Here is a 72,089-nt window from a genome sequence, read left to right as displayed (position 1 = left end):
CCAACCTTTGAACCCTAGTATAAAAAATTTACCTGGATGGAAGAATGGAATATTTTTTACAGCCCTTTAGAAAGTAAAGGAGTATCCCTGGAGAGTAAAAGAAAGGCCTCTCAATATCTCTCCTGAGAGTTCTAACTTATGAGTTGCTCTTCAGTCATTCTTTAACCCACATACCAACAACTTCTGCTCAGAAAGTCCTGACTGTGCAGCAAATAAAAACATTCACAACCGGTTCCAAAAAACTTTTGTGTAAAAAATGTTATATATATATAGAGAGAGATATAGATATAGATATAGATATATAGTATATGCTATCTAAAGAGAGAATAAGAGGACGATAGGGATATTATTTACTGATTAAATACAATTGATTAGTCAGTTTTACAGTTTCATAAAATTATTCTCTGCCTCATTTATTTTTATATAATGTCCCTGAAAGGAATCATATAAAATAAACATCAGGAAATTTGTGTTAAAAGACATGAAAACCTGTAGGAGACAGGCTTATGCTTCAGGGTTAAGTATTTAGGCTTTTGAGGAAGAGATAACTTGTCAACTTACAGCAAGAGATTTATATTAAAATACTTTTTCATAAGTATGTTTGTAAATTTTGGCTTTTCCATGAAATTCCTTACAAATATAGCTTAGGTAGTAAACACAGTTATTAACAGAAGAATCATTTGACTTAATTTCCTTGGATGCCATTTGCAATATAAAGTGTTTTCTGTTTTGAATAAAACTGGTACAAGTACTCTGTTCCATTGAGGTATATATGCCTGACATTGTTTTAAGACTTTTTGTAAAAGCAAAGACTGAAATAAATGTGTTTATTATATATCCGATATGCCTTGAAGAAAATAAGTAACGAGAAAAGGTCAGCTGTAGGAAACCAGCCTCCAAACACCCCAGTGTAATGAATTATAACTTCTGCCTGCTATAGATGCAGAGGATGACTCCTGCAATATCTGAAAACATGTGCCTGGAAGTTTTCAATTACTCTCAGGAAACTGAACATTTCTTCTGAAAAATATTTGACAAGGCTGGCTGAAAAATGTGATTCTATAGAAGGAAATGCCATTGGATCACTGGTGTGTATTTGAAAGAAAAGCAAAAAAGCAGGATCCTGGCTCCTTGCAGATGAAAAAGTAACTACTCATACTATTAAGTCCCTGGAAGTAAAACCCCTGAGCCCTTTATTCTGACATCAAATGACAGTTAATGCCAGATAAAGAAAGCAAGGATTGTTGTTTTAAATGAGAAATAAAGGCATTTTATAATGTTATGCCTTCCAAATTAAAATTATGATATATTTATGAATTCCTATATATAAAATTACATGTGTGCTCAGTCACCAAGTCATGTCTGATTCTTTGCAGCCCCATTGTGTGTAGCCTGACAGGCTCCTCTGTCCATGGGATTTTCCAGGCAAGAATACTGGAGTGGGTTGACATTTCCTTCTCCAATCAAATTATATAGTAACAGTTTTAATAAACAGAAGTTACAGAAGATACATGAAGATATAGACAGAGACATAGCCAAATCAAATGGTGAAGAAATTAGAAGAGGTGTGTCCAATTAAAATTATCAATAACTTAGACCTGAAGTTCCTCAAACATCATTCCAGGAATGTCACTTGTACTTTTTTTCAAAAGTCAACTACAGCCCCATCTTAACACAATTTGTGTTGCTACACTAAAACTCACAGCAACTTTATACAATGTATTACTTATCTCATGTACTCCTGAGCAAGGGGAATCAGTGGAAGCTTGAATCATCTTCTAATACAGAGAAATTTAAAGCTGTTCTGAAAGTTAGAATGCCACCCCATCTTCTTTCAGTGAAAGTATATTCTACCTATTTCAAAAGAGGGAGGGTATGGGGAGGGAAGAGGGAAGAGGGTTCAGGATGGGGAACACAGGTATACCTGTGGTGGATTCATTTCGATATTTGGCAAAACTAATACAATATTGTAAAGTTTAAAAATAAAATAAAATTAAAAAAATACAGGGGAATATAGTCTGTAATTACAGAATATCTTTGTACAGTGAAAGCTGGTAATTAGACTTATCATGAATATTTTGTAATGTATGGGAATATTGAACCATTGAGATGACTAGATGGCATCACCGACTCGATGCACATGAGTTTGGGTGAACTCCAGGAGTTGGTGATGGACAGGGAGGCCTGGCGTGCTGCGATTCATGGGGTGCAAAGAGTCGGACACGACTGAGCGACTGAACTGAACTGAAGTTATACAGAGGAACTAACATAGTGTTGCAGGCTGATTATACTTCAAAAACAAACAAACTCATAGAAAAAGAGATCATATTTGTGGTTACCAGGGGAAAGGGGAATGGAAGTAGATGAAAGTAGTCATAAGGTACAAAATTCCAGTTACAAATGGTACAATCTTAAAAAAGATAAATAGTGCTAAGGATAAAATGTGCATAATTACTATAGTTGACATTGATTTATGTTATATATGAAAGTTAAAAGAGTGAATGGAGAAGGCAGTGGCAACCCACTCCAGTACTCTTGCCTGGAAAATCCCATGGACAGAGGAGCCTGGTAGGCTGCAGTCCATTGGGTCACTAGGAGTCGGACACGACTGAGCGACTTCACTTTCACTTTTCACTTTCATGCATTGGAGAAGGAAATGGCAACCCACTCCAGTGTTCTTGCCTGGAGAATCCCAGGGATGGGGGGAGCCTTGTGGGCTGCCGTCTATGGGGTCGCACAGACTGGACATGACTGATGCGACTTAGCAGCAGCAGCAGCAAGAGGTTGAATACTAAGAGTTATCAAAAATAAAGTAGATACACAATTTGTTGTTAATATCATTTGTGTAATAGTTTGTTTCCTTATAAATGCAATTTATTTGAAACTTTGTTTTTTATTTGGAATATAATCTTCATGAATAAGACATTTGCTACACTACCTTTTCATTAATAGAAAATAAAAGAATACACAGGGCAAAATACAAATGCATCTTTTTTGTGTGTGAAAGAATGAAATATCTTCTGTTGATATTTCAGCCTCGTCTTAAGTTTTGGTTTTATTTCTTTTCAACAAGAGTAAACAGCAGTAATGATTTTTTTCCCTAATAAATAGAAGTGTTTATCCTTTTGTTTAATACCTTTAAATAGGATAGTTTGGAATGCATATCTACTAAAATCTTCAACTTAAAAAAAAATTAAAGTTAAAATAAATGCCAATGACTGATTACATGCTAACCAAGACCACGTTCTAACATATTACTCAAAATTAAGGAAAAAAATAAAACTTTAAAGCAATTTTAAGAATGTCTCTTTTCATCTTGGAAATATGTCATAAATCTTGTATCATTTCTACCATTTTGTGTGTAATAGGAAATTTTAATGTCACTGACCAACTATGTCTCAATTGGCTTCTTGTTGTTCAGTCGCTTAGTCGTGTTTGACTCTGCAATCCCTGGACTGCAGCATGCCAGGCTTCCCTGTACTACGTCATCTCCCAGAGTTTGCTTACTGACATGGTTTTTAAAAATTCCCCAAAAGACTGCAGTGAAAGTAGCATTGAACTAACTGTAGAACAATGAGCAGCATTTCATTCACCCTCATTTGTCCAGGAGATGAGAAAACATCCTTTATTTGCATATGTATCCCAGAAAATAAATCAAAGTAATTTTTCAAATAAAAGACAAATTTCCTATTTACCTCTGTTAACAATATATTGGGCTTCCCTGGTAATTCAGATGGCAAAGAATCTGCTTGCAATGCAGGAGACCACCTGCAATACAGCAGGTCTGGATTCCATCCCTTATTTGGGAAGATCCCCTGAAGGAGGGCATTGCTACCCACTCCAGTATTCTTGTCTGGAGAATTCCATGGACAGAGGAGCCTGGCGGGCTGTAGTACACGGGGTCACAAAGAGTCGGACATGACTGAGCAACTAACACACTTAACAATATATTACAATTTACATGATGGGCAATCATTCTCTGAAAACAATTTGATAGAAGTATATGTTTCAAGGACAATTTGAGAGACTTGAAATCAAATGAATATTTTAAATAAAATGTTCATGGTAAAAATATTCATAGAGATAGAAGGTGAGGGATGAGAACCTAAAGGACATCATGCTAATGAAATAAGCCAGATTGAGACAGACAAATAAATAATGTATGATCTTGGTTGTATGTGGTATCTTTTTTAAAAAGTCATAGAAACAGAACTGAATCGTTGGTATTAGTCCAATTATTTGTGGGACTGGGATGAGAAAGTTAGGGAGATACTTGCCAGAGGATGCAAAGCTTCAGTTAGAAGATGAATAAGTTCTGAGGATCTAACACAGAACATGGTGACCATAGTTGTTAATATAACATTGAATACTTGAAATATGTTACGAGTAAATCTTAAACATTCTCAACATACACAGAGGAATTATGTGAAGTGATAAATGTGTTAAATTAATCTATTGTAATCATTTCACAATGTATACATATGTTCAGTTATCACATGTATACACATAAACACATACACACACACACATATATATAGTATATATATATATATATACATATATATGTATGGGTGTGTGTATATATATACACACACACACACACACATATATATATACACACACACATATATATATTGTACTTGTCAACTAGAACTCAAAGCTGGGAGATCTTTTTTAAATAGTTTGTACAGAAATAAGTAATTATTTCTATCTTATATTAACTCTTTACCTAAAATGTTTATTTTTTGCAAGTTAACATTATTAGCAATAACATATGCTGTTTAATTACTCAGTGCTATTTTTAAGAATTCCCTGTTTAGGAATAATAATTGTGATTCTGTTGCTGTACTAGATTCTTTATGCCAGTGTATACCCTGTTTATAGCATAAACCTATTGTTCTAGCTTTTGAAACTTTATGATTTTATATAACTACATAAAAAAGTGCAAATAATAGACCACTGCATATTCTCAACTATTGAAACCTACTTAGGAAATGATCACTAAAGTGACAAAATTGATATCTTTCCTCTCTACTTAATATCAGAAAAATTAGCATAAATGTTGATTCAGTGAGATATAATCTCTTTACAAATACTTTTTATTGCATCAAATAAAGAATAAAGTGCAGTCTTTTTCAGTTACAGTGGGCTAAACCAAGTATAATTTTGTCTTCCTGACTTAAAAGCATATATAATTTTCAACTTGAAAAAGTGAGAAACACTTCAAATCTACCATTTTACTTTATTTCTCAAGGTACTATTTTTGCAACTGACAATTCAAAAAGTGACCTACTTTTTTTGGAGAATGTACAATAAAAATCATGCCTTTGCCCACGTTAACGTGATTGTTATGCATTAGAAAAGCCAAGTTTAATTTTATACTGATGATTTAGACTTATATCCTACCAGGCAAAGGAAATAAACTATAATCACTACCTTTGATGAAATGAAGCAAATAAAAATGATGATGTGCTAATCAGATCAGATCAGATCAGTGGCTCAGTCGTGTCCGACCCCTCACGACCCCATGAATCGCAGCACGCCAGGCCTCCCTGTCCATCACCAACTCCCAGAGTTCACTGAGACGCACGTCCATCGAGTCAGTGATGCCATCCTGCCATCTCATCCTCCGTCGTCCCCTTCTCCTCTTGCCCCCAATCCCTCCCAGTATCAGAGTCCATTCCAATGAGTCAACACTTTGCATGAGGTGGCCAAAGTACTGGATTTTCAGCTTTAGAATCATTCCTTCCAAAGAAATCCCAGGGCTGATCTCCTTCAGAATGGACTGGTTGGATCTCCCTGCAGTTCAAGGGACTCTCAAGAGTCTTCTCCAACACCACAGTTCAAAAGCATCAATTCTTCGGCGCTCAGCCTTCTTCACAGTCCAACTCTCACATCCATACATGACCACAGGAAAAACCATAGCCTTGCCTAGATGAACCTTTGTTGGCAAAGTAATGTCTTTGCTTTTGAATATGCTATCTAGGTTGGTCATAACTTTCCTTCCAAGGAGTAAGCGTCTTTTAATTTCATGGCTGCAGTCACCATCTGCAGTGATTTTGGAGCCCAGGAAAATAAAGTCTGACACTGTTTCCACTGTTTCCCCATCTATTTCCCATGAAGTGATGGGACCAGATGCCATGATCTTTGTTTTCTGAATGTTGAGCCTTAAGCCAACTTTTTCACTCTCCACTTTCACTTTCAACAAGAGGCTTTTTAGTTCCTCTTCCCTTTCTGCCATAAGGGTGGTGTCATCTGCATATCTGAGGTTATTGATATTTCTCCCGGCAATCTTGATTCCAGCTTGTGTTTCTTCCAGTCCAGCGTTTCTCATGATGTACTCTGCATTTAAGTTAAATAAACAGGGTGACAATATACAGCCGTGATGAACTCCTTTTCCTATTTGGAACCAGTCTGTTGTTCCATGTCCAGTTCTAACGGCTGCTTCCTGATCTGCATACATATGTCTCAAGAGGCGGGTCAGGTGGTCTGGTATTCCCATCTCTTTCAGAATTTTCCACAGTTTATTGTGATCCACACAGTCAAAGGCTTTGGCATAGTCAATGAAGCAGAAATAGATGCTTTTCTGGAACTCTCTTGCTTTTTCCATGATCCAGCGGATGTTGGCAATTTGATCTCTGGTTCCTCTGCCTTTTCTAAAACCAGCTTGAGCATCAGGAAGGTCACGGTTCACATATTGCTGAAGCCTGGCTTGGAGAATTTTGAGCATTGCTTTACTAGCATGTGAGATGAGTGCAATTGTGAAGTAGATTGAGCATTCTTTGGCATTGCCTTTCTTTGTGATTGGAATGAAAACTGACTTTTACCAGTCCTGTGGCCACTGCTGAGTTTTCCAAATTTGCTGGCATATTGAGTGCAGCACTTTCACAGCATCATCTGCTAATATATACAGATAAACTTAAGTAATAATTTCAGTAACATACTATATATTTGATAAATATAGGAAATTCCTTTCATTCATTCAAAACAAATGAAATAATCCTCATTGTAGACTATACAGATGAGATGATAAGACTGAAAGAGAAGTTAAACTATTTTGAGAACATTATTAATTGCATTTAAATTCAATTAAATCACGTAAAATTATCCAACTAAATCTTACTTGATTCTGAAAAGATTACAAACACATAAATTACTTTTATATGGATCTCTTAAGACCATAGTGTAATTGATACTGAGAATTACTGGTGGTCCAGTGGATAAGACTATGCTCCCACTTCTGGGAACTGGAGTTTGATCTCAGGTCAGCAAACTAAGATCCTGCAAGTTAAGCAGCCTGACAAAACACACACACAAACACACATAAAACAAACAAAAAGCCCAAACAAAGAGAAAAATTGGAACTATTTTACTGGAGTTCACCGTATTAGAATGATACAAAGTGTTTTTGCAGCTAGATTATTTCAATATTATATTGTATCATCATGTTCTTTTTTATAGTTGGTTGCTTTTCACTGGTGGGGTGTTTTCCATTACATGAATATATGATAACTTATTCTGCTGTTGATGAATATTCAGGTTGTTTCCAGTTTAGTGGTAAAATTCTGTGGTAAATTTGCTTGTGCATGCTTCTTGGTCACATGCGTGTGCATTTCTGTTAGAAATATACATAGAAGTAGAATTTCTGTGTCATAGATTACATCTAGATTCAATTTTAAAAGTTAACAGCAAAGAATTTCCTGAAGTAGATGTTCCAATTTATGGTCCCAACTGCTTCTAGCGTAGGAGAATTTCTGTTGCTCTACTTCATCCCTACAGCATGGTACTCTCAGTCATCTTAGCTATAGACATTCTGGACTAAATATTTTGCATAATGTATAGTGGTTTCTTAATGGATTTTTAATTTCTGTTTACTCAAATTAAAATATATTCTTCATTTTTTCATGTATTTCTGGCTATATGGAAATCTCCTTTCTGAAGTACCTCTTCAAATCTGTTGTGTAGTTTTCCTTAGGATTTCTGATCATTGTATTTGTTGCTTGTAGTTCTTTATTTAGTTTAGATATGAGTGCTTGTTGTATAATACATTGTCAACTTCCACTTTGCAACTTCTTTTTCACCCTTTACTGGAGACAATTGATTAACACAAGTTCAAAATTTTGACATGGTTCAATTTATCAATCTATCTTTTTGGTTAATTTCTCCCCCAAATATACGTACATAACTCAGGCTAGTTATGATATTCTCCTACATTATTTCATGAAATATTTGTTGTTTTTCCTCTCAGAATTATATCAACAGTAGACATGGAAATGTGGCATGAAGTAGGTATTAATATAGCTATCCTACATAGACATAATGTGGTCCCAGAACTGGTATTGAAAAGATCATTTTTTCCTCACTTCTTTGTAGAGTTAAATTCTTTATAGCTGAAGAGCTCAAACATGAGTTGGTAAGTCTAACCTCTTCATCTGTCACGTGTCTCTTTGCCTATCACTGGGCCGATAGCACACTGCTTTAATTACTATCACTTTAAGCTGCTGGTACTTGTTCTTTTTCTTTTCGATATTGTCTTGTCTATTCCTGGTCTTTTGTATTCCATATAAATGTTAGAACAGGGTTGACATTTCTGGAAAAAATTTTTATTGTCTAGTCTACAAATGAATCAGAATTTGGAGAGAATTGATATTAAAATAAATATTGTCTTATTTCTTAAAATGTGGTCTTATGATGTTTAAAAGATATAACACATAGAAATCATGTACATCTTTCATTTGTTTTTAGGGCCACCTTTAAGCTATTTTGGTGGCTCAGACAGTAAAGCGTCTGTCTACAATGCCAGAGACCTGGGTTCGAGCCCTGGGTTGGGAAGATCCCCTGGAGAAGGAAATGGCAACCCACTCCAGTACTATTGCCTGGAAAATCCCATGGACAGAGGAGCCTGGTGGGCTGCAGTCCATGGGGTCGCAAAGAGTCAGACATGACTGAGCGACTTCACTTTCACTTTAAGCTATTTTAAGTGGTATCTCTTAGAAAATGTTTATTGCATATATATAAAAATACAATTGATTTTGTCTAATAGTACTTTTGCCTGGAAAATCCCATGGACGGAGGAGCCTGATAGGCTGCCGTCCATGGGGTTGCACAGAGTCGGACACTACTTAAGTGACTTGGCAAATAGGACCTATATTGGGCTTGCCAAAATATTCTTGTGGATTTTTTCCAAAGACGTTATGGAAAAGCCCAAACAAACATTTTGGCCAACCCACACTGTCATGTCATCTGCCACAGCATTTCTTTACAATCTTTGTTCATTTAATTTTTTTCTTCTGTCATTGGATAAAACCTTCAATATAGAACATACCAAAAATGCAAAAAATGGTTATTGTGAGCATATCTTACCTGTTACTTGACACACAAAAAAACTTTTAGCATTTTTTTTTAATATTTAAAATTACTATATGTTTTTATTTTTTTTAATTTTATTTTATTTTTAAACTTTACATAATTGTATTAGTTTTGCCAAATATCAAAATGAATCCACCACAGGTATACATGTGTTCCCCACCCTGAACCCTCCTCCCTCCTCCTTCTCCATACCATCCCTCTGGGTCATCCCAGTGCACTAGCCCGAAGCATCCAGTATCGTGCATCGAACCTGGACTGGCAACTCAAGGTTTTTGTTATTGTTTTGTTTATATGTGAACTTTATAATATTAAATAATTTACATTTCCTTCCCTCCTTAATAAGTATATCTAATAAATAAAACTGACTATAATTTACTAAGACTTTTCAAAACTCATAGATGTTAGATTTCATCAAATTCTGTATATATTCAGATAATCACATATTTTTCATATGTATTAAGTCATACGAGTTGATTCAAGGCTGTGAAATCATCCTTGTATTGTTGAGGTCATTGGCCTTGAGCCAAAGACCACCCTGAAGACACCTGTCATTTGGACAGTATGGGTTTATTGATTGCTTCAGCAAAGGAGAATAAACACAGTGGAGAATTGAGGATGTTGTAGTAATGTACTGTTAGAAGAAGCATAAAGCGTTTGGGTGAGTTAGGTGATTTTTCAGGAGTGGACCAGGAAGCCAGAACTTGTTACATGTTGGATGTTTTCAGGACATGGGGACAGTATTATGATTGGATATTTTAGTAAGTCTTATCTATAAAGTGAAAGGAATGAGACGAGTCTAAAGCCATCAAGTTGTCATTGTAATGGAATGGTAATAACTCATATTTACCTATTCAGGGGAATGTTTGGCTATTCTGTGGTATGCACAATTGTCATTTTTTAAACCACTTTATTGAGCCATGATTGACATACAAAAAGCTATTTGATGTATAAAACTTGATGAGTTTGGACTTAAGTACCTGTCAGACATGATAATAGAGTTTTGTCTTTTTTTTTTTTTTTGGTTGTGATTTATTACAGTTTCAGAGTTGCCTTGTCTACTGTTGGTGTGCTGTGAAATTATTTATATTTAAACAAAACTAAAAATCTATCTTTTAGACATATCAAATCTTAGATGACAAAATCAAGCTAGCTCCTGGATGGCAGAGGCTGCTTTTCTCTTTATAAGTGAAATTAACTGTGTAGTCTAGTCTAGAGAGTACCGAAATGGTTTGCTGATTTCATTTAGGATGTTTGTGTCTATGTTCGTGAATTGCATTAACCTGTATTTTTCAGAATGTGCTGGTCAGGATTTGATATCATGTTTATACTGGTCTTTGAAAACTAAATTTATGGCTTTTTCCCTTACATTTTGTGGATGAATCAGCATAGGTGTTTATTATACCAAAATGTTAAATTTCCTAGTAAACAGTAGGGATAATATGTTACAAATAACAAAGTGGGTTAACAACTATAAGTCAACATGAATTGGTTTAAAGTAATATATTAAAAATATCCTCTACATTAATTTCCAGCAAGTAAATCCCATGTATTTAGATGTGTCATGTATTTATTTGAATAGACTTTACATACATTTTAATCTCAATTATAGTTGCCACACTGAAACTAGTGAAACCTGGAAATACTCCATTTGCAAAATAGCTAGTCGTTTGTTAGTCATTTTGCTCAGTCTGACAGAAAATATGACTCTCAAAATTTACTAATAAAAAATTCTCCAAGTTGGGACTTTACCAAACCTATGTTAAGCTATTTTTGGTAGGATGGTTCTCCTAATCAGTTAATAACATGACTAGAAAACCACAACCAGAGTTCTGCAAACTCCCTGATGTGAATGGCTTTCAGTGACGATACTTTTGATCAAGAATAACAGTTGCATGCAACCCCAACACCAAGTATTTAGTTATCAAAACACAATATATGGCATATTTCAGCTGTGAAATAATCATTCCAAAATTATTTGCTTTTGAAACCAAGAGTGAAGAACTGCTAAAAGTTACCTGTTAATAAGCTATGCCACTTAACACACTGATTCCCACTGATTGTAACAGGCCGAAGTAAGATGGTATACATGAAAGAGTGCATGGTTAACTGGTGAGATCCTTTTAAGGTTGATAAATTATCTCAATGACAATGAAAGCAGTAGTTTAAAAATGAGACTAAGAGTTTTAACTCTTGTAGTTAATTTGAATAAGTGTTTTGTGATGTGATCCTTCAATTCTCTATTCTTCTTATTTTCAATCTTTATCTCAATTTAAAAAAACATATCAAGTATCCATATGGTAATTGACATTGCTGCTACTGCTGAGTCGCTTCAGTCGTGTCCGACTCTCTGAGACCCCATAGACGGCAGCCCACCAGGCTCCACCGTCCCTGGGATTCTCCAGGCAAGAACACTGGAGTGGGTTGCCATTTCCTTCTCCAATGCAGGAAAGTGAAACGTGAAAGTGAAGTCCCTCAGTCATGTCCGACTCTTAGCGACCCCATGGACTGCAGCCTACCAGGCTCCTCTGTCCATGGGATTTTCCAGGCAAGAGTACTGGAGTGGGGTGCCATTGCCTTCTCCGCTAGCTGTTCATAAATTAGGTAGGAAAAGCAGGAACGTAAATATTCTTGAGACCAGAGGGTATTTTATATATAACATGTATGTGCAGGCATGTGTATGCAAACGTCTAATGCATTGTTGTTTACGGATGGAATCAACACTGAAACCAATTTTTCTTCTCTCTATATTAACAACTATAATTAGTTTTTTTTCATAATTCACAGTATAGTAAAAGAAAAAGAAATGTCACAGAAAGCAGGTTGATAATAGAAAAATGTGAAAGCTAAGGGAGGGATAGGAAGAGCAGGGGAGGAAAAGTCAGAGAGTCAAAACTGAACAGCCTTTAAAATAAAGGCAAATAGTCATCAATGGATCAATGAGAACATGGATGCTTTACATGTGATAGCATTATACCCACATTGTTGATCTTGCATCATTTAAAGTTTAAACTGGATGCTTGGGGCTGGTGCACTGGGACGACCCAGAGGGATGGAATGGGGAGGGAGGAGGGAGGAGGGCTCAGGATGGGGAACACATGTATACCTGTGGTGGATTCATTTTGATATTTGGCAAAACTAATACAGTTATGTAAAGTTTAAAAATAAAATAAAATTTAAAAAAATTAAGAAAAAAAATAAATAAAATAAAATGGAAAAAAAAATAAATCATAATTAACAACTGTTTAAGAAGACAGCAAGTCACCTGTTTTGTGTACTTCTTTTACTAATGACAAAATTGCTCAAAATATCTCAGTAATTTTTTAATAGTTTTTTCACTGTGTGGATATTATGTACCAGGAAGCTTCTTTTTTGGGGCCATAACAACTTTTTAAGGCAAAATATGCAGATATACTCCTTCATTTTGAAGAAAAACAAATTGAGAGAAGTTATTCCACAAGATAACTGAAAAATTGAAAAAACTGGAAATAAAATTGTTTATAGATATAAACGTGTGTCAAAGTAAAATTTTTATTGTGCTTAAAGTACAACCTTTCTGCAGTGCTTAAAATTTTTAATTGGCTTGTTTTGTACTTGGCATTAGTGCTTAAAGCTTAAAAATTCAGTTGAGTAGAAAATTTTACTCTGTTTCTAATTATGGTCTTTGCTTTTAGCAGATTTAGCTGGAAGTATGTCTCAACTCATCTTGACTTTTTATGTGAGTTGAAAGGGCCATGCCATGAGAGTGTTTTAGAAAAAGATTGCCCACAAAAGTAAGATTAGTAATGGATTATTGAGGAACAGGAAAAGTAAAACAATTCAGTTTGAATCTGGGGGCTCATACTTGAAATTCCTGATAAATCCCATCACCAGTAGGTTTCACTTGACCTGTGAAAATGAAAGCCTTAGTTGTGTCCAACTACAGTCTTCCAGGTTCCTCCGTCCATGAGATTCTCCAGGCAACAATCCTGGAGTGTGTTGCCATTCACTTCTCCAGGAGATCTTCCCAACCCAGGGATCCAACTCAGGTCTCCTGCATTGCAGGCAGATTCTGCACCTTCTGAGCCCACCAGGGAAGCCTTTATTTGACCTAGGCAAGACTATATACTCCATGATACAAAGCCAGACCAATGAACTGTGCTTTGCCTGAAATAGTTACATCATGAGCTGTCTTTTAGAAAGAGAAATATCATCTCTGGTGAGGTTAGAGAGGGATTAGTATTTCAAAAGCAAAGAGGAAAAGAGCAAAGCTTTCTCTCAGCCTTGAATGAATGTAGCAAGAAAGAATTATAAAAACGGAAACATTTCCAGACTGATAATGGCATTCCTGCTGAGAGTGTCAGTTCCTGGAGTGTGCAAAGGAACTAGGAAGAGTGGTCTCTCAGACAAGAAGATTGATTCTGTAATCCTCCGTGAGCACTACAGGCTGTCGGCATGATTGCACTTGTTTCTCTAAAGGCATTAGCAAGACAATTACCAAATATTTCACTGTGGCATTTACATGTTTGTGTCCGTCTATCCCTGGAGCCCAGGATATTGATAATGTACTGCCGGACATTTTTGCCCTCCTACATAGGGTATTATGCAGCGAAAGTAAAATCTGACAGCGCTGGGATATCAGGTGATTGAAAACTGATAAATTATGTATGCAAAAAGGAGAAATCCATGAAGTATGCTTGGCAAAGTTTAAGAAATCAGAGTGGACTTGTTTTTTTCTTAGAAGAAAATATTGTTTGCTTGAAAGGGAATAAAACAATGTGTAGTTTCATACTTCATTCTTGTTAATGGACTAAATGTTATAATTGTGTGTATGCTTTTCTCTACCTGAATGTTTCATTCTTTATTCTTTTTATAAAATATCAATTGATTGCCGAACTTTTTCATATAAGTTTGCTAGAAATGTGTATAAATTTAGTACAGTAACATTTAAGCTATTTTTGTTGAATTTTTTCCTTTATTCATCATTAAATTTGACATTAAAATTTAATATTTATTTGTGCCATCAAATCTATCAATAGTTTCATTAATAATTTCCCTGGCTTTATGCTTAGGAAAGTATATCCTGTGATATACACCAATAAATATTTATAAATATTCACCTATGTTTTCTTACTGTTTTAATTTTATGTTCCACTCCTCAGTATATTTAAACTTTAAAATTTAGCTTATGCAGAAATAACCTAATTCTTTTCATATACATTGTTAACAGTGTGACCCAGCGCCATTTACTAGGATGTCCATTATTTCACTAATTAATTTGTCTTTTTCACCCACATTCTCCCATTATTGCCACTATTCACTTATAGTTAGGTACTGAATCAAAATAGTAAAGAAGTCCCCAGAAGTGCTTTCAAATGATTAACCAATGCTCAGAGCTGAGGACTCACTCAGCTCAAGGACTGGCCAAAGGCCTGGAAGGAACTGTGTGAGGCAATGAGCCAGTCTAGGTTTCCAAGGAGAGAAGTAAAATAACTGTTAAAAATTAAATCACTCCTATTGCCTGCAGATAGACTACAACACTCAGTCCTATACAAGATAGAGAGGACTTAGTTCTCACTGGCCAGTATGATGTTGAACTTAAGACGTAACTGAGTGGTGGCTCTGTGTTGAAAAACAATCACCCTTTTACCCACACTGACAGGCAGAATATCATAGAAGCAACCATTTGTCTGGAAGTGACAGTGTGCAATTTAATAATGCCACATGCCAAATTGCATCATTAGGGTCTTTCTAGGTTACATGATTAGATAAATACAGATAAAGAAATATGTAAATATAATTGAAACCGCCATTCCTATTTCTTATACATACTATTTCTTGTATAACTCTTTCTTGGTTACTTTTTAAAAACTTTATTCTGGAAAGGATGTTCAGTTACATCAAATTACTTTTTAGCATCTGTTACAATTGTATTTCTATGAATTATGTATGGCGAATATTATTTACCAGCTCCTGTGTGCAATACAACTTGTACACTGAATCTTTTCTTCTTCCATGTACTGAAAACTTTGTCCTTCCAAATGATCTTTCCCCCACCCTCTTTATCATCTAGTTTATTCTTAATTCTGTGTGTAGCAACTCTAGTGACTAACACAATGGTATTTTTATCTTCACAAAATCATGATACAATATCTTCCAGCTTTAAAAAAAACAAACAAACAGTTTTTGACTATCTCTTCAGCTTCACATGTGTCTATTCTTTCATAAATTAAAGCTTTCAAAAAGTGTGAAATCATTCATTTTTAATATTTTTACATTTAGAAAAAGTTACAATAAACATAGTCAGATTTGTGTTCAATTCCTGGATTGGGAAGATCCCCTGGAGAAGGAAATGGCAACCCACTCCACTATTCTTACCTGAGAAATATCATGGACAGGGGAGCCTGGTGGGCTACAGCCCATGGGGTCACAAAGAGTCGGAATAACTTAACAGCTAAAAACAAAACAACAAAGACAGTTATATTTTACTACAACTCTTAAATTGAAATCCACTATCATTTTGGTTATCACTCATCATCTCTCAAGTCCCATTTTCAGTGTTCATAGTCTATTTCTGCTTGTATTTTATCTCCATAATTGTGTATTTAAATAAACAGCTCAACTTGTTTGGTACTTTCCTTACTCACATATAAAATCAAGATTATTGCCAAAATCTGTATGAAAAGAGATGTAAAATCAAAAAAGAACCTCAGCTTCCCTAGGCTAATTAAAGCAGGTAAAATATCATTAATATAAATTTCTTGCAGGAAGGATTGACAGTCCCTGGAGAGGTGGTGATGTCCTTGCTATCTTAATATGTTCTTGTCCTCAAGATAAATATTGATCAAATTCTCCTGAATTAAATCCCAAAAGATTATTTTACATTTCATCATCTGATATGTTAATTACTATAATGAGTTAATTAGAGTCATTAAGTCTTATCAGCAGTTGTTTTTTTTTTTTTACTGTGAATACTTGTAGGTTCTGCTAAAAGCTGTAGGTTAGAAATTAAGTCTTAAGCAAAGTAATACAGTCTCAGATGGATTACATTAGTTATCCTTAACTACTGATAACTGAAGAAATAAACCCTTGGGTACAGACATTGGAGTTCAAAGTGACAAAACTTAACTCTCAGACTGTACCACAGTATAGACTCAGAATTTCCAGGATTCTTGTTAGTTTAGAAATGAATAATATCATGAAAGCCGACTGCAAACAATGTTAATTACATAAGACTAAAGGAATGGATAAACTGATGAAATGCTACCAATTATGAATATTAGCTTTGGAATATTTTTGTCATAGTTTTACATCCTGTATTCTGTGTGTGGGGGAAGCCTTCTTTCTTCACCTATTTTTATGCCTCAACTTAGTAGACTATGCTTACTCAAACTATAGTGGAACGTCATTTAAATGATGAACTGTTACCACAGACCCCTTAATATTTTGGAACAGATACAGTAGTCTCTGCCTATCCACAATTTCACTTTCCATGGTTTCAGTTACCAGTGGTCAACTGTGGTCTGAAATATTAAATGTAGAATTCCAGATATAAACAATTTATCAATTTTGAATTGTGCACTGTTCTGATAAGCACGATGAAAACTTTGCTGACTCTGTTCCCCCAAGAATGTGAATATTCCCTTGGTCCAGTATGTCCCAGCTATTAGTCACTGAGTAACCCTGACATTTGTCTGATTGGTTGCATGATATGGCAGTGCTTGTGTGCAAGTAACCGTTATTTTACTTAATCATCTCTATGTGCAAGGGTAGTGATGCAGGCGATTTGAATATGCCAAAGGGAAGCTGTATAGCTTGTATAAAGCTTCCTTTAAGTGAAAAAGTGAAAGTTCTGAAGTTAATAAGGAAAGAAAAAAAAGAATATTAAGGTTGCTAAAATCTGTAAGAACAGATCTGCTCTCTGTGAAATTATGAAGAAGGAAACATAAATTTGTACTAGTTTTCCTAGCATAAAACTGTAAAAGCTACAGTCACCATATGTGATAAGTGTAAAGTCTTAAATTTCCACAATAAGATATTTTCAGACAGCACATTCACATAACTGTTATTAATTGATTGGTAAAATTACTTTATTTTATTAACAATTACATTGTTATTCTGTTACCATGTCTAATTTATAAATTAAATCTATCATAAAAACGCATGTAAAAGAAAAAACTGTGTGTGTAAGGCTTGGTACTATCTATGGTTTCAGACATCCACTGGATTTCCTGACATATATCCCCCACGGACAAGGGGAGGTACTCTACTTTCAGTTCAGTCCAGTTCAGTTGCTCAGTCATGTCCGACTCTTTGTGACCCCATGAACTGCAGCATGCCAGGCCTCCCTGTCCATCACCAACTCCCAGAGTCCACCCAAACCCACGTCCATCGAGTCAGTGATGCCATCCAGCCATCTCATCCTCTGTCATCCCCTTCTCCTACTGCCCCCAATCTTTCCCAGCATCAGGGTCTTTTCAAATGAGTCAGCTCTCCACATCAGGTGACCAAAGTATTGGAGTTTCAGCTTCAACATCAGTCCTTCCAATGAACACCCAGGACTGATCTCCTTTAGGATGGACTGGTTGGATCTCTTTGCAGTCCAAGGGATTCTCAAGAGTCTTCTCCAACACCACAGTTCAAAAGCATTAATTCTTTGGTGCTCAGCTTTCTTTGTAGTCCAACTCTCATATCCATACATGACTACTCTAAAAATCATAGCCTTGACTAGATGGACCTTTGTTGGCAAAGTAATGTCTCTGCTTTTGAATATGCTGTCTAGGTTGGTCATAAATTTCCTTTCAAGGAGTAAGCATCTTTTAATTTCATGGCTGCCATCACCATCCGCAGTGATTTTGGAGCCCAGAAAAATAAAGTCAGCCACTGTTTCCACTGTTTCCCCATCTATTTGCCATGGAGTGATGGGACCGGATGCCATGATCTTAGTTTTCCGAATGTTGAGCTTTAAGCCAATTTTTTCACTCTCCTCTTTCACTTTCATCAAGAAGCTCTTTAGTTTTTCTTCACTTTCTGCCATAAGGGTGGTGTCATCTCCATATCTGAGGTTATTATATTTCTCCCAGCAAACTTGATTCCAGCTTTGTTTCCTCGAGCCCAGCATTTCTCATGATGTCCTCTGCATATAAGATAAATAAGCAGGGTGACAATATGCAGCCTTGATGTACTCCTTTTCCTATTTGGAACCAGTCTGTTGTTCCATGTCCAGTTCTAACTGTTGCATCCTGAACTGCATACAGGTTTCTCAAGAGGCAGGTCAGGTGGTCTGGTTTTCCCATCTCTTTCAGAAATTTCCACAGTTTATTGTGATCCACACAGTCAAAGGCTTTGCATAGTCATTAAAGCACAAACAGATGTTTTTTTGGAACTCTCTTGCTTTTTTGATGATCCAGCAGATGTTGGCAATTTGATCTCTGGTTCCTCTGCCTTTTCTAAAACCAGCTTGAACATCTGGAAGTTCACGGTTCACGTATTGCTGAAGCCTGGCTTGGATAATTTTGAGCAATACTTTACTAGCGTGTGAGATGAGTGCAATTGTGAAGTAGATTGAACATTCTTTGGCATTGCCTTTCTTTGTGATTGGAATGAAAACTGACTTTTACCAGTCCTGTGGCCACTGCTGAGTTTTCCAAATTTGCTGACATATTGAATGCAGCACTTTCACAGCATCATCTTTCAGGATTTGAAATAGCTCACCTGGAATTCCATATCCTCCACCAGCTTTGTTCATAGTGATGCTTCCTAAGGCCCACCTGACTTCACATTCCAGGATGTCCAGCTCTAGGTGAGTGTGAGTGATCACACCATTGTGATTATCTGTGTCGTGAAGCTCTTTTCTGTACAGTTCTTCTGTGTATTCTTGCCATCTCGTCTTAATATCTTCTGCTTCTGTTAGGTCCATACCATTTCTGTCCTTTTTGAGCCCATGTTTGCGTGAAATGTTTGCTTGGTATCTCTAATTTTCTTGAGGAGATCTCTAGTCTTTCCCATTCTATTGTTTTCCTCTATTTCTTTGCATCACTGAGGAAGGCTTTCTTATCTCTCCTTGCTATTCTTTAGAACTCTGCATTCAGATGTTTATGTCTTTGCTTTTCTCCTTTCTTTTATTTTTTTCCCTAGCAATATGGTTTTTTGGCAAGGTTCATTAAGAAATCTTCCTCCTCTAATGGGCTGCTGCTGCTGAGTCACTTCAGTCGTGTCCGACTCTGTACGACCCCATAGATGGCAGCCCACCATGCTCCCCCATCCCTGGGATTCTCCAGGCAAGAACACTGGAGTGGGTTGCTATATCCTTCTCCAATGCATGAATGTGAAAAGTGAAAGTGAAGTCGCTCTGTCGTGTCCGACTCAACGACCCCATGGACTGCAGCCTACCAGGCTCCTCTGTCCATGGGATTCTCCAGGCAAGAGTACTGGAGTGGGGTGCCATTGCCTTCTCCTCTTTAATGGGCTAAGTGTAATATGTACACACTCTTACATACATGTGTGTGTATAGATATACATTTGAATTGAGAATACACAATATGTGTATTCATGCATTGTGAATACAAACACAATTTAATTGAAATCTCAATTTCTCCTTTGAGCCAGTTTTATTCTGCTGAATTAAAAAAATTTTTGATAGACACCCCTAAAATACTTGTCTATGATTTAATGTAAAATTTGTAGAAAATAGGCATATATTCTTTCCAGTTTTTCAAATTTCTTAATTGTGTCGATGTTGATGAATGTGTGAAGAATGTATTATAGATAATGCCAATGTGTGATGGTGAAAAGTTATATAAAACACATGATGGAATCTATTTAATTTCTCCCCTGTGGAACCATTTCTCCTAGAACCTTTTTTATCTTTTATTAAATCTGGTTTGTCTCTGGGTCTACAGCTTAGCTGTCATTGTTCTAGAAATTTTCTTTTCCTCTCACTGGAGTTAGATTCCTTGTTTCCTATAATCCTTTATATTGACTTTTCATTTTGGTAGAGCCAGTCTAATCAATCTTTCAATTTCCTAAGAACAAGGGAATGTAAATTTTGTTTCCTTGGGAAATTAAGACAAAACATCTATCCAAATGCTTTATTTGTAGTTTGATTTAGTATAGATCATATTCAATTCTGTTTTACTCAAAATCTTAAATTATTTTAAGATACCTTAGTTATAATGTCAGATACTTCTGATCCTTAACCATAGAAAGTCGAACTACTTTCTCTCTAGGAGCTTTATGTTTTCTATCTTTGGTGTATATTATGAAATTTCATGATCCCTGTGTCTTGCGTGTCTTTGTGTATGTCTTTTTAATTGGAAAATTGGTGGGCTATTTAAGTCTATCATTCATATATGTAATCCTTCAGACGTACCTCTATTTTTCCCAAAGCAATTGTCACTTTATAATACACCTTTTTATTACACACATAATTTTTGTGTCTGTGTCACTCAGTTTTAGATGGTAAATACAATGAGATGGGGATGTTTGACATTCCCTTTATTATAAATTAGAAAAATAGTGGATACTTAATAAATATTTTTTGAATGGGAATGGCTGAGCAGCTTCTCAACTCACCTCCCTGATACTCCCTTACGATATACTCAAATTCACAGTATATAATTTACCATTTAACAATACTGAGCAAAGATAGGTATTGCTGTTTCCAAAAGCCAGTATATCCCATAAATCTTAATCCTCTCTACCAAATAATACATATACAGTACTTTACTTGGAAGTTACCACTTTCCTTCATTAGGATGTAAGTTTCCCAAAGGCAATGATTTGGTTTTTTTTTTTTAATTGAGATATCCCAAATGCTTGGGGAAAGGTGATATTATGATTCCATCATATTTTTTTGAGAAAAGGAAAAAAATAATATATACAATTTATTTATTTTTATTTTTTTTTTAAATTTATTTTACTTTTAAACTTTACATAATTGTATTAGTTTTGCCAAATATCAAAATGAATCCGCCACAGGTATACATGTGTGCCCCATCCTGAACCCTCCTTCCTCCTCCCTCCCCATACCATCCCTCTGGGTCGTCCCAGTGCACTAGCCCCAAGCATCCAGTAACGTGCATCGAACCTGGACTGGCAACTCATTTCATACATGATATTTTACATGTTTCAATGCCATTCTCCCAAATCTTCCCACCCTCTCCCTCTCCCACAGAGTCCATAAGACTGTTCTATACATAAGGGTCTCTTTTGCTGTCTTGTACACAGGGTTATTGCTACCATATTTCTAAATTCCATATATATGCATTAGTATACTGTATTGGTGTTTTTCTTTCTGGCTTACTTCACTCTGTATAATAGGCTCCAGTTTTCATCCACCTCATTAGAACTAATTCAAATGTATTCTTTTTAATGGCTGAGTAGTACTCCATTGTGTATATGTACCACCGCTTTCTTAGCCATTCATCTGCTGATGGACATCTAGGTTGCTTCCATGTCCTGGCTATTATAAACAGTGCTGCGATGAACATTGGGGTACACGTGTCTCTTTCTCTTCTGGTTTCCTCAGTGTGTATGCCCAGCAGTGGGATTGCTGGATCATAAGGCGGTTCTATTTCCAGTTTTTTAAGGAATCTCCACACTGTTCTCCATAGTGGCTGTACTAGTTTGCATTCCCACCAACAGTGTAAGAGGGATCCCTTTTCTCCACACCCTCTCCAGCATTTATTACTTGTAGACTTTTGGATCGCAGCCATTCTGCCTGGTGTGAAATGGTACCTCATAGTGGTTTTGATTTGCATTTCTCTGATAATGAGTGATGTTGAGCATCTTTTCATGTGTTTGTTAGCCATCTGGATGTCTTCTTTGGAGAAATGTCTATTTAGTTCTTTGGCCCATTTTTTGATTGGGCCATTTATTTTTCTGGAGTTGAGCTGTAGGAGTTGCTTGTATATTCTCGAGATTAGTTGTTTGTCAGTTGCTTCATTTGCTATTATCTTCTCCCATTCTGAAGGCTGTCTTTTCACCTTGCTAATAGTTTCCTTTGATGTGCAGAAGCTTTTAAGGTTAATTAGGTCCCATTTGTTTATTTTTGCTTTTATTTCCAATATTCTGGGAGGTGGGTCATAGAGGATCCTGCTGTGATGTATGTCAGAGAGTGTTTTGCCTATGTTCTCCTCTAGGAGTTTTATAGTTTCTGGTCTTAAGTTTAGATCTTTATTCCATTTTGAGTTTATTTTTGTGTATGGTGTTAGAAAGTGTTTCTAGTTTCATTCTTTTACAAGTGGTTGACCAGATTTCCCAGCACCACTTGTTAAAGAGATTGTCTTTAATCCATTGTATATTCTTGCCTATTTTGTCAAAGATAGGGTGTCCATATGTGCGTAGATTTATCTCTGGGCTTTCTATTTTGTTCCATTGATCTATATTTCTGTCTTTGTGCCAGTACCATACTGTCTTGATAACTGTGGCTTTGTAGTAGAGCCTGAAGTCAGGTAGGTTGATTCCTCCAGTTCCATTCTTCTTTCTCAAGATCGCTTTGGCTATTCGAGGTTTCTTGTATTTCCATACAAATTGTGAAATTATTTGTTCTAGCTCTGTGAAGAATACTGTTGGTAGCTTGATAGGGATTGCATTGAATCTATAAATTGCTTTGGGTAGTATACTCATTTTCACGATATTGATTCTTCCAATCCATGAACATGGAATATTTCTCCATCTGTTAGTGTTCTCTTTGATTTCTTTCACCAGTGTTATATAGTTTTCTATATATAGGTCTTTAGTTTCTTTAGGTAGATATATTCCAGAGTATTTTATTCTTTCCGTTGCAATGGTGAATGGAATTGTTTCCTTAATTTCTCTTTCTGTTTTCTCATTATTAGTGTATAGGAATGCAAGGGATTTCTGGGTGTTGATTTTATATCCTGCAACTTTACTATAGTCATTGATTAGTTCTAGTAATTTTCTGGTGGAGAGTTTAGGGTTTTCTATGTAGAGGATCATGTCATCTGCAAATAGTGAGAGCTTTACTTCTTTTCCAATTTGGATTCCTTTTATTTCTTTTTCTGCTCTGATTGCTGTGGCCAAAACTTCCAAAACTATGTTGAATAGTAATGGCGAAAGTGGGCACCCTTGTCTTGTTCCTGACTTTAGAGGAAATGCTTTCAATTGTTCACCATTGAGGATAATGTTTGCTGTGGGTTTGTCATATATAGCTTTGATTATGTTGAGGTATGTTCCTTCTATTCCTGCTTTCTGGAGAGTTTTTATCATAAATGGATGTTGAATTTTGTCAAAGGCTTTCTCTGCATCTATTGAGATAATCATATGGTTTTTATTTTTCCATTTGTTAATGTGGTGTATTACATTGATTGATTTGCGGATATTGAAGAATCCTTGCATCCCTGGGATAAAGCCCACTTGGTACTGGTGTATGACCTTTTTAATGTGTTGTTGGATTCTGATTGCTAGAATTTTGTTAAGGATTTTTGCATCTATGTCCATCAGTGATATTGGCCTGTAGTTTTCTTTTTTTGTGGCATCTTTGTCAGGTTTTGGTATTAGGGTGATGGTGGCCTCATAGAATGAGTTTGGAAGTTTACCATCCTCTGCAATTTTCTGGAAGAGTTTGAGCAGGATAGGTGTTAGCTCTTCTCTAAATTTTTGGTAGAATTCAGCTGTGAAGCCGTCTGGACCTGGGCTTTTGTTTGCTGGAAGATTTTTGATTACAGTTTCAATTTCCGTGCTTGTGATGGGTCTAAGATTTTTTATTTCTTCCTGGTCCAGTTTTGGAAAGTTGTACTTTTCTAAGAATTTGTCCATTTCTTCCACGTAGTCCATTTTATTGGCATATAATTGTTGATAGTACTCTCTTATGATCCTTTGTATTTCTGTGTTGTCTGTTGTGATCTCTCCATTTTCATTTCTAATTTTATTGATTTGATTTTTCTCCCTTTGTTTCTTGATGAGTCTGGCTAATGGTTTGTCAATTTTATTTATCCTTTCAAAAATACATGTATACCTGTGGCAGATTCATTTTGATGTTTGGCAAAACTAATACAATTATGTAAAGTTTAAAAATAAAATAAAATAAAAAAAAACAGCTTTTGGTTTTGTTGATTTTTGCTATGATCTCTTTTGTTTCTTTTGCATTTATTTCTGCTCTACGTTTTAAGAATTCTTTCCTTCTACTAACCCTGGGGTTTTTCATTTCTTCCTTTTCTAGTTGCTTTAGGTGTAGAGTTAGGTTATTTATTTGACTTTTTTCTTGTTTCTTGAGATGTGTCTGTATTGCTATGAACTTTCCGCTTAGGACTGCTTTTACCATGTCCCACAGGTTTTGGGTTGTTGTGTTTTCATTTTCATTCGTTTCTATGCAAATTTTGATTTCTTTTTTGATTTCTTTTGTGATTTGTTGGTTATTCAGCAGCGTGTTGTTCAGCCTCCATATGTTGGAATTTTTAATAGTTTTTCTCCTGTAATTGAGATCTAATCTTACTGCATTGTGGTCAGAAAAGATGCTTGGAATGATTTCTATTTTTTTGAATTTACCAAGGCTAGCTTTATGGCCCAGGATGTGATCTATCCTGTAGAAGGTTCCATGTGCGCTTGAGAAAAAGGTGAAATTCATTGTTTTGGGATGAAATGTCCTATAGATATCAATTAGGTCTAACTGGTCTATTGTATTGTTTAAAGTTTGTGTTTCCTTGTTGATTTTCTGTTTAGTTGATCTATCCATAGGTGTGAGTGGGGTATTAAAGTCTCCCACTATTATTGTGTTATTGTTAATTTCTCCTTTCATACTTGTTAGCATTTGTCTTACATACTGCGGTGCTCCCGTGTTGGGTGCATATATATTTATAATTGTTATATCTTCTTCTTGGACTGATCCTTTGATCATTATGTAGTGACCTTCTTTGTCTCTTTTCACAGCCTTTGTTTTAAAGTCTATTTTATCTGATATGAGTATTGCTACTCCTGCTTTCTTTTGGTCCCTATTTGCATGGAAAATCTTTTTCCAGCCCTTCACTTTCAGTCTGTATGTGTCCCCTGTTTTGAGGTGGGTCTCTTGTAGACAACATATGTAGGGGTCTTGTTTTTGTATCCATTCAGCCAGTCTTTATCTTTTGGTTGGGGCATTCAACCCGTTTACGTTTAAGGTAATTACTGGTAAGTATGATCCCGTTGCCATTTACTTTATTGTTTTGGGTTCGAATTTATACACCGTTTTTGTGTTTCCTGTCTAGAGAATATCCTTTAGTATTTGTTGGAGAGCTGGTTTGGTGGTGCAGAATTCTCTCAGCTTTTGCTTGTCTGCAAAGCTTTTGATTTCTCCTTCATACTTGAATGAGATCCTTGCTGGGTACAATAATCTGGGCTGTAGGTTATTTTCTTTCATCATTTTAAGTATGTCTTGCCATTCCCTCCTGGCTTGAAGAGTTTCTATTGAAAGATCAGCTGTTATCCTTATGGGAATTCCCTTGTGTGTTATTTGTTGTTTTTCCCTTGCTGCTTTTAATATTTGTTCTTTGTGTTTGATCTTTGTTAATTTGATTAATATGTGTCTTGGGGTGTTTCGCCTTGGGTTTATCCTGTTTGGGACTCTCTGGGTTTCTTGGACTTGGGTGATTATTTCCTTCCCCATTTTAGGGAAGTTTTCAACTATTATCTCCTCAAGTATTTTCTCATGGTCTTTCTTTTTGTCTTCTTCTTCTGGGACCCCTATTATTCGAATGTTGTAGCGTTTAATATTGTCCTTCAGGTCTCTGAGATTGTCCTCATTTCTTTTAATTCGTTTTTCTTTTATCCTCTCTGATTCATTTATTTCTACCATTCTATCTTCTAATTCACTAATCCTATCTTCTGCCTCTGTTATTCTACTATTTGTTGCCTCCAGAGTGTTTTTAATTTCACTTATTGCATTATTCATTATATATTAACTCTTTTTTATTTCTTCTAAGTCCTTGTTAAACCTTTCTTGCATCTTCTCAATCCTTGCCTCCAGGCTATTTATCTGTGATTCCATTTTAATTTCAAGATTTTGGATCAATTTCACTATCATTATTCGGAATTCTTTATCAGGTAGATTCCCTATCTCTTCCTCTTTGGTTTGGTTTGGTGGGCATTTATCCTGTTCCTTTATCTGCTGGGTATTCCTCTGTCTCTTCAACTTGTTTAAATGGCTGAGTTTGGGGTGTCCTTTCTGTATTCTGGCAGTTTGTGGAGTTCTCTTTATTGTGGCGTTTCCTCGCTGTGTGTGGGTTTGTACAGGTGGCTTGTCAAGGTTTCCTGGTTAGGGAAGCTTGTGTCGATGTTCTGGTGGATGGAGCTGTATTTCTTCTCTCTGGAGTGTAATGAAATGTCCACTAATGAGTTATGAGATGTCTATGGTTTTGGGGTGACTTTGGGCAGCCTGTATCTTGAAGCTCAGGGCTGTGTTCCTTTGTTGCTGGAGAATTTGCTTGGTATGGCTTGCCCTGGAACTTGTTGGCCCTTGTGTGGTGCTTGGTTTCAGTGTCGGTATGGAGGCAGTTGATGAGCTCCTGTCAATTAATGTTCCTTGGAGTCAGGAGTTCCCTGGAGTCAGGGTTTGGACTTAAGCCTCCTACTTCCAGTTATCGGTCTTATTTTTACAGTAGTTTCAAAACTTCTCCTTCTATACAGCACCATTGATAAAACATCTACGTTAAAGATGAAAAGTTTCTCTATTGTGAGGGTCACTCAGAGAGGTTCACAGTGTTACATGGAGAAGAGAAGAGGGAGGAGGGAGTTAGAGGTGACCCAAATGAGATGAGGTGGAATCAATAGTGGAGAGAGTGGGCTAGCCAGTAGTCACTTCCTTATGTGCACTCCACAACTGGACAGCTCAGAGATGTTCATGGAGTTATACAGAGAAGAGAAGAAGGAGGAAGGAGACAGAGGTGGCCAGAAAGATAAAAGGGGGGAATGAAAAGGAGGGAGACAGATCCAGCCTGTAATCAGTTCCCTAAGTGTTCTCCACTGTCTGGAACACACAGAAATTCACAGAGTTGGGTAGAGTAGAGAGGGGTTAGGGAGGAGATACAGGCGACCTGGTGGAGAAAACGGAGAGTCCAAAGGGAGAGAGAGCAGTCAAGCCAGTAATCTCGTTCCCTAGTGAAAAATGGGTCCTGAAGATTGGGTTCTTAAAGGTACAAAATTGGTAACAAATACATAAAAGCAAAAATTAAAAATCTAGAGTAGAGTTTGGAATTTCAAAAATGCGATGTTAATGAAAAGAAGAAGGAAAAGAAGGAGAGAAAAAACAAACAATGAAAAACAAACAAGGTCGCAAAAATTATAAAGAAACTACAGGTACAAAATTGATAACTAATACCAAAAAGCAAAAATTAAAAATCTAGAGTAGAGTTTGGAATTTCAAAAATACAATGTTAAAAAAAAAAAGAAGAAAAATAAAGAGAGAAAACAAACAAACCAACAAAAACAATGTTGCAAAAATTATAAAGAAAATACAGGTACAAAATTGATATCAAATACCAAAAAGCATAAATTAAAAATCTTGAGTAGAGTTTGGAATTGCAGATATACGATGTTATATAAAAGAAGAAGAGAAAGAAACAGAGGAAAAATAGAAAAAAAAAGTCACAGAAATTATAAAAAAAAAAAAACCTATAGGTACAAAATTGATAACATATACCAAAAGGCTAAAATTAAAAATCTAGAGTAGAGTTTGGAATTTCAAAAATACAATGTTGAAGAAAAAGAAAAAAAAACAAAACATGGTCAAAAAATTATAAAATATATATATGAAGTTTGCTGAAGAAGAAAAAAAATAGGGTCTTTTTTTTTTTTTGCAAAGTAATAGGTTATAAAAGTGAAAATTAAAGGACAATAGAGGACTTAAAATTTTTTTTTTTAGAAAAAATTTTTTAAAAAAAAGAAAGAAAGATTGATCATAAAAATAGTAAAAATATGTCTAGGTCTTTCTCTGGTTTTGTTGTGAGTGATGTGGGTTCAGTTCATTTTTGGCTAGTTCCTTGGTCCAACTTATATTTCTCAAGATCTATAGGCCCCTTCCTATGTAGTCCATAGTAAACACAGGGTTTAAATCTATGGCCTGTAGCGTCCAAGGCGTTTCCCTCTGTTATAGCTTCTTTTGTTTGCTGGTCTCTTCAGTGTCTGGTTTACGCCCTGACACAAAGGGGACGGTGGAGGACACTTTTTTTTTTAGGCTCACTTGTTCAGTTGCACTGTGGGGAGGGAGGGAGGGATGCTGCAAACAAATAACAGTGGCGTGCGGTCACAGTGCCTCAGCCACACTGGGTTTGCCCCCGCTCATGGAGCGTGTAGCCTCCCTGCCCACACTGCTCGGGCTCTAGGTTGTTCTGCCGGGAACAATCAGAGGCTGGCCCTGGGCTGACCTCCCAGATCCAAGCTACTCAGGTTCAGGCACTCGGGTAGTCCTCAGAGGCTCAGACTCGGTTGGGCCTGCGTTTTGTGCTCTTCCCAGATCTGAGCAGCTCAGGTGATGAGGTGTTTGGCGAGCGCCAATGCTGCGACTTATCGCCTCCCTGCGACTCGGTTATCTGGAAGTAAAACCGGCCCACTTTCTCAGGCAGATGTTGACCGTCCAGACCCCCAAGAAGTTTTAGTTAGCAAAGAAGGCTGCTTACAGTTTTATAGATAATGTCTCTCTGGGGCTGCGATTGCCCCCTTCTGGCTCTGGCTGCCTGTCACCGGAGGGGGAAGGTCTGCAGCCGGCTATCTCTGTTCAGTCCTTTGTTCCGTGCGCGGGCCTGGCGGTGTCTTAGGTTAGGGCTGGCTTTTTGCGTGGTAGATATCCCACAGTCTGGTTTGCTAGCCCAAATTATTTCGCTCAGATAGCGCTCAGGACGTTTGGGCCAGATTCTTACTCTAAGCGACGCAGCCCGCGCCGCACTTCCCTGCCCAGCCCCCGCTTGCTAATGGCGTATGCAGGCATCTGCGCTGCTTCTCCGCTGGGGGAGTTACTGTAGGGCTCGCAATTTGCGATTTTTAATTGTTTATTTATTTTTTTCTCCCTGTTATGTTGCCCTCTGTGCTTCCAAAGCTTGGCACAGATTCGGCAGTGAGAAGGTTTCCTGGTGTTTGGAAACTTCTCTCTTTTTAAGACTCCCTTCCCAGGACGGAACTCCATCCCTCCCTCTTTTGTCTCTTTTTTTGTCTTTTATATTTTTTCCTACCTCCTTTCGAAGAGTTGGGTTGCTTTTCTGGGTGCCTGATGTCCTCTGCCGGCATTCAGAAGTTGTTTTGTGGAATTTACTCGATGTTTAAATGCTCTTTTGATGAATTTGTAGGGGAGAAAGTGTTCTCCCCATCCTACTCCTCCACCATCTTGGCTCCTCCTCCTATATATAATTTAATACTTTAAGTAATTTCCTTCTTTTGATCTTGTACTGGTCATAGTAGTTTCAGTTCTACAGAAGATAATTAGATTTATTGACTTTAAAATGTTCCCTGGACTTAGCCCTGACCAGTTGAGGTATCTGCACAGCCATTTCACATGAGAAACTTTGATCTGAAGTGCTGGTTCCAAGGCCTTTGCCTGCGGTGCCGTATGAGTAAGTGAAACTAGACAAAGCACAAAGGAAAAGAAAAAGAACAAGAGTTTCAAAATGTATGTGAAAAACCACCACCTGTGATCCATTTTGCTGATTCTGATCAAATAAGTTGAAGAGATCAAGCCCTGAGTCTTTGGAGTGGGAGCACTGACTCCAAGACCCTAGACTACCAGAGAACTAACCCTAGGAGGTATCAAATAGTGAGAACTCAGACAAAAGAAACCACTTGAATACAAGACTGGGCATCACCCAACCAACCAGTAGCACCCTGTGCAGGATGCCTCATCTAAACCACAAACAAAACAAAAATACAAACCCTATCATCAGCAGATGGGATTACCATCTCACTCAGCTTTGCCGTCAGAGGAAAAACAAATAAGCAAACAAAAACTCAGCATAAATCTCACCCTATAGGAAGCTTACACAAACAACTGGACCAACTTTAGGCAGGCAGAAACCAAAAGGAAGAAAGAATTCAACCTTGAAGCCTGGGAAAAGGAGCCCTCAAACAAAATAATGAAAAATCAGAGAAATACTACACAAAAGAAGGAACAAACTGAAAACACAGAAGTCCAGGTAAATGAAGAGGAAATAAGCAAACTACCTGAAAAGAATTCAGAATAATGATAGTAAAGATGATCAAAAGCCCTGAAAACAATGGAGAAAATTCAAGAATCAATTAACAAAGACCTAGAAGAACTAAAGAATAAACATACAGAGATACATTCCATGATGTAATATTATAGAATAAGTGTGATTTTCTGTTTATTTAAAATATCTGAATACCATTTGTAGAATATTGGATCTCATTATCACTTGATCAACTACTACAGAAAGTTACTAAGAACTTTGAATTATGTGGATAACTGAATGAGAAAAATAACTGATATCTGTTTTTTTGTTTTTTTTTAAACAAAAACAACAAAGTTTTGCTTAGCTATACTTTTAAGTGCCTAATTTTAGCTTGGTTACTGATCCTTATCCTTTAGGATTTTATAAAAGATATTTCATTGACCAGAAAAATAAAATCCATGTCTGAGTTTTCCAGGTCTCTGAACATTTCTTTGCCTTAGTTTGTACTTTGAGACAAAGATTTGAGTACAAGTTTGTTGGGAAATGCTGGTAGTGGATTGGGACATAGTGAGAAAATATTTCAGGAAGCCAGCATAGGATGTATAATTCGGCTCGTATCCACTGTGGGCACCTGTAGACTAGTCCCTCTGTGGAACTCTGTGAGTCTATCCTCATAGCATCAGTTCCCAGATATTAAATCTGCCCTGTGGGCCTAGAGAGAACCCTGAGGCAAAGTCCCAGATGCTGAAGTCAGAAGTGGAACTGCATGTAGAAATATGCTATGCTGAGGGAGACTAGTAGGGCACTTACTCCTGCAGTCCTCTGGAGCAGGATCCACAGTTTAACAATACTTCAGAATACTTTTGTTCTCAATGTTGTCTTAATGACTATCAGCTGGTTCCATAGAGAATAAAGAATAATCAAAGCTGTACCTTAGATGGGTTCAAGTTGCACATTGGCACAGGATATTAGGCTCTCCTATATAAAGACTCTCCTTTATAAATAGGGGATGTTAGGTCAGTCTTTGACCATAATATTTTTGAGCTTCAGTTCAGTTCAGTCGCTCAGTCATGTCTGATTCTTCGTGACCCCATGAACTGCAGCACACCAGGCTCCCTGTCCACCATCAACTCCCAAAGTTCACCCAGACTCATGTGCATCAAGTCAATGATGCCATCCAGCAATCTCATCCTCTGTCATCTCCTTCTCCTCCTGCCCCCAATCCCTCCCAGCATCAGGGTCTTTTCCAATGAGTTGACTCTTCGCACAAGGTGGCCAAAGTATTGGAGATTCAGCCTCAGCATCAGTCTTTCCAATGAACACCCAGGACTGGTCTCCTTTAGGATGGACTGGTTGAATCTCCTTGCAGTCCAAGAGACTCTCAAGAGTCTTCTCCAACACCACAGTTCAAAAGCATCAATTCTTTGGTGCTCAACTTTCTTCACAGACCAACTCTCACATCCATACATGACCACTGGAAAAACCATAGCCTTGACAAGATGGACCTTTGTTGGCAAAGTAATGTCTCTGCTTTTGACTATGCTATATAGGTTGGTCATACTTTTCCTTCCAAGGAGTAAGCATCTTTTAATTTCATGGCTGCAGTCACCATATGATTTTGGAGCCCCCAAAATAAAGTCTGACACTGTTTCCACTGTTTCCCCATCTATTTCCCATGAAGTGATGGGTCCAGATTCCATGATCTTCATTTTCTGAATGTTGAGCTTTAAGCCAACTTTTTCACTCTCCTCTTTCACTTTCAAGAGGCTTTATAGTTCCTCTTCACTTTCTGCCATAAGGGTGGTGTCATCTGCATATCTGAGGTTATTGATATTTCTCCCGGCAATCTTGATTCCAGTTTGTGCTTCCTCCAGCCCAGCATTTCTCATGATGTACTCTGCATATAAGTTAAATAAGCAGGGTGACAATATACAGCCTTGATGTACTCCTTTTCCTATTTGGAACCAGTCTGTTGTTCCATGTCCAGTTCTAACTGTTGCTTCCTGGCCTGTATTCAGGTTTCTAAAGAGGCAGGTCAGGTGGTTTGGTATCCCCATGTCTGTCAGAATTTTCCACAGTTTATTGTGATCCACACAGTCAAAGACTTTGGCATAGTCAATAAAGCAGAAATAGATGTTTTTCTGGAACTCTCTTGCTTTTTTGATGATCCAGCAGACGTTGGCAATTAGATGTCTGGTTCCTCTGCCTTTTCTAAAACCAGCTTGAACATCTGGAAGTTCACGGTTCACATATTGCTGAGGCCTGGCTTGGAGAATTTTCAGCGATACTTTACTAGTGTGTGAGATGAGTGCAGTTGTGTGGTAGTTTGAGCATTCTTTGGCATTGCCTTTCTTTGGGATTGGAATGAAAACTGACCTGTTCCAGTCCTGTGGCCACTGCTGAGTTTTCCAGATTTGTTGGCATATTGAGTGCAGCACTTTAACAGCATCATCTTTCAGGATTTGAAATAGCTCAACTGGAATTCCATCACCTCCACTAGCTTTGTTCGTAGTGATGCTTTCTAAGGCCCACTTGACTTCACATTCCAGGATGTCTGGCTCTAGGTGAGTGATCACACCATCATGATTATCTAGGTCATGAAGATCTTTTTGTACAGTTCTTCTGTGTATTCTTGCCACCACTTCTTAATATCTTCTGTTTTTGTTAGGTCCATACCAGTTCTGTCCTTTATCAAGCCCATCTTTGTATGAAATGTTCCCTTGGTATCTCTAATTTTCTTGAAGAGATTTCTAGTCTTTCCCATTCTGTTGTTTTCCTCTATTTCTTTGCATTGATCACTGAGGAAGGCTTTCTTATCTCTCCTCTCTATTCTTCAGAACTCTTCATTCAGATGGGAATATCTGTCCTTTTCTCCTTTGCTTGTCACTTCTCTTTTCACAACCTCTTATAAGGTCTCCCCAGACAGCCATTTTGCTTTTTTGCAATTCTTTTCCAATGGAATGGTCTTGAGCCCTATCTCCTGTACAATGTCACAAACCTCTGTCCACAGTTCTTCAGGTACTCTATCAGATCTAGTCCCTTAAATCTATTTCTCACATTCACTGTATAATCATAAGGGATTTGATTTAGGTCATACCTGAATGGTCTAGTTGTTTTCCCTACTTTCTTCAATTTAAGTCTGAATTTGGCAATAAGGAGTTCATGGTCTGAGCCACTTTAAGCTTCTGGTCTTGTTTTTGCTGACTGTATAGAGCTTCTCTATCTTTGGGTGCAAAGAATATAATCAATCTGATTTTGGTGTTGACCATCTGGTGTTGCCCATGTATAGAGTCTTCTCTTGTGTTGTTGGAAGAGGGTGTTCGTTATGACCAGTGCATTTTCTTGACAAAACTCTATTAGCCTTTGCCCTGCTTCATTCTGTACTCCAAGGCCAAATTTGCCTGTTACTCCAGATGTTTCTTGACTTCCTACTTTTGCATTCCAGTCCCCTATAATGAAAAGGACATCTTTTTTGGGTGTTAGTTCTAAAAGGTCTTGCAGGTCTTCATAGATCCTTTCAACTTCAGCTTCTTCAGTGTTACTGGTTGAGGCATAAGGTTGGATCACCGTGATATTGAATGGTTTGCCTTGGAAACAAAAAGAGTTCATTCTGTCATATTTGAGATTGCATTCAAGTACTGCATTTCAGACTCTTTTGTTATGTAAGCCAATTTCCCTAATTCGTGTCATTGGAATATAAGCACTATTAAGTTATGTCTTGATAGTTTAATCTTTCCCTTTACTATACTTTAGACAGATTTATACTTGTAAACTTCTATACTGTTAAACAACATCATTCTTCCAAATTCTTTACTACATTTTGTAAGCATAGCATATTCAGGATAATAATTGTTTTCAGTAAAACAGATGGTAAGCTCATTACAGGACTATTAATGTTAGTATTTATTTGATAGATCTGATGAATGTGCATGAATTATATTCTTGGTTTAGATGCCCCCACAGTTTCTACTACTCACTCAAAAAAACGTTGCTTTAACATTTGTGTCATTTACACTACACCACTTTGAATACAAAGTGACATTAAAAGAATACTTTGTAGAAGCCCTGATTCCAAGGTATTTTCACTATTCTCCTCGGAGACCTTCCTAATGTATCCCAAATTAGTGCCATGAATTCTGAGATAACATCTCATATGTGCTCCAAAATCTCATTGTAGTTTTTTTTTTTTTTTTTTTTTTCTACATAGCACTTCAGTTTTCCTTCTTTGCAGATCACTGGGTTGTGTCTCTTTTCATCAACAATTCCAAGTGACTATGACTGAAGCACTGATTATTCTTCTGAAATTTTGAAACTGAGAGTTATTAGAAAACTCTTTACAGTCAATTATTTCCAAAGAAAATGTAGCATTTGATTTAAGAAGTGCTGTAAGTATAAAATACAAACAAGATTTCCACTTTTTTTTGTTTATATTTTTGTGGCTGCTATAAAATTTAAAATTACACATGTGGCTAGTATTACAATTGTGTTGGATAGTGCTGTTTTGTACTAAGACTTTCAATATCCTTTTTAGCTTAGTTTTTCTTTCTGGACCAGCAAATTTACCAAAATTTTCTTCATGATATATTTACTACTCTGTTTATTGGTAGTAAAATATTCAGTTTTGTTTGGATAGATCTGAATCTCTTCATCATACTTACCTTTAAGATCAGTGTATTACTGACTAGCATGACAGAGTTTGGAATACCGAGTTTGGAATATCTGTGCTATTCTAGGTCAAGTGATAACTCAATTGACATTATTCAGATTAATCTGTATTTGCAATACAGAAATAGAGTTGCAGATGTAGAAAATAAAATTATGGTTACTAAGGAGTAAAGGGAGGGAGGGATTAAACTAGAAAATTGCAATTGACATATACGCATGTATAATAGACAACTATTAAGAACCTATGGTATAGCACAGGGAACTCTGCTCAATACTCAGTAATGAGCTATATGGGAAAGAATATAAAAGAGAATAGGTGCATGTGTACATAAACAGATTCACTTTACTATACACCTGAAACTAACACAGCATTGTCAATCAACTATCCTGAATAATATGTTTTAAAAAGCTGTGGGTTTAATTGAATTATTTTTATTATGATAATATTGAAAATATTAAAAAGTGTATAAATTATTGCTATGGCTCTTATAACAGCATTAAACAAAAATAAATTCTGATGCAAATACATATTCTAAAAATATCAGTAATATATAAATTATCTACATATATTATGTATGTTTTTGGGGTAGGGATCTCTAATCATAAAAAAATTTCTCTACATTATTCCAATATTTTTATAGATTTATCTGTGTGTTTTTGATGTCAGTAATCTGTTGATTATTTGAGTTATATAGAGATGCTTATTTTAAATTACACACTTGACTGTCCCCAAGGCATTCATTTACCAGCCTATTCTTCCCATTCATTTGAAATAGGCACCTTTATATTTTCAAATACAGCATTTTCCCTTTACTACTTTGAAAAGATTTTGCCCTATTTTTCTTTCTGGAACAGCAAACATCAAAATTTTCTTCATGATATATTTACTGCTCTGTTTAATGCTAATAAAATATTCCAGCTTTTTTTTTAATATAAACCAGAATCTCTTCAACATACTACTTTCAAGCTGAATGTATTCATGTATGACAGATGTTTACTGAATTTGGCATATCTGTGCTATTCTAGGCCAAGTGATAATGTGATTGATATTCTTCAGATTCATCTAATAGTAACTTGGCATCTTCTGTGCCAAACTTTTCTCTTTCTGTCTTCTCTCAATGGATAGAAAGACAGACAATAATTCTTTCTCTTTCTTGAGGTCACCTTTGAAATTTTCTCTGTATCTATATTGTTTTGTATTCTGAGATAGTCATTCAGATGCAGCCACAGGATGAGATGGAATGACTCAGGAAACTAGTTTAAAATACAGGTCCTCAAGACAGGAGTTTACCATGCAACTTTCAGGCCACATGAAAAGCCTCAGGGTGGTCAGGAGGCAGAAGACAGAGGGAGGGGATAGTATTAGGCCAGAGCCGTCATTGGAGTTTTCAAGGGAAAGGCCAAAAAGGGAAGGGTTAGCAGTTTATGATTGGCTAGTTTGAATGATTCGGGCAGGTGCTAAGTCATGGTCGCCTGGTCCCTGGGCTTGGAATAATTAAGGCAAAAAATATTAGCACTTGGGGTGCATGGGCTAGACTGAGGAAGTGTGGCTCTGGATTGGTTAGGTTGCTCATCAAAGGCATGTTCCTGGGGGCCTTTGCCTCTAGGAGTGCAGACTCGCCTAAAGCCAGAAATATTTTATTTTTTTTTTAATGTCAAAACACCATAAACACAGAACATTTTAATAAAACACACTATTACTCCCCAATTTAATGAGGGTATATTTCATAATATCAGTTTTATTTATTTATTTTTTTTTAGGCAAGTTGGATGTTCTTTCTGGGAGAGTACATTTTTGTTTATTTGTTACTTTAATGATGAATCTGCTTCTCTGTGTATTTATAAGTATGCCTGTATTGGGGAACGTGATCATAGGGAAGGAATTTTTAGGCCTAGGTAATTAAATTAACTCTTATACACAGAATTTCAAATAGTCTATATCTGTTGAGTTTTAATAGAATGTTTCTATATGCTTTATGTATGTGGTAAATGTATATATGTATACACATGTATATGTTCAGTTCAGTTTAGTTGCTCAGTCATGTCCGACTCTTTGTGACCCCATGAACCACAGCACACCAGGCCTCCCTGTCCATCACCAACTCCCGGAGTTCACCCAAACCCATGTCCATTGAGTCGGTGATGCCATCCAATCATCTCATCCTCTGTCGTCCCCTTCTCCTCCTGCCCTCAATCTTTCCCAGCATCAGGGTGTTTTCAAATGAGTAACCTCTCTGCATCAGGTGGCCAAAGTATTGGAGTTTCAGCTTCAACATCAGTCCTTTCAGTGAATACTCAGGACTGATCTCCTTTAGGATGGACTCGTTGGATCTCCTTGCAGTCCAAGGGATATATATATATATATATATATATATCCTTATATATATATCCTCCTTGCAGTCCAAGGGAGGTATATATATATATATATATATATATATATATATATGTAGATATACAAGTACATATATATGTACATGGAAAAATATGTGTTCCATATTTAAACATATATTTACATATATGGAAGTAATTGTGTGTTTAAATACTTAGTACAAAAATTCCAATATTTTACATTTGTTTTACTTAGACTGTTCACCTCAATTTAAACCAGAATCTTTGGCAGTTTTTCTTTACTGAAGAAAGTTTTTGTCGTCTAAAGAAACCCTAATGTTTCTGCCCATCATCCTGCAGAACTGCAGGAAGGTTTGAAATCTAGCAGTCCCATATTGTAGCTCAAAATTGGATCGCTGATATACTCTGCATTGTGCAGTAAAGGTACAAAAATTATTGAGCATTGTTTTCAGTGTTTAATGACATTTTGACCTATACCTTTATTGCTGCTGCTGCTCAGTCATTTCAGTTGTGTCCAGCTCTGTGCGACACTATGGACTGCAGCCTGCCAGGCTCCTCTGTACATGGGATTCTCCAGGCAAGAATACTGAAGTGGGTAGCCATGCCCTTCTCCAGGGGATCTTCCTGACACAGAAATTGAACCCAGATCTCCTGCATTGCAGGCAGATTCTTAAAGGCTGAATCACCAAGGAACTTTTATACTTCCTATCAAAAACATTAGTCTTCTCTGTCTGCATTTTGAAAAAAACCTCAATTCTTTTATTTTCATTTGCTGTTGTAATTTAAACACTTAGTAGGTCCTTATAATTCACAATATCACAATATATTTGTTTTTAACTTTCTACCTTGCTTTTGTATATATTTTATGGAAGTGTGTATTTTAGGACATATGTTGACAGGACATTCAAGGTGGTATTTGTCAGTCTGGGAGACTTGAATTTTTTAATTAAAATTGAATACTTAATAAATGTGAAACCAAGAAAATGTAGGAATAAGATTAAATATTTGTTTAACCTTCTGTGTGCCATGGAAGTAATCAATTTCCAGGTTTAGTGTATCATGATACAGTTTTTCCCTCAGATCTCTCCTTAAGTATAGATGTTTTTATATGATGATTTTGCCATCAATTATGTCTATAGTCATAATATAACCGATTACATGAATTATATAATAATGGATAATATTTTACATGATATTTTACATTTGTTTTCATAAATTTTATTGGTTAACCATTTGCCATATGCTTAAATCTAAGATGACAGATAAAAGAGTATTAATTGATATACATCACAAAAAATCATGCTTAAAAAGTTTAAAGGCTATAGGAATAGATTGAAGGATGGAAAAAAGATTTTATGATTTCTAAGGAAATCACAGTAAAGCAATGTGATTGCAGATCACATGGAGTGTGAAGGATAGTTTGACCCAGCAATCCCACTGCTGGGCATACACACAGAGGAAGCCAGAATTGAAAGAGACACATGTACCCCAGTGTTCATCACAGCACTGTGTTTATAATAGCCAGGACATGGAAGCAACTTAGATGTCCATCAGCAGACAAATGGATAAGAAAGCTGTAGTACATATACATAATGGAGTATTACTCAGCCATTAAAAAGAATACATCTGAATCAGTTCTAATGAGGTGGGTGAAACTGGAGCCTATTATACAGAGGGAAGTAAGCCAGGAAGAAAAACACCAATATAGTATACTAATGCATATATATGGAATTTAGAAAGATGGTAATGATAACGCTGTATGCAAGACATCAAAAGGGACACAGATGTATAGAACAGTCTTTTGGACTCTGTGGGAGAGGGAGAGGGTGGGATAATTTGGGAGAATGGCATTGAAACATGTAAAATATCATATATGAAATGAATCGCCAGTCCAGGTTCAATGCATGATACAGGATGCTTGGGGCTGGTGCACTGGGATGACCCAGGGGGATGGTAAGGGGAGGGAGGTGGGAGGGGGGTTTAGGATGGGGAACATGTGTACACCCATGGTGGATTCATGTTGATGTATGGCAGAACCAATACAATATTGTAAAGTAATTAGCCTCCAATTAAAATAAATAAATTTATATTAAAAAAAGAACTGGGAATATTAAAAAAAGTTCAAAAGCAAAAAAAAATGAAAATCAAAAGTATATGCAATAAAAATTCAATAGAAATGTTATAGATTAGTTAGAAATGTGTGACAAAGTAAGCTCAAAATAACTATACTCTTCATAAGAATAGTTTACAAACAGGAGAGGTTGTTTAAGCAAATATTTCTGATTGAGTTGCTTTCAGGAGTAATAACTAAATTTACAGCTATTTTCTCATGCCCGTATTCATTAGGTAAAAACAGTATGGGTACTAAGAAATGATTTTATTATGGTTTTCATCTATACTCTGCACCAGTGAATAAAGAAATAATCTTTTTATCAATCAAAGCAGTAAGTTCTGCAAAATGGATCTAGTCAAGTTATATAACACTTCTCTGATACTGATATTTTTCTTTCAGATAATTTTTATTAACATATAGCTGTTTTATAAGATTAATTAGTTTCAGGTCTACAAAATAATGATTTGACACTTTTATAATTAATATTAAACTCCATTTACAGCTTTATAACATATTGCCTGTATTCCCTGTGCTGTACAATATATATTTTAATGTATTTATTTTATACAGGGTAATTTATACCTCTTAATCCCTTAGCCTTTCACACATTTCTCTTCCCATTTGTAACTTGTTATAATATCTTGTTCTCTTTATCTGTGAACCTGTTTCTGTTTTGTTATATTTACTCATTTGTTTTATTTTTAGATTTTACATGTAAGTGTTTACATACAGTATTTATCTTCCTTTGCCTGATCTATTTCACTATGCGTAATAACCTCCAGGTCCATCCATGGAAAAACTTCATTATTTTTGTGGCTTAGTAATATTTCATTGTATGTATGTATGTGAGTGTGTGTATGCTACATCTTCTTAATCCATTCATATGTTGATGAACACTGTTACCTCCATATCTTGGCTATTGTAAATGATAATCAAGATATGGCTATGTGAGTAATGCTGCTGTGAATGTTGGAGTGCATGTATCTTTTCAATTACTGTTTTTGTTTTCTTTGGTGTGGAATTGATGGATCATTCGGGTAGTCCTATTTTTAGTTTTGTCAGGAGCTTCCATACTGGTTTCCACAGTGGCCATACCAAGGCACCAATTTTCATTCCTACCAACAGCGTAAGAGGGTTCCCTTTTAACCGCATGTACTTTAACATTTCTTATTTGTGGTCTTTTCAATGATAGTCATCCTGATAAATATGAGATGACAGTTCATTGTGGTTTTGGTTTGCATTTCTCTGATGGTCAGCTATGGTGAGCATCTTTTCATGTGCCTGTTAGCCATCTAACATGTCTTCTTTGGCATAATGTCTATCCAGGTCTTTTGCTCATTTTTATTGGGCTTTTTGATGTTGAGTTGTAAGAGCTGTTTAGATATTTTGGATATTAACAACTTTTCAGTCATACCCCTTGCAAATGTTTTCTCCCATCCAGTCAGTTATCTTTTCATTTTGTTGAAGGTTTCCTTTGTTATGCAAAAGCTTTTAAGTTTAATTAACTCCCATTAAGTTTATTTTTGCTTCTGTTTCTTTTGCCTTAGGAGACAGATCCAAATAATCTTGTTGTGATTGATGTCAGGGTGCCCTGTCTGTGTTTTCCTTTTTTCCTTCTAGGACCCCTATTATGTGACTGTTAGTATATTTGATGTTGTCACACAAGTTCCTTAAAATGTTCTCATTTTTAAAAATTCGCTTTTGTTTTTGCTCTTCTGATTGAGTGATTTCAGTTGTTCTATCTTACCATTTGCTTGGGCATTCTTCTGTATCACCTGGTCTTCGGTTAATTCCTTCTGGTATGTTTTTTCAATTTAGTTATCATATTGATTCACTCTGGCTGATTTTTTTTTTATATATTTTCTGGTTCTTTGTTAAAATTCTCACTGTATTCTTTTATTCTTTATTCCTATTTCAATTACCATTCTTATATTAATGTTCTGAATTCTTTACCTGGCAAATTATTTATGTTTTCAGTTTTTTCCCCTTATTCTTTAGTTGAAAAAAAAAATCTTTATTTTGCTTACCTTACTCTGTCTCTATGAAATTCAGTGAAACAGTTACCAACCCTTTTTTTGAAGAGATGTTCAGTGCAATTGTGCACATTGACACAATTTGATGGGAAAGTTTGATGGAAGAACTACATCTGAAATAAGCTTAGGTCACGTCCCCCCACCTCCCCACCCCCCCCCAGCATTTGCTGACAGCTATTACCTTGTTGGGTGGTGGGGCTGGAGATAGAGAGACTAGAGCCAAAGCCAGATGTGAACTGAGACTGAGGCTCCTATGCTCACTGGCTGACAGTGCCCTGTTACAGGTAAAAAGCAGATCCCAAAGGGCCAGAGCAAAAGGCCTGAGGGTTAGGTCTGAGCCAGTGGTGTTCCCTCTAAAGTGTATACTCTGTTTCCTCCCAGCCTCAGCACTTTCACTCCAGAAGGCATTGGTGCTAGGGCATAGGGTGTCTGAGTCAGTGCCCGGTACCTGCTGGGGCACACACTGATGTGGTCCCAGCCCACCAATCAGAATTCCAGGCCACTTCCTGTCCACTGAGAGCACCAGTAATGGCTACTTGCCCAATTCAGATGCAGTACTAGGTTTAAGCCAGGGTTAGCTCCCACACAATGAAACTAAGCAATGCCCTGTAGGGCCACCCAAGACGGGCGGGTCATGGTGGAGAGGTCTGATAGAATATGGTCCATTGGAGAAGGGAATGGCAAACCGCTTCAGTATTCTTCCCTTGAGAGTCCCATGAACAGTATGAAAAGGCAAAATGATAGGATAGTGAAAGAGGAACTCTGCAGGTCGGTAACTGCCCAATATGCTACTGGAGATCAGTGGAGAAATAACTCCAGAAAGAATGAAGGGATGGAGCCAAAGCAAAAATAATACTCAGTTGTGGATGTGACTGGTGATAGAAGCAAGGTCCGATGCTGTAAGAGCAATATTGCATAAGAACCTGGAATGTCAGGTCCATGAATCAAGGCAAATTGGAAGTGATCAAACAGGAAATGGCTAGAGTGAACGTCAACATTCTAGGAATCAGTGAACTAAAATGGACTGGAATGGGTGAATTTAACTTAGATGACCATTATATCTACTACTGTGGGCAGGAATCCCTTAGAAGAAATGGAGTGGCCATCATGGTCAACAAAAGAGTCCGAAATGCAGTACTTGGATGCAATCTCAAAAACGACAGAATGATCTCTGTTCGTTTCCAAGTCAAACCATTCACTATCACAGTAATCCAACTCTATGCCCCAACCAGTAATGCTGAAGAAGCTGAAGTTGAACGGTTCTATGAAGACCTACAAGACCTTTTAGAACTAACACCCAAAAAAGATGTCCTTTTCATTATAGGGGACTGGAATGTAAAAGTAGGAGGTCAAGAAACACCTGGGGTAACAGGCAAATTTGGCCTTGGAGTACAGAATGAAGCAGGAAAAAGGCTAATAGAGTTTTGCCAAGAAAATGCACTGGTCATAGCAAACACCCTCTTCCAACAACACAAGAGAAGACTCTACACATGGACATCACCAGATGGTCAACACCAAAATCAGATTGATTATATTCTTTGCAGCCAAAGATGGAGAAACTCTATATAGTCAGCAAAAACAAGACCAGGAGCTGACTGTGGCTCAGATCATGAACTCCTTATTGCCAAATTCAGACTTAAATTGAAGAAAGTAGGGAAAACCACTAGGCCATTCAGGTATGACTAAATCAAATCCCTTATGATTATACAGTGGACGTGAGAAATAGATTTAAGGGACTAGATCTGATAGAGTATCTGAAGAACTATTGACGGAGGTTCATGACATTGTACAGGAGACAGGGATCAAGACCATCTCCATGGAAAAGAAATGCAAAAACGCAAAATGGCTGTCTGAGGAAGCCTTATAAATAGCTGTGAAAAGAAGAGAAGCGAAAAGCAAAGGAGAAAAGGAAAGATATAAGCATCTGAATGCAGAGTTCCAAACAATAGCAAGGAGAGATAAGAAAGCCTTCCTCAGTGATCAATGCAAAGAAATAAAGGAAAACAACAGAATGGGAAAGACTAGAGATCTCTTCAGGAAAATTAGAGATACCAAGGGAACATTTCATGCAAAGATGGGCTCAATAAAGGACAGAAATGGTAGGGACCTAACAGAAGCAGAAGATATTAAGAAGAGGTGGCAAGAATACACAGAAGAACGGTACAAAAAAGATCTTCACGACCAAGATGGTGATGGTGTGATCACTCACCTAGAGCCAGATATCCTGGAATGTGAAGTCAAGTGGGCCTTAGAAAGCATCTCTACTAACAAAGCTAGTGAAGGTGAAAGAATTCCAGTTGAGCTATTTCAAATCCTGAAAGATGATGTTGTGAAAGTGCTGCACTCAATATGCCAGCAAATTTGGAAAACTCAGCAGTGGCCACAGGACTGGAACAGGTCAGTTTTCATTCCAATCCCAAAGAAAGGCAATGCCAAAGAATGCTCAGACTACTGCACAATTGCACTCATCTCACATGCTAGTAAAGTATCGCTGAAAATTCTCCAAGCCAGGCTTCAGCAATACGTGAACTGTGAACTTCCAGATGTTCAAGTTGGCTTTAGAAAAGGCAGAGGAACCAGAGATCAAATTGCCAACGTCTGTTGGATCATCAAAAAAGCCAGGGAGTTCCAGAAAAACATCCATTTCTGCTTTATTGACTATGGCAAAGCCTTTGACTGTGTGGATCACAATAAACTGTGGGAAATTCTGAAAGAGATGGGAATACCAGACCACCTGACCTGCCTCTTGAGAAACCTATATGCAGATCAGGCAGCAACAGTTAGAACTGGACATGGAACAAAGACTTGTTCCAAATAGGAAAAGGAGTACGTCAAGGCTGTATATTGTCACCCTGCTTATTTAACTTATATGCAGAGTACATCATGAGAAACGCTGGGCTGGAAGAAGCACAAGCTGAAATCAAGATTGCCCGGAGAAATATCAATAAGCTCAGATGCACAGATGACACCACCCTTATGGCAGAAAGTGAAGAGGAACTCAAAAGCCTCTTGATGAAAGTGAAAGAGGAGAGTGAAAAAGTTGGCTTAAAGCTCAACATTCAGAAAACGAAGATCATGGCATCTGGCCCCATCACTTCATGGGAAATAGATGGGGAAACAGTGTCAGACTTTATTTTTTTGTGCTCTAAAATCACTGCAGATGGTGATTGCCGCTATGAAATTGAAAGATGCTTACTCCTTGGAAGGAAAGTATGACCAAGCTAGATAGCATATTAAAAAGCAGAGACATTACTTTGCCAACAAAGGTCCATCTAGTCAAGGCTATGGTTTTCCCTGTGGTCATGTATGGATGTGATAGTTGTACTGTGAAGAAAGCTGAGCGCTGAAGAATTGATGCTTTTGAACTGTGGTGTTGGAGAAGACTCTTGAGAGTCCCTTGGACTGCAAGGAAATCCAACCAGTCCATTCTGAAGGAGATCAGTCCTGGGTGTTCTTTGGACGGAATGATGCTAAAGCTGAAACTCCAATACTTTGGCCACCTCGTGCGAAGAATTGACTTATTGGAAAAACTCTGATGCTGGGAGGGATTGGAGGCAGAAGGAGAAGGGGACGACAGAGGATGAGATTGCTGGACTGCATCACCGACTCGATGGACATGAGTTTGGGTGAACTCCGGAAGTTGGTGATTGAATGGGAGGCCTGACGTGCTGCAATTTATGGGGTCACAAAAAGTCGGCACGCCTGAGCGACTGAACTGAACTGAACTAGTCCCCACAATTATGCACCATTCTCAGCAGTGATAGCCTTTACTCTCATGGAAATCTGTACCAGAGCAAGAGGGGCTGGAGTGGATAGTGGGTGTCAGCTGGTGTACAGGCTGGGATGGTTCTGGCACACCAGTGAGAGCTTAAGATAGCCCATAATCCACTACCTTTGCAAGTGCCTGCAGCCTTTGCCCCCACCCTGTTCAGATGCAATGTCAGGTCCGAGCCTTGTCCATCTCCCTCGACTGCATAGTTTCTTCTGCAATGGCAGCCTTCACCCCAGTGGGGAGCAATACCAAAGCTGGAGGGACTGGGCAGTTGCAAAATAACTGACCAGAGCCTTGGGCAATCTCAAACTGCTTCCTCTAACTTGTTCCTGGAAGTAAGCCAGCATGTTCTTAATGAGCATGTTCTTAATGAGCAGGGCCTAGGTTTCTTATTAGTCCCACTGGTTTTCATATAAGGTAAGGAAGTTCTTCTTCCTGGTGTTGGACATCAGGGCTGGGGTTCCCAGCATGGGCTGTAAGCCACTTTCTCCCAGGGAGGATCTTTAAACCCACAGAATTCCTCTTGTCTTCTGTCCTCTCCTAGAGGTACAGGTCCTGAATTGATTGCTTGTCTTCACGTCCTACCTGACTCTATATAGATCATTCTTTATAACTTTGCAGCATAAGGGTCTTTCTGCCGGTATACAGCTTGTTTGCAGTGAGAATCGCTCTATGTGTAGATGTCTTTTTGATGTGTTCATAGGGGGAGGTGAGCCCAAGGTCTTCCTGATCACCATTTGATCTCCTCCTCCCAGATTATTTTTAAATCTAACTTTAGTTTTCTGCTTTCAACTATATTTAAACATATTTGGAAACATGCTGAATAGCATTTCCTAAATCATTTTAGGCTTCCAGGAATTGATTCAGTGCTCATAAATAAATGTTATTTTTAGATGAATATTCCAGTTCCATATTAGTAAAAATAAATTGAATAATCACCAAGTCAGTATTTCTTCATTTGATTATGATATTTGTGTATCTTCTAGTAAGCTATTTGGACATTAAATTATTCCATATGAGGCATTCTAGAAATTCAATCAGAAAAAAACATTATTTTTCTGAGCAAATAAAAAGCTATTTCAAGTATCAAATTCTCATCAGTTTCAGATTTGTGCCAAGATGTATACAGAAAGCTAAAACATCTCAATACTGAAATTATAGTAAGCCACAATTTTATAGTGGAAGTAAATTATCTACATAAAACTGTGTACTTAAGGGTTTTCAAATAATTTTCCCAAACTCCATCTTCTTCTCATCATATACCTTAAATGCTTAGTTTAATTGTCCACAATAAATTAAAATATACGTTTGAATGTCTAGGTAATTTAATACTTTATAATAAGAAATGAAAGATGAGAAGCACATGTTTAAAGACAATTATGACATGTCTTTGGCTTAAATGACTTTCCAAATTAATAACCAAAAAATCACTACACAGGTAGTGTAAATAAATACAAACGTAATATTGAAGGAGAATTGCCATCAATGTGTCAAGTACTTTGAGCATACTGATGGTAGAAAGGTTTCTTCTTGGGGATTTTTTTGATAAAATTGCATTTGAATCAGACCTCCCACCAGCAGAGGAGGACATTTCCAATGGCATTAAGTTGGAAAAGAAATTGTTACACAGAAGGAATATTTTGAATCAAAAAAAGAAAACACTTTAGGGGATATTGGGACCGCTTTTCATTTTTGCTAAGTGTTCCCATTTTCATTTTGGATCAGACAATTCTTTGCGTGCTGTCACATGCACTTTAGGATGTTTTGCAGCTTCCAAGGTCTCTACCAGCCATACTCATTCTCCAGTCTTGTCATCCATGAAGGTTTACAGACATGCCAAGTACCTCCTGGGGGGAAAATGCCTCCAGTTACAAACCACTGGGCCACAGTGCAGAAATACACACAGGGGATGGTGCTAAAGTGTAGGTTGCAAAAACTTTGGGTGAGTACTTTTTCTGGAATATCATTGGCTGATCATCTTGTGTTCATTATCTTATGTAATCTTCAGCTTGACTTGATGAGATTATTACAGAAATTAAGAAGGAGATGCCTAATGATTTTCCTAGAATCTCACATCTAACAAGTAGTAGATCTTGGCTTTAAACTGCTGTTTGCAAAATCCCCTGGAGAAGAGAACAACTGCCTACTCCAGTATTCTTGCCTAGAGAATTTCATGGACAGAGGAGTCTGATTGGCTACAGTTCATGGGGTTGCAAAGAGTCAGACATGACTGAGCAACTAACACTTTCACTTTCTTTGCCTCAATAGCCTGTGCATTTGGCTATAAGGATAATACTCCCAGCAGACCATAAACATTGGCAAGCATACTGTGAAACTTACCAACTGCTTGATGTGAATTGGGTCATGGAAAAAGAAAAGAGAAATTTCTCAGAGGTGTGAGAGAGTTTAAAAGATTAGTTGTTAAAGAAAGTATTGTAAAATTCCTGACTGTGTGCCTTATATAATAGAAGGTCTTGTCATCCATGAAGGTCTACAGACATGCCAAGTACCTCCTAAGTACCAAATACCAAGTACCAATTCTCCAGGTACCAAAATAAATGCATATACAGTGCATTTGTTTTCAGTTTTATAAATTTGAGGTGGTTTTATAACTTTTATTTTAAGGAGAGAAAATTGAGACTAATAAAAGAGAAAAAGCTTTCCCAAGTTCACAAATTTATATACCAGATTTGAAATTTGAACCCAGGCCTGATTTCAGTGATTACATCTATTCCCTGTTCTTCATTTAAATACATGATTCTGTCATATATTTCGGTATATGCATTTGTCAAACTGGTCCTGAACAATAGCAACATACCAGTACTATTTCTTAAAATACACATTTGCCAGTATTCTATCAATGGCCCCAAAAGCTTGTTCCAATTTTTTATGTAATTCTATAATAATGCTCAATTTTGGATTCTTTTGTGAAATATTTTAGTTCCTGATCTAGAATATATTTTTCTTGTTTACAATCACAAGCCAGATTTCGTTGACTCTATTCCATGAGTTCACTTTTAGACAATCTGGTTCCTGAAGTTACATAGACACCTTACTGACATGAGTAAGTGTCCTGTAAGGTATATAATGGTTGAATTTGCAATAATTATTAGTAGGCACAACTATAATGAAACCAATTTTTTCTTCTAAGAAATCTCTGTTCAATTTCATTCAAAGATGAAATGGAAAACATAAATCATTCCATGCTGACACTGTAGTCATTTGACAACTCATTTTTTGATAAACCCTTTGAATGTTAAATTTCTCAGAATATTTTATTCTGTTTACTGCAATTTTTAATCTACAATGGAAATAGATCAGCAAATGTCAAATTGGTTAAAATTCTACATTCTCTGAAAGACAGATGAATTGGTACTTTTTTATTTTGTCTGACACTTGGATATAAGACTATCCTTTAAATATATTAAATAAAAGCAACAGTTACATAACAGTATGCCAACCTGTTTTCAAAAATGTGGAAGAGTTGATAAGTGGGTTGGCCTGAGGTTTAGAAACCATTGTAAACATGAAAAAGCACAGTTTTGATATATTACAAATTTAATTTTTGCAGCATCTGTGAATAATGCATTTATTTTGAGCTATAAATTATTAAATTAATAATGTTTTATAATTGATACCACAATATTATAATTCCAAATTGAAAGACTTGGTAATAGAAAGTCTTAATTACTGAACTACTTAAAATCATTATGGCCTAATATGAAGATTAAAATAAATATATAAAAATAGTCATTATTATAATATATACTAGGGTGCAGGATTTCATAAACAAGATACAGATAGGCATATCATTTCATGGAAGTTTTCATTAGTTGGTTACAGACCAAAATATTGCTTTTTTTTTTTCTATTATATCCACTGGGGTAAAGTTTAGTTCTAGTTGTGGCATTCAGAAAATTGAGTTTAAGCCATCATAAACTAGAAATGCAAGTATTTTTCTCCCAGAGAACTCTATAAAACTATATTACAGTAGCAATAAACAAAATAACTTTTTGTTTTTTGTTAGCTTTGGGAATTATGAACTCCATTTCTGTATTTATTACAGTGGGCATTACATCCTTGCAGTGACTCTGCCAAAACATGAAAAGTTGAACATGCCTTCTGATAGTGTTATCTAAGTAAGTAGAATATTATTTAATAGACTGATTAAAAATTTTGGTGTTGCATAGGATTTGGGATGATAATGTAACATACTGAAATGCCTAGTTAGTTCCAGCAATATTCTGAAGGCATCCATCTAACCTGAATAGGAAGAAAATAGAGAATGTGGAAACAGGTGTTAATCATTGAAACAGTTGTTATGATTTTCAGCTTTTTGTTAGCTGAAAATAAGCCTAAAATTAAAAAAAGAAAAATGACTTTTGGAAGATTTCCAAAATAATGTATCAAGTGATGTCAGATATTAATATGAATTAATATCTATTGTTACTAGAGAATGATTAAAGAGAGTTGAGGAAATAAGGTCACAAAGAGAAAGTGAATTGCTTACCAAATTCTTGAGGAGATTATGGATCTGCATTTGTTGGGGTATGTGGAATAGCCTTTTCAAATGACACATACCATATCAACATACTATGAATTGGCAAACTGACATAAACTCAGTTTCTCTTTTACGTTTTTATGCTATTGTGCCTCTCTTAGTCTGGATAGAAGGTATATTTCATCAACAGATGAAATAATTTTATCAGGAAGAAAAGTTTTCTTTTTGCTTTATAGAATCAGTTCAGTTCAATCGCTCAGTCATGTCTGACTCTTTGCAACCCCATGAACCACAGCACACCAGGCCTCCAGGTCCATCACCAACTCCCGGAGTCTACCCAAACCCATGTCCATTGAGTCGATGGTGCCATCCAACCATCTCATCCTCTGTCGCCCCCTTCTCCTCTTGCCCTCACTCTTTCCCAGCATCAGGGCCTTTTCAGATGAGTCCGCTTTTCACATCAGGTGGCCAAAGTATTGGAGTTTCAGCCTCAACATCAGTCCTTCCAATGAACACCCAGGACTGATCTCCTTTAGGATGGACTGGTTGGATCTCCTTGCAGTTCAAGGGACTCTCAAGAGTCTTCTCCAACACCACAGTTCAAAAGCATCAATTCTTCGGCGCTCAGCTTTCTTCACAGTCCACCTCTCACATCCATACATGACCACTGGAAAAATAATAGCCTTGACTAGATGGACCTTTGTTGGCAAAGTAATGTCTCTGCTTTTTAATATGCTGTCTTGGTTGGTCATAACTTTCCTTCCAAGGAGTAAGCGTCTTTTAATTTCATGGCTGCAGTCACCATCTGCAGTGATTTGGGAGCCCAAAAAAATAAAGTCGGACACTGTTTCCACCATTTCCCCATCAATTTACCATGAAGTGATGGGACCGGATGCCATGATCTTAGTTTTCTGAATGTGGAGCTTTAAGCCAAATTTTTCACTCTCCTCTTTCACTTTCATCTAGAGTATCTTTAGTTCTTCTTCACTTTCTGCCATAAGGATGGTGTCATCTGCATATCTGAAGTTATTGATATTTCTCCCAGCAATCTTGATTCCAGCTGTATTTCTTCCAGCCCAGCGTTTCTCATGATGTCCTCTGCGTATAAGTTAAATAAGCAGGGTAACATTATACAGCCTTGATGTACTCCTTTCCCTATTTGGAACCAGTCTTTTGTTCCATGTCCAGTTCTAATTGTTGCTTCCTTACCTGCATACAGGTTTTTCAAAAAGCTTTATAGACTATCCCTTGAAAAATATTGGTAAAACATAGTTACCCTGTGAGATAAAGGATACAGGATAATCTTTTTAAAAAAGTATGTCAACACTTTCATATTATTTTTAAGACAGAATGACTAAAACTGGGATGCTTAAGAACTGTATATCAGATTTTAAGTTTGGCCAAATCTGGGTAAAACAACATTTATTTTTAAAATCAGTTTATTTCAAAACAATTTATCAAAGAAATATTTTAAAAAATCATTCACGTATATAGCAAAAGTTTCTACAAGTGATTATTTTGGGAAAGATAAATGTAACAAAATTAATGTGTTTTTAAATTAAGTGTTTATTAGATTGTATCTGCATGTTTGCTCTTCAGCTGTCACTTTTGATTTAAAAATATATATTCTTAGGCAAAACATCCCAGGGCAATTATTATTCTTGTTTTGACACAAAATGAAGAAAGGCTTTGTAATGTCTATTCCAATTGTGTAAACTTTTTTAGTCCTCTACTTGTTTGATAAACTTGAGGTTAATTCTCCATGTAGAGTGCTGTCTTCTCTTGTCAATTGTGACTATTTCTGGATTACTAAATTAGATAACTCTTATCTTTCCCAAGTCCATTTATTATATTTTTATTACTATATGACCACACTCTCAGGCTTTCTTACACTTACTTTATTGCAGATTTTTATTACTAGATTTTTCTCACACTAGTGATGGACTGCCACTGACCTTTTGTCTTTCAATTCTCTGTTACAATAAAAAAAAAAAATACCCTCTACAACGTCACATTGGAGAATTTCAGTAAGATTAAAGCACAGTTTATAATCTTGTACCTTTATTTCTGAGTGAAATAATATCACATAGTTTCATGGTTGGTAAATTGGTGCAAATGGACTTCAAAAAATCTTCAAATAAATTATAAAGACAAAAGACAATTATTTAACATGGTTAAAAAAGTTGTTTTTGAAACTGTCACCAGTTTACATACTGATACATTTTCTTATGATATTTACGATGGTCTCAGAAACTATTCTGTCATATACCATCATTTTTAATTTTCTTCCCATTCATATTCCTTTCTAAAAAGCAAAAAAAGAAATTATTAGTTAATTGAAAGTAAGAGGCTCAAATGCTAGAGTAACATTATCCATAAGGCACACAGGAGAGAAATGGAATGAGGCTAAGTGCTGAAGATTTAATGATAGTTTATCTATAGCCCTAAATATGATCAATCCTTTTCATCTGATGAGGCTACTTCTTATAGTGTTTCTAATAAAGTTACTACCTTTATTATCTAAGGACTTCCCTGGTGGCTCAGATGGTAAAGCATCTGTCTACAATGCAGGAGACCTGGGTTCGATCCCTGGGTTGGGAAGATTCCCTGGAGAAGGAGATGGCAACCCACTCCAGTACTATTGCTTGGAAAATCCCATGGACAGAGGAACCTGGTAGGCTACAGTCCATGGGGTCTCAAAGAGTCGGACACAACTGAGTGACTTCACTTTCACTTTTCACTTTATTATCTAAACAAGTTACTATGTTAAGAGTCTACAGTTATTTTCACAATAGATATAGTAAAAATGCTATTCATTATATACTATTAATGACACATTTCCTAAAAATGTTCTGGAAACATTTTCTATATATAAGAACATGTGTATGTATAAGTATATATACTATACACAGAAGTGTGTATGTGTGTGTATATTTGCATTATTTTTCTGTTACTGCCATTTACAAATTCCTGCAAACTTAGCCACTTAAAAATAGCACAGATTTATTGCCTCACATTTCTGTAGATCAGAAACCTTATATTGTTTTTGAAAGTCTAAAATCTTGGTGTTGACTGGCTACATTCCTTTGCTGGAGGCTCTAGGAGAGAATCTGTTTCCTTACAGTTCGAGTTTTTTGCAGAAGTCTATGCCATGTGTTTAACCCACTCCAGTGTTCTTGCCTGGAGAATCCCAGGGACAGGGGAGCCTGGTGGGCTGCTGTCTATGGGGTCGCACAGAGTCGGACACAACTGAAGCAACTTAGCAGCAGCAGCAGCATGCCATGTGTTTACAGGACTGAGTTCCTATTTTCTGGCCGCTGTCAGTGTGAGAACTGTGCTTAGCTTTTGAGACCACTCACATCTCTTGGCCCATAATTTCTTCTCCATCTTCAAAGTGAGAAAAAGTGGTTCTAATTCCTCTCCTACTTTGTTTCCTGGTACCTATTCTATATTCACATAGTATCTGATTTTGGTTCTTCCTTCTTAGAGTCCAAGTGGGTAAATAGAGTTTACCTCATAATCCATAAAAAAAAAATCTCTCTGCTAAGATTAAAAACATAATTTCATCTGCAAAGTCCCATGTGACTTATTCACTAACTCTAAAGGTTAGGTATAGCCATTTTGGGATTATCCTGCCTATTTCAGTCTACCATCTTGCCCCTAAACATTAATAATCAGAGCACATGAAAAATATATTCACCCCAATGCAGAAGCCCTAAATGTTTCACTCTATGATAGTACCAACTCAAATTTTCAAAATCTTAACTAAGTATTACCAGTATTAAATTCCCAAATTTTATTAACCAATCCTCTAAATCAGGTGTGAGTGAAGCTCTGGATATAATCCATTGCGATTATAATTCCTATTTATATTTGGACTTGTGATACTAAATAAACAGATTGTGCATTTTCAAAAGGCAGTGGCAGGACAGGAATATGAAAACATTATAGACATTCTGGTTCAAAAGTGGAGAAAATGGAAGAAAAAAAATGGGTCAGTGTTCTCAAGCCATTTTGAAATCTAATGTGAAAACCCCATTAGGTTGTAAGGCCTGGGAATAATTCTTTACAGTTCTTGATTACACCCTCAGAGTACTCTTCTTCATCTTCCTAGTCATCTTTTTTTTTTCCCCCACTGAAAGATAGAGGGGTTTTGTAGCAGAATGGTTTCATCATCCTACTGGTGTCGGATATCTTTCATTTTGTATTGTCTCTGCCCCTTTTAATCCAAGTTAGCAATATTTCTGCTGCTATATAATTCTCTAACTTTGTTCTTCTCCTGGCATGTCATGGGATTCATGCCATTAAACAAAAAATATCTTTCCTATGTCATATTATCTCTATTTTAACATTTACTGAGGTGACTAGGGGGATAATGAACCCAAGTTTCCCAAGATCACTGGTTAGATTAAGGAATAAGATTTTCAAACTTAACTTCTCAAGATTCTTCTCAATTCAATTCAGTTCAGTTCAGTCGCTCAGTCCTGTCTGACTCTTTGCAACCCCATGAATTGCAGCGTACCAGGCCTCCCTGTCCATCACCATCTCCTGGAGCGCACTCAAACTCACATCCATCAAGTCGGTGATGCCTTCCAGCCATCTCATCCTCTGTCGTCCCCTCCTCCTCCTGCCCCCAATCCCTCCCAGCATCAGAGTCTTTTCCAATGAGTCAACTCTTCGCACGAGGTGGCCAAAGTACTGAAGTTTCAGCTTTAGCATCACTCCTTCCAAAGAACACCCAGGGTTGATCTCTTTCAGAATGGACTGGTTGGATCTCCTTGCAGTCCAAGGGACTCTCAAGAGTCTTCTCCAACACCACAGTTCAAAAGCATCAATTCTTTGGCACTCAGCTTTCTTTATAGTCCAACTCTCACATCCATATTTTTTAATATGCTGTCTAGGTTGGTCATAACTTTTCTTCCAAGGACCACACGTTTTTTTAATTTCAGGGTTCCAGTCACCATCTACAGTGATTTAGGAGCCCCCCAAAATAAAGTCTGTCTTGTTTCCATTGTTTCTCCATCTTCTCGTCATGAAGTAATGGGACCAGATGCCATGATCTTAGTTTTCTGAATGTTGAGTTTTAAGCCAGCTTTTTCACTCTCCTCTTTCATTTTCATCAAGCGGCTCTTTAGTTCTTCTTCACTTTCTGTCATAAGGGTGGTGTCATCTGCATATCTTAGGTTATTGATATTTCTCCTGGCAATCTTGATTCCAGCTTCTGTTTAATCCAGTCTGGCATTTCTCATGATTACTCTGTGCATAAGTTAAATAAGGAGGATGACAATATACAGCCTTGGTGCACTTCTTTCCCATTTTGGATTTGGGTAGGCTGAATTTTCAAAATCAAGATTTACTTTTTGTTTAAAAGTAATTTTTCCTTCATGTACCACTCTCCCCTCATATTTTAATAAGGCATCACTTGCTTTGTCCACAAAAGGTAACTAGGAATATCACTTTTAGATTAATACACTTACAAATAGAGCATAAACTTATCCATGCTCTCCCATTTTCATTATGAAATTTTTTGTTGAGAAGTTACTTTTATAAATGAGTGAGGCTTCCAACCTGGGACCCTACCAACTTTGTGTAATAATTAAACTATTATTAATTTAATCTAATGAGTATTTGGGATTGTTTGTTATTGCAGCATAATGTTAGCCTATGCTCACTCTTAGATAAGTAATTTTAGTGGATTTCTGTTGCTTGGTAGTTGATTGGTTGTAGTGGTTAAGTCAGTGGGAAGTTAAGAAAATATTGGTAGGATAAAAATCTTTTTTTTTCCTCCTTTTTTAATAAACTTGTCTATAAGGAAAAGAAAATAAGTTGAATGGGACTGTGAGTAGGCCAAGCAAAGGCAATTTAAATATGAATGAGTTTTTTGATATTAATATACCAGAGAGCAAATATTGTAATCAGTGCAGATGGTGATTGCAGCCATGAAATTAAAAGACACTTACTCCTTGGAAGGAAAGTTATGACCAACCTAGATAGCATATTCAAAAGCAGAGACATTACTTTGCCAACAAAGGTCCGTCTAGTCAGGGCTATTGTTTTTCCAGTAGTCATGTATGGATGTGAGAGTTGGACTGTGAAGAAAGCTGAGTGCCAAAGAATTGATGCTTTTGAACTGTGGTGTTGGAGAAGACTCTTGAGAGTCCCTTGGACTGCAAGGAGATCCAACCAGTCCATTCTAAAGGAGATCAGTCCTGGGTGTTCTTTGGAAGGAATGATGCTAAAGCTGAAACTCCAGTACTTTGGCCACCTCGTGAGAAGAGTTGACTCATTGGAAAAGACTCTGATGCTGGGAGGGATTGGGGGCAGGAGGAGAAGGGGACGACAGAGGATGAGATGGCTGGAAGGCATCACCGACTTGATGGATGTGAGTTTGAGTGAACTCCGGGAGTTGGTGATGGACAGGGAGGCCTGGCGTGCTGCGATTCATGGGGTCGCAGAGAGTCAGACATGACTGAGGAACTGAACTGAACTGACTGAAATATTGTAATAAATTTAGGATAATGTATGGGGCCAAATCTCTACAGTTGAAAAAGAGTTTGAGGAAAAAGAGAATGATGATTTGCCTTAAGTAGTAGAGCAATTTAATTTTGTAAATAGATTTTTTAAATGTGACTTTTTTAAAGGCTGGTTTGTGCCAGTTATATAACAGCAATGTAATCTAGTCTTGCTGTTTTTATGGAGCCAAAGATGAGGATGGTAATATAGACAGATTTATGATTTTCAACTCCATGCTCAGAATCATTTTCATCTTTTTTTTTTTCAAGTAGAAGATAAGAGCAACATTGACCAGAGAAAAATAAAAGCAAACTTGATATCCACATAAAACTTTCTTCAAGTCTACATCAATTCAGTACAAGTTGAAATAAGTTTGGAATGAATTTTTGATACCATATATCCTTTTCTTTGAAGGACATATTAAGTGTTCAGTATATTACTCATCATTGTTAAAAGATATCTTTGTAAATACTTCACATTTAATATATTGACTTTTAATTCATAAATAAAAAGGAATAATGACTATTAATCCTCAGTTCTGGAATTATGAAAGGTTACAAAAGGTATTACTTTCTGTATTTGTTGTATGGCTGGTACAAAAAAAACTGCTTACAAGTTTAAAAGTGCTGATGGAAGGCTTTTCTTTTGACGTTCAGTGACAGAAAACAACCAAAGCAACAGTATCTGCTTAGTTTTTATTTCAAATTAGTTCAATTTCTTTTCACCATTGAGATATAATATTTCTATTGTATCTTTGCTTTCTCACCTCTGAAAATGAATCAGATTTATACTTGCTTGCTAAGTTGTTTAACTCTGCATGCCTCAGGGAAACCCAATTAAAAGTCTTGGCCATTGCAAAATAATTTCTCTTTATTTAGCCTTCCAAGTTTCCCAGTATTTTGAACTTGGAAGAATGTAGTCAAGGAACAATTATAATTCTTCAATTTATTTTAGGTCTAATTGTATCTTTCTTTACTGTCGTATACATGGAAATCAAGCCTCTCTCAAGATTTTTTTCCTATATGCTTAATTGGGATCTTATAAAACTGTAAAACTGAATATTCTATATGAAGTCTCTTTTTAAATAAAATTAGGTAAGAGTTAAGATTTCTGGCTTTCTCAGTTATCTAGGAGCAAGCTCAAAATCTTAAAGTACTAATTTTTTTTTTTTCCAATCTAGCTCTTTATTGGAGAAGGCAATGGCACCCCATTCCAGTACTCTTGCCTGGCAAATCCCATGGACAGAGGAGCCTGGTAGGCTGCAGGCAATGGGTTTGCTAGGAGTTGGACACGACTGAGCGACTTCATTTTCACTTTTCACTTTCATGCATTGGAGAGGGAAATGGCAACCCACTCCAGTGTTCTTGCCTGGAGAATCCCAGGGACGGGGGAGCCTGGTGGGCTGCAGTCTCTGGGGTTGCACAGAGTCTGACACGACTGATGCGACTTAGCAGCAGGAGCAGCAGCAGCAGCTCTTTATTTATAGAAACTACTATTAAAATAAAAAAGATAATTTTAGAACTTAATAAATATGTGTTAAATGTACGTTAAAAAGTGAGGATGAATCTGTATTAAATAACTATATGTTATAATTTTTAAAAATTTAAATCATTTACTAAATTGTTACTGAATGAAGCACAATACTAAGGCATTTACATTTAATTGCTCATCTTATCTTCATGATTCTGTAAAGTTTAGCTTACCTAAGAGGAATTTGCACTTTGGGTAGGTTAGATAACTTTCCCAAGGTCATGTGGTTAAGGATTCACATTTAAACCTCAGTGTGCCTGACCCTATGCTCTAGCAGAAGCATAAATGGCTCTACAGATCTATGTTCTGCTTTAGTGGGCAGCAAAATCACTAGCAGCTTTCTAGTCATTAGATCTGAAGTGGGGCCTAAGATTTAACATTTTAAAAATTTCCCAGTTGCTGATAATGATGGTTTGAGTATCACACTTAAGAACCACTTCTGTGTAAAAATTATAGAAGTTACAGTTGTTATTCATTATATTATGTTATTCATGTTATGGCTATGTTATTCATTCATAGCCATGAAGAAATATTCAAATTATATTCAACATACTCTGTAAGAAAACAAGGAAATTTGCAATGCTTTTAAGAAAAGCTTTCATCGAAATATATCTTGTTCTAGAAATTAAACTCTAGTTATATAGAACAATTTCACAAGTGAAAACCTTGTTTACAAAATTCATCCAAAGTAATGTGTTTCTCAGTTAAGAATTGCTCTTATGATGTATACAGTATTACTCATTTGTGGCCAGTTTGATTATGTCAGGACATCCTTGCACAAGATCAGTGATGCATATAACTTCAACCACCAATCTGAGAACCTTAGAATATAGAACCATGAATTCTTGAGTCAGTCTGTATTCTCAAGGAAATGATAATCCATGTTCCTAACTCCTGCTACTTTCACATACACACCATGTCATTTTTTTTTTCATTTTCCCCTAGAACTTTATTGAACAATGTATTCACCATTTTATTTCACGACCTTCTGCCATTTTTCAGGCAACTTCATAGTTTCATCTTCCCAGAACTTTTCATCTTTTTGAGCAAACAATTGTCCCCAGGCGCCTTTTATAGTCTCCCAGGGAATTGAAAATTTTTTTCCATTAAGAGAATTTTGTAAAGACAGAAATAAACGGAAACCCTAAAGTACCATGTCTGGTGAATATGGTGGATGAATCAGAACTTCCCAGCCAAGCTGTAACAGTTTTTGCCTGGTCATCAAAGAAACATGTGGTCTTCTCTTATCCTGATGAAAGATTATGTGTTTTCTGTTGACTAATTCCAGATATTTTTTGTCGAATGCTGCTTTCAGTTGGTCTAATTGGAAGCAGTACTTATTGGACTTAATCCTTTGGTTTTCCAGAAGGCTCACATAATAGAGGACTCTCTGCCACCCCCATCATGTCATTTTTATTGGCCTGAGCACATTCATGCTTTTGTAAAGATAAAATTATTCTTAACCAAGCAGTGAATACTAAGTGATACCTGTAATTAATTTAGTGGTAGCTGACTCCTAAAAGCACAGTTTTTTTGATCCAAAGACTATAGTCCCATGTAGATATATCAAGCCATCATTTCCTTAAGAAATACACTGGGGAGTGTGTCACTAGCCTTCTTGACAAATCTGTAAAGTAAATGTCCTGTGTAGTGTACAAATGATAGGAATGCTGCAGTGGAGGTGGATTTCCTTATATCACTGAGAAAGGGATGTGTAAAAGCAGTAGTAGCCAGGTAGACATGATTTATATTCAGAGACAAGATGGGCACAATTACCACAATAGTGGTGATCAGAATTGAATTTTTACATGCAAAAATCTGTGGTGATATACACTTGATTGTTGGACCACTAGAAATAACTGGATTCAACATTTATAAGCAGCAAATTCAAACTCCAGTTCTGGTAGAAGAAACTTATCTTGAGGTAACACACTGTAGTGGAAACTCATAGTGCTCAGGCCAGGACAGTTGGCAGACCCTGTGACCTTCAAATAATGCAGGGTGGGGTGAGGGGTCTACCTCTTTGAAATAGAACACTGCGGTTAATCTAGAAGTACGTGCATGTTAATCTTCCCATAATCTGTTGCCACTTGTTAAGATGAAAGTACCCTTCAGTTCAGTTCAGTCGCTCGTTGTGTCTGACACTGCAACCCCATGGACTGCAGCACGCCAGGCCTTGTCCATCAACAACTCCTGGAGTCCACCCAAAGTCATGTCCATTGAGTTGGTGCTGCCATCCAACCATCTCATCCTCTGTCATCCCCTTCTCCTTCTGCCCTCAATCTTTCCCAGAATCAGGGTCTTTTCACATGAATCAGTTCTTCACATCAAGTGGCCAAAGTATTGGAATTTTAGCTTCAGCATCAGTCCTTGTGATGAACACTCAGGATTGATCTCCTTTAGGATGGATTGGTTGGATCTCCTTTGCTGTTCAAGGGACTCTCAAGAGTCTTCTCCAATCAGATCAGATCAGTCACTCAGTCGTGTCCGACTCTTTGCAACCCCATGAATCGCAGCACACCAGGCCTCCCTGTCCATCACCAACTCCCGGAGTTCACTGAGACTCACGTCCATCGAGTCAGTGATGCCATCCAGCCATCTCATCCTCTGTCGTCCTCTTCCCCTCTTGCTCCCAATCCCTCCCATCATCAGAGTCTTTTCCAAAGAGTCAACTCTTCGCATGAGGTGGCTAAAGTACTGGAGTTTCAGCTTTAGCATCATTCCTTCCAAAGAAATCCCACGGCTGATCTCCTTTAGAATGGACTGGTTGGATCTCTTTGCAGTCCAAGGGACTCTCAACAGTCTTCTCCAACACCACAGTTCAAAAGCATCAATTCTTCAGTGCTCAGCCTTCTTCACAGTCCAACTCTCACATCCCTACATGACTACTGGAAAAACCATAGCCTTGACTAGATGGACCTTTGTTGGCAAAGTAATGTCTCTGCTTTTTTTAGGAAAGAAAAATTCTGACTTTCTGTGGGTAGTTGATTTTGGCTCTAATTGATAATAGTCCGTAGAGACTTAATTCACCATTGTTTTCCAGCTTCAAAATGAATCTTGAAGGAGTTTAAGCAATGGATTCTTGAATCTAGTTGATCTCACATTGTTCTGTCTTTCTTTCCTTCTTTTTTTTTTTTTTTTTTTTACTAGCATATAGTTGATTTGCAGTGTGTTATTTTCAGGTATACAGCAAAGTGAATCAGTTATATATATGTGTGTATTGTGCATGCTAAATCACTTCAGTCATGTCTGATTCTTTGTGAACCCATGCACTGCAGCCTGCCAGGCTCCCTCATCCATGGGATTCTCTAGGCAAGATCATTGGAGTGGGTTGCCATGCTCTATGCTGTGTGTGTGTGTGTGTGTGTGTGTGTGTGTGTGTGTGTGTGTGCAGGAGTGTCTGTCTGTCTGTCTCTTCCCTGATGACTTAGTGGCAAAGAATTTGCCTGCCAAATCAGGAGACTCAAGAGTTATGGGTTCCATCTCTGGGTGGAGAAGACCACTGGGAAGAGGAAATGGCAACCCATTCAGTATTCTTGCCTAAAAATTCCCATGGGCATAGGAGCCTGGCAGGATACCAAAGGGTCACAAAGAGTCAGACATGACTGAGCAATCAAGCACATTTTATATAATTAGTGTGTATATATCAGTCCCAATCTCCCAATTTATCCCTCCTCTCCTTTCCCCCCTGGTAACTGTAGGTTTGTTTTTTACTCTTTCTGTTTTGTAAATAAGTTCATTTGTACCATTTTTTGAGATTCCACACATAAGCAAGAGCATATGATATTTGTCTGACTTCACTGTATATGACAATGTGTAGGTCTGTCCATGTTGCCACAAATGGCATTATTTCATTCCTTTTAAGGCTGAGTAGAATTCCGTCCGATATATGTACTGCATCTATTTTATCCACTCATCTGTCAGTGGTCATTTATGCTGCTTACATGTCTTGGCTATCTTAAATAATGCTGCAGTGTATGTTAGGGTGCACATATTTTTTAGAATTATGGTTTTCTCCAAATATACGCCCAAGGTGGATTGCTGGGTTGTATGGTAGTTTTATATTTAAGCACTTTCATACTGTTTTCCAAAATGGTTGTATGAATTTACACTTCCACTGGCAGTGTAGGAAGGTTTCCTTTTCTCCACACCCTCTCCACATTTATTGTTTGTTAATTTTTTGATGATGTCCATTCTGACCAGTGTGAGATGATACCTCATTGTAGTTTTGATTTGCATTTCTCTATGAATTAGCAATGTTGAGCATCTTTTCATGTGCTTTTTTTTTTGGCCATCTATATGCCTTTGAAGAAATGTCTAGATCCTCCACCCATTAAAAAAAAAATTTATATTGAGCTGCATGAGTTATTTGTGTATTTTGGAGATTAATCCTTTGTCAGTTGATTTGTTTCCAAATATTTTCTCTGATTCTGAGGGTTTTTCCTTTTGTTTATGGTTTCCTTTGCTATGCAAAAGATTTTAATTTAATTAGGTCCCATTTGTTTTTGTTTTTACTTTCATTACTCTAGGAGGTGGATTCAAAAAGATATTGCTGTGATTTATATCAGAAAGTGTTCTGCCTGTGCTTTCATCTAAGAGTTTTATAGTATCCAGCCTCTCAGAGACCTCTAGATTTCATATTGTTTCAATGAGACTATAGCTTAATTTTTGGTTCTTTGACCAGCGCTGAAATATATATCATGAAGAGAAATACTTGGGACCAGAGATAATCCCCAAGTGATTCCCTGACCTGTAGAAGAGATTTTACAATAGGGGAAAATAGGAACCACTGGAACTTCCTCATTCTTCCCATATGTCAACCAAAAGCAAGTCTCCACATTGGCCTGCATCACAGAGATTTAGTGCTACCAGCAAGTCTCGAAAGATGCAGGTGTGGTGACTGCTACCACAGCCCGTATTACCTCACATGTTTACCTGGTAAAAACCAATGTAATCATAGAAAATCACAGTAGGCTATCCTAAACTTAATGAGATGTTGATGCTAAATGCAGCTGTGATTCCGGGTATACATATACCATAGTTGACCCAACCCCCATAGTATGTGGTATTTGTATCAGGCTTTTCACCTGGAAAATAACTTATTTCCACTTCTAATCAGCAAGGCAAATGATATAAAATCAGAAGTTTATCCTTCATGGGACTACATAGTAACTTTACTCCTTGTTTGAACATAGTACAGACATTTTGGTCAGCTTCATGTACTGCAGAATACCATGCTGACCCATTTCAGTGTGGTAATGGGACCTGGAAAGGAGGAAGTTGCAAATATTCTGTCTTCTTCATTAAGATGTGTGCCAGGGACTTCCCTAGAGGTACACTGGTTAAGACTCTGCCTTCAATGAAAGGAGTGTGGGTTCGATCTCTGGTCACGAAGCTAAGATCCTGCGTACCTCAGGGTCAAAAAAACCCCAAAACATAAAATAGAAGCAATACTGTAACAAATTCAATAAATACTTTAAAAGTGGTCCACATGAAAGAAAAAGAAAAAAGACATGTGCCAGAATGTAAAAAATATGCTTGGAAGTTGGGCCAAAATCACTAATGAAGTGCTTGAGGACTGAATATGTTGGGGGGGTATCTTCTAAAGTGAGACAAGTTGCTGGGTGTCTGCATATTTGGGGCTAAAAATAACATATGATGGCAAACTACTTCAGTTATTTATTTATTTGACAACTTGTACATCTCCTCATTTTAAAGAAGCCCAGATCTATGGGACACATTGCCCAATCAACTGGACCTCTTTTCCTATCAGATGTGATGGTAGTACAAGTGTCTGGGGCAGACCAAGGGGATCTGTGGCGACTCTGCAACCTCAATAGAAAAATAATGTTTAGACCTTTCAGTTTTGGAATATGGCCAAGCCCTCTGTTGTCTATTACTGACTTCTGGGTGAAAAATATCACCTTGTTAGCTCATGGACCCTAGTAAATCTGAATGGCTAACCATGCCTACTAAGGGACTGCTGCTAAGTCACTTCAGTCATGTCTGACTCTGTGCGACCCCATAGACAGCAGCCCACCAGGCTCCCCCGTCCCTGTGATTCACCAGGCAAGAACACTGGAGTGGCTTGCCACTTCCTTCTCCAATGCATGAAAGTGAAAAGGGAAAGTGAAGTCACTCAGTCGTGTCTGACCCTCAGTGACCCCATGGACTTCAGCCTTCCAGGCTCCTCCGTCCATGGGATTTTCTAAAGAGTACTGGAGTGGGGTGCCACTGCCTTCTCTGACTAAGGGACTAGGCAACCCAAACTTCTGTCATGAATGGGATTTATATAAGTTATCAAACTATAAAAATGGATGTGTATAATTATATTTCATTATAAAAGGGATGTGCTACATAAATGGAAGGCTATAACTGGCTCAGAAGGCACAAATTTGTAGTTCACAAAAATGGTATCTAGTTCTATTACTTAGCTATATATCTCTGTCAAGTAGACTCATGGCCTCTGACCAGTTGATGGAGTGGATAATTAATAGCCCTAGTTTAAAGATGTATCTATTTCATCCATAGCCACTTCACTATGGCACCGCTCATCAGTGGCCCTGAAAAATTGTAAAGTGAAATTCTCCCATTAAGAAGAGTGTCAGATGATACTACTGTTTATTTATTTTGTGTGCAAGATAAAATGGGAATAAGAAAGGAAAATAGATGACAGGTGCTTAGCAGAGTAGGCATGTGACTGGACCTCTTGTAATGAGCTCCTAGTAAGAAGGTATTCATTGCATTTATGAGATGCACCTATTGAAGAAGGGAGTGGGAGGCTTCTCTAGATTCCTCATTTACTGTTTTTCATAAGTGAAATATACTGCTTAAATGAAGTTTTTCTCATTATTTGAAAGAATTGTATATAAACAAATATTTCTGATTCCTCATCCATAAACCTTAGTTATCTTAATTTTGTCCAAAATTCTCTGCAGTACTATCTAATAAATGTATATATGGACTACAATATATAATTATGACTGATTTATTGAAAGAATATTTGGAAATATAATCAAAAGGCTGGCATCTATTAATACATATTTATTAACATTCAGGGATTCCTTTAATTTAGTACTCTCATTTAGTGACTCAAGCAACTTAATTGCTTAAATTTTATTAATTTTAATTGCTTAAATTCATCAAGCGACAGGATTTCAGGAAATTGTAACTGTTACAATGGAGAAAGTAGCAAGGCCATTTCAGACATTTGCAAGATGACAATGAGGAAGGAAACCCCCCACCCCGTATCCAGAGTGTCTCTGTTACCCAGAGAAAATCATGACCCTGGCCTCTGAGTCAGTTCAAAAAAGAGTTGGAGGCAAATCCTCTATATTGGCTACATCTGCATGATACATGATGTAACACTATCCATGCTGCTGCTGCTAAGTCGCATCAGTCATGTCCGACTCTGAGTGACCCCATTGATGGCAGCCCACCAGGCTCCTCTGTCCCTGGGATTCTCCAGGCAAGAACACTGGAGTGGGTTGCCATTTCCTTCTCCATAACAGGCATGTTTTCATTTCTTTAAACACAGGAAGAAGTCACTAAAGTGATTTTATTGATGAGAGTGTAAGAAATGCTTTGTAGCATTTTTTCAATTGCAAATTATATTTTATTTCTCATAAACACATATCGTCATGAAGAAAAAAATCATTACACTATGAGGCTTATAACTTGGATATGATAAGTGAAAAGTTGTATCTGACTCTTTGTTACCCCATGGACTCCATGGAATTCTCCAGTCCATGGAATCCTCCAGAATACTGGAGTGGGCACCCTTTCCCTTCTCCAGGGAATCTTCCCAACCCAGGGATTGAGCCCAGGTCTCATTGCAGGTGGATTCTTTACCGGCTGAGCCACAAGGGAAGTCCAAGAATACTGGAGAGGGTAGCCTATCCCTTCTCCAGGGGAACCTCCTGACCCAGAAATCAAACTGGGGTCTCCTACATTGCAGGCGGATTCTTTGCCAACTGAGCTATGAGGGAAGCCCATAAGAATAGAGGTTAATTCTCATTCTTTTCTGAGGTTTAATGATAAAATTCATTCTTATACTTAAAAACACCATTTCATTCATTGTATCTTCTGTTTTTAAATGCATACATTTTGCTATTTCTCTCACTGTGCCATTGGTTGCATGCTTTTAACCTAGTAATGAATGAAAGGGTCTTAGCAAGAACTGCTTTCAATTCAAATTGATTGACATAACTTATATTTGAGTAAATTAAAGTAGAAATAAATCAAACAGATACTTTTGGCACCATAGATGAGGAAAGGCCAGAGCAAATGTTATTTGTTATCCATTTTAATACTGTTTTGCACTTAATTAGGACAGCTTCATTCAGGAACAGTGATCTTACGTTAATCTTGTTTTCTGAATATAGATGAAATATGAGCTTAATAAAAATGTTGTAACTTATCTTTATTTCAAACAAGATTTCTTACCCCTTACAGTTTTAGCTTTTCCTAGCAGTATGGTAATGTCAGTTATTATTTGTCTCTATAAAGAAATTTGAGAAGCAGAAGGATCCTGTTTTTTTTTTTTTTCCCGCATAGAAATATATTTGAAAAGTTTCATCTATTTTCTAGCTTATCCAGAAAGCTTCACATAAAGTGTTGCATTTGAGAGGTTTAAATGTGTTATATATGTATAAATAAGAACATTGTGAAATTATTTTTATTTTGGGATAAATGAGATATACAATATGGAGAATGATGTGCTTTTGTGCTTGAATTTTAGGAGTAATTTTTCTTAATGATATTGTTAATTATTTACATATTTCCTTATTTTGTTCAGCTGCTCAGAGTCTTCTGTCTATGGAATTATCTATTTATGCACAGATGTTGGGTGTGATACTTTTACTCCATTTCTGGAAATTCTATTTCTTAAAATAAAAATGATTAGTTAAAAGAAAGATATGAATGTGCTTTTTTCATTTCCTTAGACCACAAAGCATTTATTCAAAATGAATATTTCTTGTAAACCTTTTACTAAAAATTAGACCATGTTTCTATTTCAAATTAAGTGACAGAAATTGGAATCAATTTTATGCCATCGCTGTATGTTTCCTGTTATCTACTACCTAAAATGACCCTTCATAATCTTTTAAATAAACTTCTGGCTTATCAGAATGTCCTGAGATTGCTTTTGGAGTTTTTATCACTAGTAAAATCATTTTCTTACAGACTTCTACCAAAGAAACTTCGTTACTCTTTTCCCCTTATGAAAACATTGTAGAATTGATGGAAACTAGTATTTACATATTCTTCCTGTGAATAAAAGGAATATTGCTTGTTATTTCAATATTCAACAGCTACATTCAAATAAGGTCTATAATATCAATTATAGGAATAAGACAATGTGTGATCATGCTTCACAAAAAAGCACCTAAGTTTGTAAATTAGCATTTAGCTTTTATATTTAGTTAGTTTAAGTCTTTTGTTTTCATTAATGACAACTACTGGTTTAAAAAAAATCTACTAGAGGTTTTATATATGATATTAACTGAAATATAATGGTTAACTAAAAGCTTCATCCAAACTTGTTCCTTTAAAACATTGTTCCTTCTCATGAATGGAATATTTTCCTCTGCTTTCCAGCATACATAGGTCTTAGACGACTTCTGTGGTAATTTTAACTTTTACCTCAGTCCAGTTCAGTCGCTCAGTTCTATCCGACTCTTTGCAACCCCATGAACCGCAGCACGCCAGGCCTCCCTGTCCATCACCAGCTCCCGGAGTTCACCCAAACCCATGAGCATTGAGTCAGTGATGCCATCCAACCATCTCATCCTCTGTCGTCCCCTTCTCCTCCTGCCCTCCATCTTTCCCAGCATCAGGGTCTTTTCAAATGAGTCAGCTCTTCACATCAGGTGGCCAAAGTATTGGAGTTTCAGCTTCAATATCAGTCCTTCTAATGAACACCCAGGACTGATCTCCTTTAGAATGGACTGGTTATATCTCCTTGCAGTCCAAGGGACTGTCAAGAGTCTTCTCCAACACCACAATTCAAAAGCATCAATTCTTTGGCACTCAGTTTTCTTTATAGTCCAACTCTCACATCCATACATGACCACTGGAAAAACCATAGCCTTGCCTACATGGACATTTGTTGACAAAGTAATGTCTCTGCTTTTCAATATGCTATCTAGTTTGGTCACAACTTTCCTTCCAAAGGAGTAAGCGTCTTTTAATTTCATGGCTGCAATCACCATCTGCAGTGATTTTGGAGCCCTGAAAAATAAAGGCAGCCACTGTTTCCACATCTATTTGCCATGAAATGATGGGACCAGATGCCGTGATCTTAGTTATCTGAACGTTGAGCTTTAAGCCAACTTCTTCACTCTGCTCTTTCACTTTCATCAAGAGGCTATTCTTCACTTTCTGCCATAAGGGTGGTGTCATCTGACAGAATGTGGTCCACTGGAGAAGGGAATGGCAAATGACTTCAGTATTCTTGCCTTGAGAACCCCATGAACAGTATGAAAAGCCGCAAAGATAGGACACTAAAAGATGAACTCCCAGGTCAGTAGGTGCCCAATATGCTACTGGAGATCAGTGGAGAAATAATTCCAGAAAGAATGAAGGGATGGAGCCAAAGCAAAAACATTACCCAGTTGTGGATGTGACTGATGATAGAAGCAAGATCTGATGCTGTAAAGAGCAATATTGCATAGGAACCTGGAATGTTAGGTCCATGAATCAAGGCAAATTGGAAGTCATCTAACAGGTGATGACAAGAATGAACATCGACATTCTAGGAATCAGCGAACTCAGATGGACTAGAATGGGTGAATTTAACTCAGATGACTATTATATCTACTACTGTGGGCAAGAATCCCTTAGAAAAAAATGGAGTAGCCATCATAGTCAACAAAAGAGTCTGAAATTCAGTACTTGGATGCAATCTCAAAAACGACAGGATGATCTCTCTTTGTTTCCAAGGCAGACCAGTTGTGTCTGACTCTTTGGCACCCCATGGACTGTAGAGTCCATGGAATTGTCCAGGCCAGAATCCTGAAGTGGGTAGCCTTTCCCTTCTCCAGGGGATCTTCCCAACCCAGGGATCAAACTCGAGTCTCCCACATTGCAGGCAGATTCTTTACCAGCCGAGCAACAAGGGACGTTCTTTAAGTAATTAAGTCTTCACTTACTTGAAGAACCAATGAAAATCATTTATTCTTTATCTTCTTGTTCTCTGGCCCATATGCAATGGGTAATGATTCAATCATTCTCTTTAGAGATTTTGTAAGGAAAGACTACAAAATGTTAAGGTCATTAGAAAATGAAAATATTAAATGATATTAGTGAACCACTGATTAGCCTATGCATATGTGTGTGTGTATGTTGATTTTATGCTAACACATAACTGGAATCTCTTACATTTAGAATGGCAGTGGGATAATGTCAAAGTATACATAGAACTTGTATGTTAAATTATTGGATTACTTAAGTAGAATTTGAGACAAAGGACAATGTGTAACATTTGTGAATGTTTCTGTGCTAAAGCTTTTATTCACACACACATACATGCATACACAAATTAAACAATTAACTCTCCAGATGTGTTTTATATATTGCAGTGTTTCTGCCTAACAGAGACCTCACAAAAGTCACAGTTCTGTTTTGTTAGTGTATTACAACTCTTTCTTGTTGATGCAGTTCAGAATTAGTATATTGTGTTCAGGTCCAGCTCTAATTTACACAAGAGTTTCAAAGACAATTTAATAACATCATCATAGCCTCAGCAATCTTGTTGAGATTTAATTAGATTGGAAATAATTTAATATTTATTTTAGTGCTCTTACAGTGAATTTGTTTTTAATCGAAGGAATCAATTTTGTCATCATTAGTGTTCACTCTTCAGGGTTCATTTTCTTCAGAACTCATTACCTGGATGACTTCAGTCCTGTAATGCTATTACATAAATTTATTTGCCAAAAGTTTGCTTTTATTTTACTAAGTGGACTATGCCTACGAATTCTTTGCAAATTGATACCTGTGGTGGTGGGGAGAGAATGGAAGGAAATTCCTTTCCTTTGGGAACTAATTATCATTTTTAACCTACCATATAAAGATTATTGAAGATTTTTTGCTTCACAAAAAATGTGACATTAACTAATATGCATTGAGGAAGATTTCCTATGGCTTTATTCTTCATTTTCAAATGATTTATTTCTGAGACTTACTACGGATCCACCTTTAATATAAATTCTTAAAGAATAAGCCTGCTCCATTTTACTGTTACTACTACATGCTCTTAATATGCCTTAAGGATATATTTATCACGCCTGATGTAGAGTGTGAGAGTGAGTGTTAACAGGATAAAAAGTGATAACAGTTGAAGTAGGAACTGACAAAGTATACGAAGAATAATGGCATAAATATAATTCTCATGCCTCCCTGAAATGAAATTTACTTTAAAATACTAAATAATAAATCCAGGCAAGAAAGCAGTTGTTCAAAGCAGTCTTATACATTGAATTAATTCACTAGCCCTGTAAGAATAAGTTTATTTATATTGCTGTAAGTCTATCACATATAATAAATTTCTGGAATAAGTATTAGAGTATATATGAAATAGCCATTTTGTTGAATACACATTTTATCATGACTTTTATATATAAAGTAACATAGTCAATATCTTTCAGCACATAATATTTCTTTGATAAGAGAGATGATCAGTTAAAACAGAATTTCTTGGTTTAAAGGCATTTGAAAAATGCTGGGTAAAAGAAATTTTCAAAAATCCCCTTACTAAAAATTTTTAAACCTTAAATTATAAAATTACTCAAAATGTGTAAATAGGATACAATATTTTCCCTATATATTTAACAGCAGCATTATTAAAAATAAAACATTTAATGAGGTTTGGATTAACTTTTCATTTATGGAAAACAATTTGTTAACTATATTTTCCTGTAGGTTGATAATAATATGCTGGAAAATAAACTACATGCCATATATTTACTTTATGAGCAGTACCCTATATTTTAAACATTCAGTTGTTCAAGCTAGTTTAGTGTTACCCAGCTGAATAAGAGCTCTCCATTGAAAAGCAGAATATTCTGGCTTTAGATATAATTTATCCAGTTTTTCTCTTTAGTATGTTATTAATGTGAAGTTAAAATTAGGACCAGTGATTAGTATAGAAAATTTTATCAAGAGATTTCAGGGCATGTATTTTTAAGTACCTACTCTGTGTAAAATTGTCTGTTGGAAACGTATATAGACAAAAATAATACAAAGATTCATGATTTTAAACTATTGCATTCTTTTAGAGAAGCAGACCTGTGCAGAAAAAAATAAGTGAAGATAAACAAGCAAATAAAGATAAGTAGATAAAACATGAAGAATTATCTTGGTAAAGAGTAAGTCAATCTCAAGTTTCCAAAAATTTTTTTACATATCAGATCAGATCAGTCGCTCAGTCATGTCTGACTCTTTGCGACCCCATGAATCACAGCACACCAGGCCTCCCTGTCCATCACCAACTCCCAGAGTTCACTCAGACTCACATCCATCGAGTCAGTGATGCCATCCAGCCATCTCATCCTCAGTCGTCCCCTTCTCCTCCTGCCCCCAATCCCTCCCAGCATCAGAGTCTTTTCCAATGAGTCAACTCTTCACATGAGGTGGCCAAAGTACTGGAGTTTCAGCTTTAGCATCATTCCTTCCAAAGAAATCCCAGGGCTGATCTCCTTCAGAATGGACTGGTTGGATCTCCTTGCAGTCCAAGGGACTCTCAAGAGTCTTCTCCAACACTACAGTTCAAAAGCATCAATTCTTCGGCGCTCAGCCTTCTTCACAGTCCAACTCTCACATCCATACATGACCACAGGAAAAACCATAGCCTTGACTAGACGAACCTTTGTTGGCAAAGTAATGTCTCCACTCTTGAATATGCTATCTAGGTTGGTCATAACTTTCCTTCCAAGGAGTAAGTGTCTTTTAATTTCATGGCTGCAGTCACCATCTGCAGTGATTTTGGTGCCCAGAAAAATAAAGTCTGACACTGTTTCCACTGTTTCCCCATCTATTTGCCATGAAGTGATGGGACCGGATGCCATGATCTTCGTGTTCTGAATGTTGAGCTTTAAGCCAACTTTTTCACTCTCCACTTTCACTTTCAACAAGAGGCTTTTTAGTTCCTCTTCCC

This window comes from Bubalus bubalis, chromosome 20 (genome assembly GCF_019923935.1).
Source record: "Bubalus bubalis isolate 160015118507 breed Murrah chromosome 20, NDDB_SH_1, whole genome shotgun sequence".
Taxonomy (NCBI): domain Eukaryota; kingdom Metazoa; phylum Chordata; class Mammalia; order Artiodactyla; family Bovidae; genus Bubalus; species Bubalus bubalis.
Note: the sequence above shows the minus strand (reverse complement) of the source record.